This window comes from Hemitrygon akajei, chromosome 8, assembly GCF_048418815.1.
Source record: "Hemitrygon akajei chromosome 8, sHemAka1.3, whole genome shotgun sequence".
Classification (NCBI taxonomy): Eukaryota; Metazoa; Chordata; class Chondrichthyes; order Myliobatiformes; family Dasyatidae; genus Hemitrygon; species Hemitrygon akajei.
This window is the reverse complement of record NC_133131.1, coordinates 74,506,455-74,578,543: the sequence shown is the minus strand read 5'-3', so window position 1 is coordinate 74,578,543 and position 72,089 is coordinate 74,506,455. Positions and strand designations below refer to the sequence as shown.

General features: G+C 45.3%; 1 protein-coding gene across 3 annotated transcripts; it reads right to left on the bottom strand.

Annotated features, from left to right (window-relative positions):
- Positions 1–37,630: 37,630 nt before the first annotated feature.
- On the bottom strand, positions 37,631–60,064 carry ap4b1 (adaptor related protein complex 4 subunit beta 1). 3 transcript variants are annotated; one of them, XM_073054057.1, is made up of 9 exons: positions 59,658–60,064; positions 57,011–57,141; positions 50,180–50,327; positions 49,171–49,667; positions 42,351–42,434; positions 42,174–42,277; positions 40,409–40,616; positions 39,625–39,900; positions 37,631–38,176 (listed from the first exon to the last, which is right to left on the bottom strand). In XM_073054057.1, exons 1-9 carry the CDS (start codon positions 59,993–59,995, stop codon positions 37,716–37,718), a joined length of 2,247 nt encoding a protein of 748 aa, XP_072910158.1. In that variant the 5' UTR covers positions 59,996–60,064; the 3' UTR covers positions 37,631–37,715. The 3 variants fall into 3 exon arrangements, with proteins under 3 accessions (XP_072910158.1, XP_072910159.1, XP_072910160.1); XM_073054058.1 differs by having other exon boundaries at positions 59,779–59,903; XM_073054059.1 differs by lacking the exon at positions 57,011–57,141 and having other exon boundaries at positions 59,658–59,794.
- Between the last annotated feature and the right edge of the window lie 12,025 nt (positions 60,065–72,089).

The following is a 72,089-nucleotide window of genomic DNA, read 5'->3' as shown; positions in this document are numbered from 1 at the left end:
ATACCTCTAATGCTACTGTCAGCTCTAAATAAATAAACCTGTAACCTACCACTTAACTGTAAGACTCAACGGTCGCAGAAAGCCTCTTCCCGTTTCCGCCTAAGCCCGTTGAGCCAAAGCCCTATCACTCTGTACCCATTCACTCCGCTGCCCGCTGGATATGGCAGTGTTCTTTTTAAATCTTCCACGCTCTGAGGTCACACGCCTGCGCAGTTGTGTCTCTTTCATCCCAAGTAGTTTGGAAAAAAGAACTGAACTTTTTCCCAAAAACTGGCAACTTACTCCGCTGCCTGCTTGCTGGGATTCAGAGAAGTGGAGGTAGAGAGTTGGGAGGGCAGGGGAGAGAGGGGAGAGAGAGGGGAGTGGTAGAAAGGGGGAGAGATGGGTGAGAGGGGTAAAGGAAGGGGGACAGAGGGGGAACAGGAAGGGGAGAGAGAGAGGTGATGAGGGGAGCCGCGGAAATAGGGAGAGAGGATGGGGGGAGTTACAGAGAGGAGAGGGGGAGAGAGGAAAAATGGCAGAGGGACAGAGTGGGAAAGAGGGGGTGGAGAGAGAGTGAAAAGGGAAGATAGGGTAGGGAACAGAAGGGGGAGAGAGTGAAATGGAGAGATAGGTGGGAGGTAGGGAAAGGATCAGAATGGAGGGAGAGGAGGAGAGAGAGGGGAGGGGGAAGGGGAAAGAGGAGGAAGGGAGAGAGGGAGAGAGGAATGACAGAGGGGGAGAGGGGGTATAGAGATGGGGGAAAGAGGGGGTGGAGGGAGCATGGAAGGATGGGGAGAGAGGGTGAGAGGGAGGGAAGGGGAGGGAAGAGTTGGGGACAGAGCAGGGAAGAGAGAAGGGTGGAGGAGAGAGTGATAGGGGAGAGGGAGAGGGAGAGAGAAGGGGAGGGGTGTACAAAAATTGGTGAGAGAGGGGGTGGAGTAACGGGAGAGAGCAAGAGACGGGTATTAAAACAGAGAGGGAGATAGGGAGAGGGTTTAGAGAGGGAGCAAGAGAGTTGGGGAGAGGGGTACAGAGGGGAGAGGGGAAGGAGAGAGGGGGTAGAGAGAAGGGGAGAGGGGTACATATGGGAGAGGGGAAGGAGAGAGGAGGTAGGGAGAAAGGGAGAGGGAGAGTGGGAGAGAGGTGGTGAGGGGAGCTGGGAAAAGTGGGGAGAGGGGGAGAGATAGAAGCAAGGGAGAGAGCAAAAGAGGAAAGGGGAGAGGGGGGAGAGAGTGGGGAAGAGAGGGTGAAAGGGGAAGAGAGTGGAGATGGAGGGGAGAAAAGGTGAGGTGGAGAGATAAGATGGAGGTAGGGAATGGATTAGGGTAGAGAGAGGGGAGAGAGGAAAAAGAGGGGAGATGCGGAGAGATGGGTGTGAGGGTAGAGAGGAGGGATGAGGAGAGGAGAGAGGGGGTGGAGGAGAGTGAAGGGGAAGAGGGAGGGAGGAGAAGGGGTGAGAGATGGGGTAGAGGGGGAGAGAGAGGAACAGGGGGCAGAGAGGGGGAGAGAGGGCAAGGATGGGTAGGGAGAAGGTGGGAGGGTGAGAGAGGAGGGAGAAAGAGGGGGAGAGAGAATGGGAGAGAGGTAGAGAGGGGGTAGAGAAGAATGACAATAGGGATAGGGGGCGTAAAGATGGGGGAAGAAGGTTGTGGACAGAGCATGGGAGGATGGAGAGAGAGTGAGAGGGAGGGGAGGTGGGGGAGAGATAGAGGGGAGTGACTGAAGAGTAGGGAATAGAGGAGAGAGAGAAGGGTGGAGGAAAGAGTGATAGGAGAGGAGAGAGGGTCCGGGAGGATGAGAGGGGGAGAGAGAAGGGAAGGGTGTCAGAAAAATTGGGGGGGGAGAAAGAGGGGGAGAGGGGTTAGAGTAACTGAGAGAGGGAGCAGAGAGAGGGGTATTAAGCAGCAGAGAGGAAGGGAGGGAGTCAGAGGGAAAGAGATAGAGGGGAGAAGGTTTACAGAGGAGGGAGAGAGGAGCAGAGAGATAGGGGAGAGAAGAAGGAGAGAGGGTGAGAGAGGGAGGTGGGAGAGGGGAGAATGAGTGGGGTGAGAGTGAGGGAGGGGGAGGGAGGTAGAGAGTTAGGGGACAGGTAGAGAGACAGGGAAAGAGGAAAAAGAGGGAAGCAGAGAGTGGGGGTGAGAGGAAAAAGAGAGGGGAGAGAGGGGGAGAGTGGAGGAAAGAGAGGAGGGAACAGGGGGGAGAGAGGGGTGGAGGGGAAAGTGAAGACAGAGAGGAAGAGTGCAGAGAGAGAGAGAGGTTAGAGAGGGGGTAGAGAGGAGTGAATGGAACAGGGAGTGGAGAGAGGACAGAGAGGGGAGAGGAGGACAGAGGGGTGGAGGAGAGAGGGTGGGGAGAAAGATTGAAAGGGAGAGGGGGGAGGGGTTGGAGAAAGTGGGCAAAGAGAGAAAGAGGAAAGTGGGAGGAGAAGGGGAGAAAGGGAGGGAGAAAGAGAGTCAGGGGGAAATGGAGGATAGAAAGTGGGAGAGAGGGAACAGAGAGGGAACAGAGGGGAGAGGGGAGAGGCAGAGACAGGGTGGAGAGTTGGGGACTGGAAGAGTGGGGAGAGAGTAATGAGAGGGTTGAGAGAGGGGGAGGGGAGAGAGTGGTGTGAGAGGGGCAAGAGAGAGAACGGGGCATAGAGTGGAGGGAGAGAGTGGAGAGGAGAAGGAGAAAGGGAGGGGAGAGATTGGAGGGAGAGAGAGGGGAGAAGGGGAAAGGGAGGGGGAGGGTGCAGGGAGAGAGAGAGAGAGTTTTGGTGGAGAGATAGGGGAGAGAAGAAGGGTAGATGGGGTATAGAGGGAGGGGGAGAGAGGGTGAAGAGAGCGTGGAAAGGGGCAGCAATTTGCAGAGAGAGACGCAGCAAGAAATGGGGATTAGAAATGGAGGAGAGAGGGAGAAAGAGGAATAGAAAGGGGAGAAAGGGGAGGGAGAGAGGGGTGGAGAGTTGGAGGGACAGGGGAAGAGGAGGGAGAGATGGGGAGAGGAAGGAGAGAGGGGAGAGAGGGGACGGGAGAGGGTGGAGTGAAAGAGAGAGGAAGAGGAGGGCGAGAGGAAGTGAGAGGGGGGAGAGTGAAGGAGAGGGGAGAGATCGGGAGGGGGAGAGAGGGGTGGAGGGGAAGGGGAGAGAGTGGGACAGAGAGGGGGGAGAGCACAGTTTGGGAGAAAGGGGAGAGAGGGGGAGAGCTAGTAAAGAGGTGTGGGAGAGGCATTTCTGTCACAGTTATTGGAGGGGAGAGAGAGGGAGGGACAGAGAGGGGTAGTTAGGGGAAAGGAAGAGGGGGAGTTACAGGGAAAGGGAGAGGGAGAGGGGAGCTGGAGAAAGTGGGGAGAGAAAGAGAGGAAAGAGGGGGGTAGGAGAGGAAGAAAGGGGAATAGAGAGGGGTCAGACAGGGGGAGAGTCTGGGTATGCAGAGAGAGGGGGAGGGGGAGAAGAGGATGGTGAGGGAGAGAAAGGGGCAGGGAGAGGGAAAGGGAGGGGGGAAAGCGAGAGGGAGTGGAGGGAGAGAGGGGTTAGAGGGGAGAGAGAGGGAGGAACAGGAGGGGGGAGAGAGAGGTTGTGAAGGGAGCCAGAGAAAGTGGGGAGAGAGAGGGGTAGAGATAGAAGGGGAGAGGGGGAGAGAGTGGGACAGAGCGGAAAAGAGAGGTGGAGAGTGAAAGGGGAAGAGAGAGGGTGGGGAGAAAGGGGGAGGGGGAGAGAGAGGGAAAGGCGAGAGAAAGTGAGGTGGAGAGATATGTGGGAGGTAGGAAAGGGGTTAGTGTAGAGAGAGGGGGGTGGAAAGAGAGGGGAGAGAGATGGGAGAGAGAGGAAAAAGAGAGGGGAAAGGGGGGTGAGAGGGGGGAAGAGGAGGAGAGAAAGGAGCAGAGGGCATCACAGAAAGGGGAGAAGGAGCAAGAAGAGTTGAGAGGGTGTTCAGAGAGGGGGACAGAAAGTTAGAGGGACTCGGGGGAGAGAGTGAGAGAGGACACAATAGAGGGGGAAGAAAGGAAGGAGAAAAGTGTTGAGAGGGAGGTGGGGAGAGAGGGGGTAGAGTAGAGAGTGGCGGGGAAAGAGAGAGTGAAGGAGGGGAACAGGGAGGTGCTGAGAGAAAGGGGTAGAAAAGGAGGGTAGCGAGGGAGGGGAGAGAGGGTGCAGAGGGAGAGGGAGGAATAGAGAAGGAGGGGAGAGTTGGGGTGAGGAGTAGAGAGAGGGGGAGTGGGGTTAGAGAGGGAGTGGGGGAACAGAGAGTGGGTAGGACGGGCAGAGGGAGGGGGTGAAGGGAGAGAGCGGGAGAGAGATGGGGAGAGATGGGGTAGAGAGGGTGGTAGAGGGGGTGAGAGGGGAGAGAGAGAGGCATTTTTTGTAACATTTATTGAAGGTTGGAAGGAGCCATCACTGAGCAGAGGGGGAGAGGGAGAGAGGGGGAAGATAGAGAGGAAGAGAGAGTGGTGAAGAGGGAGAGACAGATGGGGAGGTGACTGCTGGTGTAAACCGTACTCTTGCAAATCACCATCTGTGAAAGAGAGTGATACACTTCCTATGCAGGAAAACTGTGAGAATATTACCCTCTCAATATTTTGCTTGCATATTTCCAATTTTCCAATAAAAGTGGACACTGCACTTTTTGCCTGAATTAAATTGAAATTCTCACTCTATAGTTTAATATTTAGAATGTTCATTTTGTTTTTCAGATCGGCTAGGGATGCCACAGTTCCATGTAGAAGTTCAGTCCTGTTTCCCAAGCTCTTGTTGTTTTTGAGCAAAAATTCAAACATGGTGTCAAAATATCCAAAAAAAAATTTCCTTTAGTAAGAGGTTCCATTGGTAGAATTTTTAATTTATTTTTACTACAAAAAGATAACCTCTCACTAAGATTAAACAAAAAGTGATCCAAGATGGAAATCTCCAGGAAGACTTTTTTTGTTGCTGCTGCTGCTGTGAGGTCCGGGTCTCTGCTGGGAAGAACAGGCCCCCAGTCCTTGGGGTCATGTTGCTGATGGCTGTTGGCGGGGGGCGTCTTAATATGCTCGGCAGAGGATGGTGCTCGGAGAAGCTGTGCTGAAGGGGATGGTCGGAGGTTCGATGAACTCGGAATCCGCTGCGGTCAGGTCACTTTCACTGTGTGCTGCGTCTGTGTGGCTGGGTTCGACAGAAGTTTCATTATGTGCTGCGTCTGCGAGGCTGAGTCGGGTGGCGCTGTGGAAGTCCATAGTGGGGGTATTCCCTTCTGCCGCTGGTGTGGGATGATGAGTCAATCGGGGACCCTGATGATTTGTGGAAACTGTGTGGTGGTTTCTTTCGAACTTATAGTCTTTTAACATCTTTGGACTATTTTTACTGTGCCCATGGTCTGTTTTTTATTTATCAATTATGCTATTGTTTGCACTGTTGTAACTATGTGGTTTTGTGCAGGTGTTGTAGTTTTAGTTTTTAGTCTTGTTTTGTCTGGTGGATTTGGAGCTCCTTTCCGGGGAACGCGCTAAGATGATAGCATGATATTAATATGCAGCAGCCTCTCCAGACTCTGGATTGGGGATTGTCAAACGTTATGTGGATTTTCTGGTGTAGTCTGTTTTGTCATATGCTTTTGTGATATCATTCTGGAGGAATGTTGTCTCATTTATGGTTTCTAAATGACAATAAAATGAATCTGAATCTGATTGGGAGAGACAACTTAATAAGACCTTTGTTAATGAACATTGGTTGCAAGTTCTGAAAATGGTCAATTCTTCTTTGATATGTGCCAATCACTGTTTAATTCAATTTAAAATTGTTCACTGTTATTATTTAACAAAGGAGAGACTATCCAAAATATTTCCTAACATAGACAATTACTGCAATAGGTATAAAACTGAAGTAGCCAATTTGTCACATATGTTCTGGTCATGTTCTTCATTAAAATCTTTTTGGAAATCTTTATTTTCTGCAATATCTAAAACTCTGAAAAATAATTTACAACCTAATACATTAACTGTTCTATTTGGAATTGTTCCGCATCATATTCATGGTATTTCGTCTTCAGAACAACATGTAATTGCATTTGTTACATTGTTGGCAAGAAGGGCTATTTTATTAAAATGGAAAGGTACCTCTGTCCCTACATTAATTCAATGGTTTTCTCAAGTAATGTTATGTCTTAGTTTGGAAAAAAATTAGAAGTAGAACTTTTGATCCTCGATTTGATTTTGAGAGAAGATGGGGCTCTTTTGCCAAATATTATCATTTAATTTGAATTATTTTATACGGTTTCCTTCCAATTTTATTTTATATAAACATGAATTGGCAGTTAATGATTCTTCTTCTTTATATATATATATAGATGATGGTAAGACATATTGCTCCAGGAGTTGATTCCTAATAGGTTTTCTTTCTTTTTTCATTTTTCTTCTCTTGTAGTTACTAGGGTTTCTTTATTTTAGTAAGTTGGGGTTCTCTTTTTTTCCTTCTTTTCTTTAAAAAATATTTTTATTTGTTTTATGTTATCTTTTTTGATAAGTTCTTTTTCTTCAGTTTTATTAATTGTATACATATCAACTTGTTGAAGTTTTGTATTACTTTTTAGCTGTAGAAGATTATGTATCAATAAAAAGATTCTAAAAATGCAAATGAAATCAAAATATTTCAAGCAGCAGCCTGTTGGGAGCCAACACACTTCAGTGTGAAGAAGCAAGTATTCAAACTTCATCGTTATCTTGGCATTATTGGCAAAATATTCTGCTGTTTAATGGAACAGCTTTAATGTTGTTGATAGCAGATTACAGGAATCATGCTTGAAAAATCTTGTTGGCTGAGGTTTTTGTCTCCAAGATCTTGACCACAAATTACACAATGGATTGCAAACAGACTTGAAATTTCTTTTTTCATAAATGCCGCTAAACCAGCATAGTGACCAGTCATATATGGTGCTCCATCTGCGCACAAGAAATCATGTTTCTAATTAGCATACAGTACCTTTATCCTTAACATCCATTTTGATCTCATCATAGATTGACTCTGTTGATATTTGTTTATAACCTCTTCATAAATATTTCCATTGTTGATAAATCATATATATGCCATCAGCAATGCCTCATTGTCTTGCACAGTTGACTCATCCTGTTGTATCCCAAATTCTGATTTTTGTAGCCTTGTGCATAGTTGATACTCAATGTCTTCACTCTTTTCATCAATATGATGAACTGCAAAGTTATTACTCAGAAGAACTAATTTTAAAATACTAGTATCCATTTTGAGAACAGTGGTGAGCACTTCTGATACAGCAGTCATTGTGAATCTTTCAACTATTGTAAGAGATCTTCCACATTGCTATCATTTTAGAAATAGTATAAGAAGCAATGAAACCACTATCAAGGTCATTTTTAGCTATCTTAGCAAATGACTAAAGTATGTTTATGCTTTACAAATGCTTGTTTAATCTTCTGGAACTGAGTAATACCATAAGTAGCCTTTTCAGGGTGTCTTTTATTGAAGTGTTCCTGCAATCTTGATGGTTTCATTACTTCATTTGATGGGATTTTCCTAAGGGCCAGACAGGTTGTGTATGGTGTATTGATAATTAAAGGCAGTGGTGTTTCCAGGGGCAAATGTCTAATACCAGATGGCATGCACTGAAGGTGAGAGGGGGGTAGGATGTGAAGAGTAAGTATTTTACTCAGAGAGTGGTGGATGCCTGGAATGCGCTGCCTGGTATGTTAGTAGAAGCAAATCTATTAGAGACTTTTAAGAGGTGTTTAGATAGACACATGCATAAGAGGAAGATGATGGGATATGGGAGTTGTGTAGTAAGAGGGATTAGTTTTTGGGGGATTTTTGATTTACTTTTTAGCTGGTTCATTATGGGCTGAAGTGCCTTTTCCCATGGTGTATTTCTCTATATTGCATTTTGTTTGCAAAAGACAGAAGTAATTTCTCTGGTGTGAAATCCCCACGATTTTCATTCATTTTGCAGAGCTGTAAAAATCATCAGTAAAAATGGCTTCCAAGAAAAAGTATGTTTACTTTACCCAGTGCATGGGCAATGGAATATTCACTTGCAGACAGCAGTAATCCTGCATTCTTTTCATACCAATCCATCCGGTGCGGTTATGAGGATAGAAAAACTGCAGCAGATATGTAGATCCTGGAGATACGTGTTAGGCAATCTCATTCCATCTGTGCTACTCGTGACCATTGAACTGACCATCTATATAACAAAATGAACTTGTGCTCCAGATTTATTGCCAAGTAAATCTAGTCATGGGATGAAACAAAGTAATATAGAGGAAGGCAAAAAGGCACTTAGAATCTCCATGTATAAAGGCAAAACTTGGTGTAGTGCAGGCATAAATAGTCGTGATGGAACATGATGTTGTAGATGATGCCAGCACAGGCTCTGAGTGAAGAGAACTGTGTTCGACACAGTCAGGGATGAAAATTTAACATTCCTGGACACATGGTGTTTAGAAAAGATTGGGAAGGGGAAAAATTGCAAATTGGCAAGTAACACATTGACAACAGAATTTCAAAGAGGTAGCTCAATTGTGTGGCAACACGAGTGAATCTGCAGATGCTGGAAATAAATAAAAACACAAAATGCTGGCAGAACTCAGCAGGCCAGACAGCATCTATGGGAGGAGGTAGTGACGACGTTTCGGGCCAAAATCCTTCATCAGGAGTGAAGTAACATGGGATAGTCAAGGGTGGATAAGAAGTGGGGGGAGGGATAAAGTAGAGAGCTAGGAAGTGATAGGCTGGAGGGAAATGGGCTAGGGGAAAGATGGAGAATTATGGGAAATAAAAGAGAAAGAAAGGTAGGGCTGGGGGGAGATTATAGTGAGGGGGGATCAAAGAGAGAGAAAGAGAACCAGACTAAAATAATAGATAGGGATGGGGGTAAGTGGGGGGCAGGGGTATCAACGGAGGTCTGTGAGTTGGATGTTCATGCCGGCAGGTAGGAGGCTACCTAGGCAGGAGATAAGGTATTGCTCCATCGACCTGCATGTGGCCTCATCTTGACAGTAGAGGAGGCCATGGACAGACATGTCGGAGTAGGAGTGACTCATCCCCTCCAGCCTATCAATTCCTAGCTCTCTACTTTATCCCTCCCCCCCACTTCTTATCCCCCCTTGACCATCCCATGTTACTTCACTCCTGATGAAGGGTTTCAGCCCGAAACGTTGTCACTACCTCCTCACATAGATGATGTCTGGCCTGCTGAGTTCTGCCAGCATTTTGTGTTTTTATTTAGCTCAATTGTGTAAATGGGTGTGAAGAAAAAATATAACAAGGGAGAGAGAGAGAAGGGAGTGGGATCAAGTAAGAGGAAGAGGCAGGGGAGAGAGAGGGAAAGATGGGGAGAGGGACAGAGGGAGGGAGCAAGAGAGAGGAGTAGATGAGGGGAAAGGGTGAGAGGATAAGGTAGCGGGAGAAGGATGAGAGGGAAAGGGGAGAGGGGGTAGTGGAGGACAGGCAGAGAGAGAGGGGAAAAGGGAGACGGGAATAGGAACTGGGGAAGATGGAGAACTGGAGGGAAAAAGGGAGGGTGAGAAGTGGAGGGGAGAGGGGGGAGGGGACCGTGGGGGCGAGTGGGAGAGATAGAGAGGGAGAGGGAAAGGGAGGGGGATAGAGAGAGGGGAGTGAGAGTGGTGAAGAGAGACAGGGATTGAGGGAGAAGAGAGGCACAGAGGGAGTAGGGGAGGGGGATGGAGAAAAGGAGAGAGAAGGGGGATAGAGAAAGGAAGATGGGGAGAGGAGGAGGGAGGCTGAAGGGGAGGGGTAGGGGAGTTAGGCCAATATCTGAAAGGGTGTTTCATGTGTCTAAGCAAATTTGGGAGTACGGGATAAAGTAGAAGAGGCTACACCTAGTGATATTCCAAGCTGTGGTTGAAGCCGCCGGGAAATGGATGAGGATGTGATTCTTCCTAATTGAGATTGGGGATCAACTGTTCCTTCAGTTTCTTGGGATTATTCTGCACTGAAATGAGCCTTCGGCATCCGTCTTCATCCTGACCAGCGACACTTGTTCTGTCAGCTCTCTCTGGATTGTGAACTTCAGGAAAGGGAAGTCAGAACGTACACCACTCCTCAGTAAGAGACCAGCAGTGGAAAGATCAAAAAGCTTCAAGCTCCTGGGTGTCAGCATCTCAGAGCATCTATCCTGGGTCCAACAAATCCCACTCCTGTGTTTCTCTTTGTGTCATTGTGAGGGTTAATATGTTACTGTGGCATGACAAGCCAGAGAGAAAAAACTGCTTCAGTCTTGTGATTTCAGCAGCCACTTTCCTAAAAGCGAAGTGATTCTGCCAGCAGTAGACAAGACAAAAGTAGACAAGGGAAGTTGTGCTTCCCCTTCCAGTTGGAAGCTTAGAGCCACAGCAACAGTGGCCTGACTGGGCAGCCTGTCTCAGCAATGAGCAAAACGAGACTTCAAAGCATTGTATAAACTATCCTGTGCTGTGGCAATTGGTTATCAAGTGCCTGCTTCACCTGAAAGGGTCGTGTGTGGAATGAGGAAATGCCATGAGAAGGGGGTAGTTGGTGCACAGCAAGAAACATAGACCAAGATTTGCAGGGGGGTGGTCATTTTGGAATGCATTTGGAAGGGAAGATGAAAGAAAGATCTACCTAATGGTGAATTGTAGTGATAAAAAGCAAGTACCAGCTTCAAAATGCTTCCATTAAATATCTACATTGTATTGCACGACCACATAAAGATTTTTATTGATATTTAAAAGCAAACTTTGTGGGAAGCTATTGCAGGGCCCTGGAAGAGGTATTTTAAATCTCCTTACCCCAGGTGAGGTGTCGGGTGACTGTAAAATGCTTAATGTTATTTAGGAAAGGTTCTAAAGGTAAGCTTGGAAAATTTAGGCAGTGAGGTTGGAGTCAGTTGTGGATAAATTATTGGAAGATATTCCATTCGAGGAGGTTACCTGGAAAGATGATGAAGGACATACAGTGCATATTTTGTCTACATGGGAGGCTGATCAAGAGGGCTCAGTTTCTTGGCATGAAGTAGAAAATTCAATGTTGGCTTTGTGGAAGAAAGCAGAGTGTGGTAGTAGATGGTTGCTTCTCTGAGTGGAGGCCTGTGACTGGTGGAGTGCCACAGGGATCGGTGCTGGATCCTTTGTTGTTTATCACCTATATCAATGATTTGGATAATTGGTCAACTGGATCAGCAAATTTGCAGATGACGCCAAGATATAGTGGACAGCAAGGAAGCTTGCAGCAGGATCTGGACCAGCTGGAAAAATGGCTGAAAAATGGCAAAAGGAGTTTAATGCAGGCAAGTGTGAGATGTTACACTTTGGAAGAATAACCCGGGTAGGTGTTACACAGTGAGCCATAGGTCACAGAAGTGAGCGGTAGCACAAAGGAATCTGGAAATACAGATCCATAATTCCTTGAAAGTGGCATCACAGGTAAATAGGGTTGTAAAGAGAGCTTTGGCACATTAGCCTTCTTAAATTGGAGGCTAGGAGTTGAAATGTTATGTCAAAGTTGTATAGGATGTTGTTGAGGCTAGATTTGGAGTATTGTGTGTAGTTGTGGTCTCCCACCTACAGGAAAGATACTGATAACTCTTGTGCCATTTCCCCATAATCCTCCATTGGCAAACTCTTGCTCAGTTTTACCAATGTATCTAAAAGATACCTGCCTGGAAATTTTATTATTCGACCTGATCTCCCTTGCACAAATACTTGGATTAGGATCGATTAAATTAAGATCTGATACATCTGCAGCTCCAGTTTCCATGTGGCTGTTCAACCACACTTTCTCCCAACTCTTTGTCATTTAAAAGCAACTCACCTTTCCGGTTTTAATCAAGGGTGTTTGACCTAAAACAAATTGTTTCTCGTTCCACAGATGCTGCCTGACCTGCTATTTCCAGGATTTTCTGTTTTTATTTCAGATATCCAGCATCTGCAGTATTTTTCTGATTTTCAACATTTTTGGGTAACGATTTGAAAACTCAATTTGCTTGAAAGTGGTAGCAAGAGTAAAGAAACCCAGTTTAAATTATAAAACACTGGTTAAGATTCTACTGCATAGTAAGCCCTACTGTTACAACTTGTGAGTTTTCTGTCAGCCAATCAAGATGGTGGGATCTGGAGAAAGTTCTGGAGAGAGATTTGTGTCAGACAGTGGTCTGGTTTGGGGTCTTTTTGGCAGGAGTTGCAGAGAGCGATAGAAAGGAATTTGCTGCAAAATGCTGTGTGAAGGAGAGACCCCGTTCTGAGAGGAGCTTTGTGCAGTTGACTGGCTCCAAGAGGAGCAATACAAGAGTGAGAGTGAAAGTGTGAGAAGTGAGAAAGAGTGAGTGAGTGAGTGAGAGAGTGCAAGTGTGAGTGCAAGAGAGAGAGATTGATTGTTCTCATGGACTTCAGACTGTGGCAGGTGCCTTCACACAGTCCCTGGGTTTGGTACCAGAACGATTATACCCAGCTTTGGAAGAGATGAGCTCCAACGGTCATGTGCACATTTAGACTGATTTAATTGTAATGGGCCCTTTTATTTTCATTTTCTTTTAATTACTTTGATAAAGCTGAAATTGGTAAATATACTTTCTTTATAATTTTATGTGGTGTACGATCTGTCATTTCTGGGCTACTGACAATTGTGTATGGGCAGTATTCACACAGCGTTTGCACAAATCCAGGTTTCTTTAATCAGAACATCACGATGTTCCTGTTTGGTTGACTGAAGACATGCCGACCCTAGACCTATATTGTTTATGAAAGGTGGCCTTCTCCCCACTGACTCACGTGGCTGTAAGCAGAGCTGGTTAACAAGCCGAGTTTCTATACGAGCCCAGTGAGAGGGTTACAGGAGCTAAAGCAACATTCAGCATTTTCTAAAAACGTCAAACATGAGAAATTCTGCAGACGCTGGAAATCCAAAGCAACACACACAAAATGCTAGAGGAACTCAGCAGGCCAGGCAGCACCTATGGAAATGAGTAAACAGTCAACGTTTTGGGCTGAGAACATTCCGCAGGACTGAAAAGGAGGGGGAAGACATGAGAATAACAAGGTGGGGGAAGGTAAGGAGAATAGCTGGAAGAAGATAGGTGAAGCCATGTGGGTGGGAAAGGTCAAGGGTTGGGGAGGAATGAAACTGATTGGAGAGAAAAGTGGTCTATAGGAGAAAGGAGAGGAAGAGGGGACCCAGTGGGAAGTGATAAGCAGGTGAAAAAGAGGTAAAAGGCCAGAGTGGGGGAATGAAAGTGGAGGAGAGGGAGGAGGGGGAACATTTGCTGGAAGGAGAAATCGATATTCATGCCATCAGGTTTGAGGCTAACCAGATGGAAGAAAAGATGTTGCTTCTCCACCCCGAGCCACAAGAGGAGCCATGGACCGACATATCGGAATGGGAAGGGGAATCAGAATTAAACTCTTTGGCTGTCGGAAAGTTCTGCTTTTGACGGATGGAGCGGGGGTGCTTGACAGTGGTGCCTCAATTTAGGATGGGTCTCACCAATGCATAGGAGGCCACAACGGGAGCACCGAACACAATAGACAACTTCAGGAGTTTTGCAGGTGAAGTGTTGCCTCACCTGGAGGGACTGTCTGGGGCTCTGAATGGAGATGAGGGAGGAGGTGAATGGCCAGGTGTAATTCTTGGGCTGCTTGCAGGGATAAGTGCCGGGATGGAGATCAGTGGGTGAGGGACAAACAGACAAGGGACCGATCGCTGCAGAAAGCAAGTGGGAGGGGGTTGGTAAAGATATCTTCGGTGGTTGGATCCCTTTGGAAATGTCTGGTCACGGAGAATGATGTGTTGGATGCAGCGGCTCATAGGGTGATAGGTAAGGACAAGAGGAACTCTATCACTGTTAAGGCGAGTGGGAAGACGTGGTGAGCACAGATGTTTGGGAAGTATTGAATTGGCTTTACTTCTAACATCCTTCACATACAGAATATACTGATCCACCATTAATGGGGCTAAATTAAAATAACAAATTAACACAAACTGGGAATGCCGATTGGTGTTGACAATGGCAGCTATTCGACACAAATGGAATGATGGTAGCCGCACGCAAAGGAATGGCGAGGTGAGGATGAAGATGATCACAACCGTGAAAATTACGTTGACAAGGGTTTAGATTGGAATCTGAATGTTAGTCGGGATAGAGCTGGTGTTCGACAAGCTACCTTTATACTATTCCAGTTAGGGTGATTGACCAATCACGTAAGGTCTCATAATCCCCAGAGATGGTTCTTGACCACACGACTGAAGCCGAGGTCACCTTGAACATCTCAAGAGTATTCCTCAAGTCAGCAGGTAATCTGATTGACTCATTGTGTAATCTATAGATTTTCTATAGTTTTCTAAAGATCTGTAGAGAAAGTTGAGAAGGTGTGCTTGATGTACCAACTAATAAATTCCATGAACTATGCTGTGAGTCAAGGGGAAGTGTTGGGCACACTGGTTGATAATTTATGCATCCCCATTAATGTCTGTTTGGTTGGTATGGTCAGTAGAGATTGCCGAGTTTCAGACACGTTGTGACAATGAGTGCTCACCGCTGCAGATCTATGGTTCTTCCTGTGTTCCAGTGCCTCATGCATTTACTCTGCTAATGATCAGTCAGGTCTTGAGCCTCAAGTTAGGCTGCAACTTACTGTCCCCTAGTAATCTTGAACTTCTATTTCCCCTAATGCCCCCTTAGGATATGTAACTGCCCCCACTGGGAATCACTAGGTTAGAGTTTTAGAAATGCATCACCAGTAGCGGTCCTATTTTTGAAAGCTGGCAAATGTTTGCATCTCTCCAGTCATTTTTTATGTATACTTGGTTAACCAAACTCATTGTGTTACATCACTGTCATTATTTCCAAGTTTCTTATTAAATTTGTTATTAAAGTATATATCTGTCTCCATATACAAATCTGAGATTCATTTTCTTGTGGTTGTATTCAATAAATCCATAATAGAATAACGACCATAATAGAATCAATGAAAGACCGCTCCAACCTGGGCATTCAAGCAGTTGGTTAAATGAAAGAAACAATAAATAAATAAATAAACAAACAAACAAACAAACAAACAAACAAACAAACAAACAAACAAACAAATAAATAAATGAATAAATAAACAAATAAATAAATAAATAAATAAATAAATAGACAAACAAATAAATAAATAAGCAAGCAAGCAATAAATATTGAGTACATGAGATGAAGAATCCATGAAAGTGAGTCCATAGATTGTGGGAACAGTTCAATGATGTAGTGAAGTTGAATGAAGTTATCCCTTCTGGTTTCAAAGCTCTTCACTTCTTTCTTAACAAAAGAACCAACAAACTCCACCCCCCCCCCCCCCCTCCATCTGGCATAATTGCTCCTCATCCTCAACAATTATTCCTTCAGCTTTTCCCACTTTCTCAGAATTCAAGACGTAGCCATGGACACTTGATGGGCCCCACTATGCCTGCCTTCATGTTGGCTATGTAGATCAATCCATGTTCAAAGCCTTCCCTGTTAATATTCCCGAATTCTTCTGCTACATTGTTGACCTCATTAGTGCTGCTTCATGCACCCATGCTGAGCTCATCAATTTGATCAATTTTGCCTCTAACTTCCAACCTGCTCTTAAATTCACTTGGTCCTCTTCTGCCAACTCTCTCCCCTTGCTCAGTCTCTGTGTCTTCATCTCTGGAGACAAACTGTCAATCAATATCTTTTATAAACCTACAATTCCCACAGTTACCTTGACTACACCCATTGCCACCCCATCTCCTGTAAAAATGCAATTCTCTTTTTTCAGTTCCTTTGATACCACCTCACCTGCTCCCAAGAAGCAGCATTCATTTCCAGAACATCAGAGTTTTCCTTCTTCAAAGAACGTGGTTTCCATTCCTGTACTATTGATGCTGCCCCTCACCCACATCTCTTCTACTTCCCCAATGTCTACACTCACTGGTCTTCCCACCTCCTTAACAGCGACAGGATTCCGTTTGTCCTTACCTCCCACCCCAGGAGCTGACTCATCCAAAGCGTCATCCTCTGCAACTTCTGTCATCTCCAAAGGGATCCAACCAAGAAACACATCTTTACCTCTCTCCCACCCTCTCTGCTTCCTGCAATGATCACTCCCCACTCCCTCTGCAATTCCCTTGTCCATTGTCACCTACCCTTCCCCTTCTCTTCTATTTTCACTGGCATTTTACCTCTTTTCACCTCCCTATCACTTCCCCTGGCTCCACTCTCCTCTCCTATCAGATTTCTTCTTCTCCAGCCCTTCACCTTTCCTACCCACCAGGCTTCACCAATCACCTTCCAGCCTGCCTTCCTTCCCTGCTCTCTCCCACCTTTTTATTTTCCTGTCTTCCCCTTTTTATTTCAGTCCTGAAGAAGGATCACAGCCCGAAACATGGACTGTTGACCCATTTCCATAGATGCTGCCTGACCTGCTGAGTTCCTCCAGCATTTTGTGTGTGTTACTTCGGATTTCCAGCATCTGCAGAATTTCGTGTTTTGAAAGTGCTGAATGTTGCTTTTGATCCTTTTTCCATCTTATCCAACTATGTGCCTGCAAGCACAAATGCTACACCTGTCCCCACACCTCCCCCCTTACCACCATTCCGGACCCCAGACAGTCCTTCCAGGTGAGGCAATACTTCACCAGCGAGTCTGCTGGAGTCGCCTATTGCATCCGGTGCTCCCGGTGCAGTCTCCTCTACATCGGCGAGACCCGATGCAGATTGGGGGACCGCTTCATCAAGCACCTATGCTCCGTCTGTCACAATAGACAGGACCTCCCGGTTGCCACCCACTTTAACTCTGCCTCTCATTCCTATCCAGATATGTCCGTACATGGCCTCCTCTACTGCCATGATGAGGCCAAACTCAGATTGGAGGAGCAACACCTCATCTACCGTCTGGGTAGCCTCCAGCCTGGTGGTATGAACATTGAATTCTCCAATTTCCGGTAATTCCCTCCCCCTCCCCCTTCCCCTATCCCAGGTCCCTCTCTGCCTCTCTCCCCTTTCAACTTTCTGTTTCTTTATCTCTACAGTTCTTTCATGCTTATCCTCTCCCCCTCCCCCCTTTATCTTTCCTCTGATTGTTTTCCACCTGGTGCCTCTAGGCCCTACCCCCTCCCCCTCTCTCTATTACTGGGCTTCGGTCCTCTCTTCCCCCCCCCCCATTCCTGATGAAGGGTCTTGGCCCGAAACGTTGGCTACTCGTTTCTCACGGATGCTGCCTGACCTGCTGAGTTCTTCCAGTGTTGTGTACGTATTCTTTGAAGACAATTTGCATCATCGGGAATTAAATCTTCATTTAATTCAGTTCAATTTTTGATGCTTTGTGTTTTTATGTACAGTATGATATGGTGCAGAGAAATCTGTAACAAAATGTTCCTCAAAGAAATCATGTTAAAGCTGACACAGAATGGGAGTTGGAAATGGTAATTAATACAGATTAAAGCAAACAAGTGGTGAAAACATCTTAAAGTCGAGAGTGCAGGTAAACAAATCACTGTTCCAGTGGGTTTGGTGATTGGTATTCAGTGGCTTGTGAGTGCATTCCGTTTTATACACTTGACTTTTTTATGGTAGGAGTTGTGCTTGCCAAATTTCCCAAGATGTGCGTCAGCTTTTTTTCTGCTGGTTTAAGTTTTCATCTAGTCACTTGTTTAATGAGTGGGCTGTTAATTTATAGGGCAGGGGGATAAAGGGTTACTTTTTGTTTTGCAGATTAGACTTGAGATGGTAGTAATCAATTTCAACCAATGAGGGTCTCAAGGAAATCTGGTTTTAGTGGGCGTAGGCAGGAAGGACTCATCGTATGCAATGAAAGTAGTAGACTTAGATAAGGATGAAAGCTGTTTAAGATCCATTATTAATATAAACAATAAGTTATTAATATAAATACATTAGCTATTTGTAATATTATTTTAATATTTTCCACCATAAACACTATTAGCATTATCCTTTGTGTCAGCTTTATCAATGGCTTTAGCTGCACTTCAAATGCTGTGATACATTCATTCTTTTCTGTATCATTAACTGTTTTGGTTAACATGACTTGATAAACATTGGAATCACCTGGGAAATTCTGATCTCAACCCATCAGAGACAGATTGCCTTTGTTCTGTCAATTCTTCCACAATTTAAACCAGTTTTCTTTGCTCTTGCTGCCACTATCAAGCAAGCTGATTTTTCAAATGGTTGCCCAAAAATTTTGAAAATCAGAAAAAAAACTGCAGGTGCTGGACATCTGAAATAAAAACAGAAAATGCTGGAAATACCCAGGAGATCAGGCAGCATCGTGGAAAGAGAAACAATTTGTTTTAGGTCCAGAAAACCAGAAAAGCGAAAGTATGAGTTGCTTTTATATTAAAATGAGTTGGGAGAAAGTGTGGTCGAACAGCCACATGGAAACTGGAGCCGCAAATGTAACAGATCTTTATTTAGTCAATCTTAATCCAAGTATTTGTGCAAGAGAGATCAGGTGGAATAATAAAATTTCCAGGGAGATATCTTTTAGATAAAATGGTAAAATTGAACAAGTGTTTGAGAGCCCATAATTTGTGGTGGGTCTGAGTGACCAGATAGCGATGTGAAATATCCCATCCTCCTCTTTCCTTATCTTTGTGTTTCAGTGATGCACAAATGTCTTAATTCTGAAATGTATAGTGACTTTAGTATCTTGAGCACTGGAAAAAAAAGTTGAATTTCCCCATGGGGATGAATAAAGTATCTATCTATCTATCTATCTATCTATCTATCTATCTATCTATCTATCTATCTATCTCGTTTGCCTGTTTCCTCTCAGAATTTACATCTCAGACCTATTTACAGTAGATTTATTCTCCCCTACTCCTGCAACCATCCACTTCAAACCATTCATGGTCTCACCAGTATGCCATGGCAGTGCTTGCAGTTGTAAGGAATCTTGAGTGGGAGAGAACATTGAACAGTACAGCACAGCACAGGCCCTTCAGCCCACAATATTGTGCTAACCTTTTAACCTATTCCATGATCAATCTCTGTCCCCCATAAAGAATTATCTTTCCATATACTTGGTAAACCACCCCACAACATCTTATGGTCATGTCACATTTGCCATGTCCCCATACTGAACAAGTATATTGTAGGGGCATTTGTTCCATGATGACAGATGAGAGAAGCTTGTTTAGCACAACTGTCGGTTTTAATGTGATAAATGCAAAAACAGAACAGGCGGCAAGACAGAGAGAGGGGGACAGAGACAGGAATTCGAAGAGGAAAAGTAGAAGTAGGGGGAGCGGGTGATAGAGAAGGAGAGGAAGAGAAGGGGAAAGAGTGGGGGAGGAGGAGCCGGGGGAGTGGGAGCCATGGGAGGAGGAGAGGATGTAGAGGGAGAGGGAGAGGGAGAGGTGAAGGATGCAGGGAGATGCAGAGAGAGGGTGGGTGATAGAAAAAGGTAGAGGAGGAGAGGTAGAGAAAAAGGAGAGGGGTATAAGGATGGGGGAGAGAGAGAGTGGGGAGAGAGGGATGGGGAGATGGAGTGGGGGAGAGGGAGTGGGGAGAGAGGTCAATGGGGGGGAAGAGGGAGTGGTGAGAGAGGATGAAGGAGGAGAAGGGGAGGGAAAGTGAGAGAGGGGGAGGGGAGAGAAGAGGTGGGGAGGGGTTGGGGGTAGGGATGGGGAGAGGGAGTGGTGAGAGAGAGCAAAGTGGGGGAAGATGGGGTGGTGAGAGAGTGAAGGAGGGGAGTGGAAGTGAGAGAGAGAGAGGGAGAGAGGGGAAAAGAGGGGGAGAGTGGGGTGAAAGTGGGGGGAGAGAGTAGGGGGAGCGACAGGGAGAGGGGTGGTGAGAGGGGACGAAGAAAGAGGGGAAGGGGAGGGAAGTGAGTGAGGGAGAGGGTGAGAGAGGGAGGGGGAGTGTGAGGGAGGGAATGAGAGGAGAGGGTCAGGGAGAGAGAGAGCAGTAGGGAGAGGGATGGGGAGGGGTGAGAGGGAGGAGAGAGGGAGGGGTGGGGAGAGGGAGTGGTGAATGAGTGCAAAGTGGGGTGAAAAATGGGTGGTGAAAGAGGGTGAAGGGGAGGGGAAGTGGGAGGGGAAAGAGGGGGAGAGAGTGGGGAGAGAGGGAAGGGGGAGGAAGAGAGACAGACAGACAGTCATACTTTATTGATCCCAAGGGAAATTGGGTTTTGTTACAGTCACACCGACCAAGAATAGTGTAGAAATATAGCAATATAAAACCATAAATAATTAAATAATAATAAGTAAATTATTCCAAGTGGAAATAAGTCCAGGACCAGCCTCTTGGCTCTGGGTGTCTGACACTCCGAGGGAGGAGTTGTAAAGTTTGATGGCCACAGGCAGGAATGACTTCCTATGACGCTCAGTGTTGCATCTCGGTGGAATGAGTCTCTGGCTGAATGTACTCCTGTGCCGAACCAGTACATTATGGAGTGGATGGGAGACATTGTCCAAGATGGCATGCAACGAGAGAAAGCAGGGGGAGAGGGAGGATAGGGGGAGGATGGATAGAGGAAGAGGGGAAGAGGGTGGGGAGATGGGGGGAGACAAAACGAGAGTTTGATTGACAGGGGAAGGGTGGAGGGAGATGCCGAGAGGAGGGCAATAGATAAGGTAGAGGGGGAAGGGTAGAGAGAGAGGGAGGGTTATAGGGAAAGGGAGAGGGGGAGAGGGAGAAGTGCGTAGGGAATGGAAAGAGAGAGTGGGAGAGGAGGAGTGAGGATGGGGAGAGCGGAAAGGAGATGGGGAGCAGGAGATAGATCAAATCTGAAAGGGCGTTTCATGTGACTAAGCATAGATAGGAATAGGGGGTAAAGTAGAATAGGCTACATCTAGTGATATACAAGGCTGTGGTTGAAGCTGCTGGGAAATGGGCGAGTATGTGAGTCTTCCTGATTGAAACTGAGGATTCCTTAAGATTCGTGGGGTTACGCTGCACCAACCATTCCACGCTGACCAGCAAGTACATCATTCCATTTACCAACACTTGTCCCTCCGCTGTCTCTTGCTTACAAAAAGCATTTCTATAAAGCAGGAAACAGTATCAAGGATTATATATATATATATATATATATATTCCTCTTCCCACCCTGTCTCTTGCAAAAACGCTATCCCCTTCTCACAATTCCTCTGTCTCCGCCGCATCTGCTCTCAGAATAAGGCTTTTCATTCCAGGACGAAGGAGATGTCTTCCTTTTTTAAACAAAGGGGCTTCCCTTCGTCCACCATCAACTCTGCTCTCAAATGCATCTCTCCCATTTCCCGCACATCTGCCCTCACCCCATCTGCCCACTACCCCAATCGGGATAGGGTTCCTCTTGTCCTCACCTACCACCCCACCAGCCTCCGGATCCAACGTATAATTCTCCATAACTTCCGCCACCTCCAACAGGATCCCACTACCAAGCACATCTTTCCCTCTCTTCCTGCTTTCCGCAGGGATCGCTCCCTACACGACTCCCTTGTCCATTCATCCCCCCCATCCCTTCCCACCAATCTCCCTCCTGGCACTTAGCCTTGCAAGTGGAACAAGTGCTACACCTGCCCTTACACTTCCTCCCTCACCACCATTCAGGGCCCCAGACAGTCCTTCCAGGTGAGGCGACACTTCACCTGTGAGTCAGCTGGTGTGGTATACTGCATCTGGTGCTCCCGGTGTGGCCTTTTATATATTGGTGAGACCCGATGCAGACTGGGAGACCATTTTGCTGAACACCTACACTCTGTCCGCCAGAGAAAGCAGGATCTCCCAGTGGCCACACAATTTAATTCCACATCCCATTCCCATTCTGATATGTCTATCCATGGCCTCCTCTACTGTCAAGATGAAGCCACACTCAGGTTGAGGGAACAACACCTTATATACCGGCTGGGTAGCCTCCAACCTGATGGTATGAACATTGACTTCTCTAACTTCCGTTAATGCCCCTCCCCTTCTTACCCCATCCCTGATATTTTTTTTTCTCTCTCTGCCCATCACTCTGCCTGTTCTCCATCTCGATCTGGTACTCCCCTCCCCCTTTCTTTCTCCCTAGGCCTCCCGTCCCATGATCCTTTCCCTTCTCTAGCTCTGTATCCCTTTTGCCAATCACCTGTCTGGCTCTCAGCTCCACCCCACCCCCTCCGGTCTTCTCCTATCATTTCGCATTTTCCCCTCCCCCTCCTACTTTCAAATCTCTTACTATCTTTCCTTTCAGTTAGTCCTGATGAAGGGTCTCGGCCCGAAACATCGACAGCGCTTCTCCCTATAGATGTTGCCTAGCCTGCTGCATTCCACCAACATTTTTTGCGTGTTGCTAACAGTATCAAGTGCAGTTCTCTTCACTAAGAGCCTGTGATGAGAGCACCATTGTTACAAAATTGGAACGTTACATTTTCGATCTTAGTGATAACTTTCATCAAAATTGCTGAGGTCAGTTTTCTTTAAACTGCAGTCTATGCTTCAATGTCAGCAACCTCCAAACATATGGAGTTCCAACAGTTACAGTTTCACACCCTTTAATGCTCTTTCACTGCACTTCAGACCAATCATCAATACCAGGAGTTCCACAGGCATGGACAGATTCCAGGGGTCCGTGACGTGGATGGGAAAATGTTTACATCTTCGTTTTTACTAACCTCTTAGTGACATTTAGCATTTCCTTCTATTATGAATGTGGGCAACAAACCACAGTTATACTAGCAGTACCTGTGACTTTGTCACCAATAGAAATCACAGATATTTTCATATCACATTACCGTTGTTACAACTATCTCAGAATACCATTTCCGGCATGCTCATCACTACTTCACAATTATGGTAGTTATTAGACCTGCTGCTAGACAGACATGATCAGACTTCCTGTCTGCAGACTATCGGACAGCCCTACACCTAGTCGTCATTCCACTACCGGATGGTGAAGTCACATGTTCACACAGTTGTGACTCAGACATCGACTTTGCTCTCCATTGTTCCCTAATAAAGATGTCTCTTTGCTGACCCTTTCCCAGGCATGGCTTCAAATGCTCTTAAAGGGGACCCTTCATAATCCACACAAGAGATTGTGCAGATGCTCAAAATCCAGAGCAATATTATGAACACTCTTCATTCTATTGCAGAAGATGAACCAATTTTAAACACAAGATGTGATAGTGCATTCTCGTTAACTGGGCAACAGTCTCCCATTCAATGTTGAGTGTCATGTGCCTTTCGCTGTTTGGTGAACATCATTTGTCTCTCTCTACCCACCTACCAAAGGTCATCATCAGTTTTGAGTAGAATTCAGTTTTTCACCCTTCTACCTTTGACCTCATTGCTTAGTTCAATGCTGACAACTTTGCAAATGAGCATATATGGTAATTGCCATTAAGTGTCATATGCCAGAAAAGTAGACCCATCAACCAACCCCCACCCACCCCACCAACCACCCCATGTAGGACAGCTTCAAGCTCCTGGGTGTCAGCATCTCAGAAGATCTATCTTGGGTCCAAAAAAATCTCACTTCTGCAGTTGTCAATGTTGATGCAAGGGTTAATGCATTATTGTGGCATGACAAGAGAGAGGAAGAACTGCATCCTCTCGCAGCCACTTTCCTATGAATCTAGCAAGAGAGAAGTGAATAAGTGAAGTGATTCTGCCAGCAGTAGATGTGGCAAAAGTAGATAAGGGATGTTAAGCTTCCTTGTCCAATTGGAAGCCTAGAGCCACAGCAACAGCAATGTGACTGGGCAGCCTGTCTCAGTAATGACCAGAACTAGACTTCAAAGCATTGTATAAGCCATCGCATAGTGTGGCAATTGGTTATCAAGTGCATTGTATTGTAATCGGAGACTAAACAGCTCAATAGGACTCTGCTTGGTTGTTATCCTTGTGCACAAGTAAGTAAAGTATAATTGAGAAATGATTGCTCGCTGTCAGAGTCTGATTAATCAGCAACAACAGATGAAATTTCAAAGGTGAGATGCCTGCAACTCTGCTTCATTCAGAGATGGGGAGATTTAGTTTGTCACCAAAGAATTACAGTGGAGAACACTAACTGGTTGCATCACTGATTGGAGCAGCGTTTCCCAAACTTTTTTGGCCAACAGCCACCTAAAGCACCTTCATACTTTGCAACCACTCTCTTAGGCACAATATACTTTCCAGCACACCCATAGTGTAAAAGCGTCTACCATAAGTGAACAAGAAAACTGATTCTGCATTAAATTTTTATTTTTCTTTAAATCTAGCTTACACAGTACCTGTGCACTGTACAGCAGCTTTGATATCAACGTGATCCCTGAGCTTGATGGTTTTTAGCAAGGGTTGAAATATCTGGTTCAAGTTGTGACAGCAAAAGACTTAAGTCCCCATGTGTAACAATGTCCAAGCGGCTTCTGTTCTTTGTGAGTATGTAATTCACTGTACTGAAGCATCTTCCAACAAGATAGGAGGATGGAAATGCAATGAAGATCAGTTTGACTTTTCTCTGAAGACCAAGAAACTTCATATGATGGTGTAGCCACACACCACAAAAGCCAACATTCTTGGAAAGCATTTTTGTTTCTTCACCATTCTGAATTTCAATAATTTGATAGAACCATAGAACATTACAGCACAGAAACAGGCCTTTTGGCCCTTCTTGGCTGTGCCAAACCATTTTTCTGCCTAGTCCCACTGACCTGCAGCTGGACCATGTCCCTCCATACACCTCTCATCCATGTAGCTTCCAAGTTTTTCTTAAATGTTAAAAGTGAGTCAAGTCAAGTCACTTTTATTGTCATTTTGACCATAACTGCTGGTACAGTACACAGTAAAAATGAGACAACGTTTTCAGGACCATGTGTTACATGACACAGTACAAAAAACTAGACTGAACTATGTAAAAAGACAACACAGGGAAAACTACACTAGACTACAGACCTACACAGGACTGCATAAAGTGCACAAAAACACTGCAGGCATTACAAAAAGTAATAAACAGGACAATAGGGCAAGGTGTCAGTCCAGGCTTCGGGTATTGAGGAGTCTGATAGCTTGGGGGAAGAAACTGTTACATAGTCTGGTCATGAGAGCCCGAATGCTTCGGAGCCTTTTCCCAGACGGCAGGAGGGAGAAGAGATTGTATGAGGGGCGCATGGGGTCCTTCATAATGCTATTTCCTTTGCGGATGCAGTGAGTAGCGTAAATGTCCATGATGGCGGGAAGAGAGACCCCGATGATCTTCTCAGCTGACCTCACTATCCGCTGCAGGGTCTTGCGATCCGAGACGGTGCAATTTCCAAACCAGGCAGTGATGCAGCTGCTCAGGATACTCTCGATACAACCCCTGTAGAATGTGATGAGGATGGGGGGGGGGGGGGGGGGGGGAAATGGACTTTCCTCAGCCTTCGCAAAAAGTAGAGATGCTGCTGGGCTTTCTTCGCTATGGAGCTGTTATTGAGGGACCAGGTGAGATTCTCCGCCAGGCGAACACCAAGAAATTTGGTGCTCTTTACAATCTCTACCGAGGAGCCGTCGACATTCAGTGGGGAGTGGTCGCTCCATGCCTGCATTTACTACTTCAACTGGCAGCTCATTCCACACTCCCAATGTTCCCTTTAAACTTTTCCCCCTTCACCCTCAACCCATGTCCTCTGGTTTTTTTCTCCCCTAGCCTCAGTGGAAAAAGCCTGTTTGTATTCATTCTATCTATACCCGTCAGAATTTTATATACCTCTATCAAATCTCCCCTCATTCTTCTATGCTCCAGGGAATAAAGTCCTAACCTATTCAACCTTTCTCTGTAACTCAGTTTCTCATCTTTCAAGCTCTCTTCCTGTTCTTCAACCTTGCAAAGAAATTAGTCAATTACCTAGTCTGGAAATTCCCAATCAACCAAATCATTGAAATGATCCGGAAGATCCTTTTTCAGTGACTGCAGGTGTAAGCTGTACTCTTGCAAATCACCATCTGTGAAAGAGAGTGCCATATTTCCAATGCAGGGAAATTAAGAATATCCTCCTTTCAATATTTTGCTTGTACATTTCCAATTTTAATGATAAAAAAGAAGACTGCATGGCATTTCTGCCTGAATTAAATTGAAATTTTCACTACGCAGTTTCATATTTGGAATGTTCATTTTGTCATACGGATCAGCTATATATGCCACATCTTAATGTAGAAGTTCAATTTTGTTTCCCAATCCCATGTTGACTTTGAATAAGAATTCAACCACAGTGTCAAAATATCCAAGAAACATTTTAAACAGCAGCCTTTTGGCAGCCAGCACACTTCAGTGTGAAGAAGGAAGAATTCAAACTCCTCATTATCTTGGCTTAATGGGCAGAACAAAATTGCTATTTAAGGGATCAGCTTTAATTTTGTTGATAGCAGACATTACAAGAATCATGCTTGAAAAAAAGTTGCTGGCTAGGGTTTAGTCTGCAAGATGTTGATGACAAATTAGACAATAGATCGCAAGCAGATGGAATTTCTTTTTCTCATAAATGCCACTAAACCAGAATGGTGACCTGTCATATTTGGTGCTCCATCTGTTGCACAAGAAATCATGTCCTTAATTGGAATACTTTTATCCTCAATATGCATTTTGAGCTCATCGCACATTGATTCTCTGTTGATACTTGTTTTTAACTTTTTACTAAAAAGAAACCCTTCAGAAACTTTTCCATTTTTGATAAACCATACTTATGCCATTAGCAATGCCTCATTGTCTCACATAGTTGACTCATCCAATTGTATCCCAAATTCTATATTTAGTAGCTCTGTGCCTAGTTGATACTCAATGTCTTCATTCATTTTATCAACACGATGAGCTGCAGAGTTATTACTTGGAGGAATTGATGTTAAAATACCGGCATCCATTTTGAAAACACTTCTGATACAGTGTGCATTATTAATCTTTCAACAGTTGTATGAGATTTTCCACACTTTGCTGTCATTTTGGGCATGTTATAAGAAGCAATGAAACCACTATCAAGGTCATTTTTAGCTTTCTTGGCTAATGACTAAAGTATCTAACACTTTTCAAATGCTTGTTTAATCTTCTGGAACTGCCTTTCCAGGGTGTCTTTTACAAAAGTGTTCCTGCATTCTTGATGGTTTCATGGCTTCATTAGACAGTAGAGTATACAAATAATTTTATTTCGGGCATCTCTGATCTGACGGGATCAAAATAAAACCATCCTCCACATATGTAATTTTGTTTTGATGCTCTTTCTGTAGTTTGCATGATGCAACCAGTGATGCATCACTGGTTACATCAACTTCTGTGTGGACTGCAATGTTCCGGCAAGAACTGTCCTTTGTTATTCAAATAACAAGCCATGGGTAGCAAAGGACATTAAAGATATCCTGAACTCTAAAAAGAGGTCAACACCAGTGAATCTGCAGATGCTGGAAATAAATAAAAACACAAAATGCTGTCAGAATTCAGCAGGCCAGACAGCATACCTCCTCCTATAGATGCTGTCTGGCCTGCTGAATTCTGCCAGCATTTTGTGTTTTTATCTAAAAAGAGGGTGTTCAGAGATGGAAATAGGGAGGAGCTGAGGACAATACAGAGGGACCTGAAAACCAAGATCAGGGAGGCTAAAGACAGGTATAGGAGGAAGCTTGAGTGGAAACTCCAGCAGAACAACATGAGAGAGGTCTGGAGTGGGATGAGGACCATCACTGGCTTCCGGCAAACTAGCAACAGAGGAGTTGAAGGCAGTGTGGACAGGGCCAATGACCTTAACCTGTTCTTCAACAGGTTTGACACTGTGGCCCCTGCCCATCCCCCACATGATTCTTCTGTTGTCAGCCCCCAACCAACACATACTCTACTCTCCCCTCCTACCCCTCCTCACAGCCCCCCACCCTGCTCTCATGACTACACCCCTCCCCCACCTAAAACCACCACAGTGGGCTTCACAGCTGAACAGCTGAAATGAGAAGACAGCTGAAATGTCTCCACCCAAGCAAGGCTGCAGGCCTGGATGGTGTCAGCCCCAGGGTGCTCAAAGCCTGTGCCCCCCAGCTATGGGGAGTACTTCACCTTGTCTTCAACCTGAGCCTGAGTCTCCGGAGGGTTCCTGTGCTGTGGAAAATGTCCTGCCTCGCCCCTGTACCGAAGACGCCGTGCCCCAGTGGCTCCAATGACTACAGACTAGTGGCGTTGACCTCCCACATCATGAAGACCCTGGAGAAACTTGTTCTAGAGCAGCTCCGGCCTATGGTTAGGCCACACTTAGACCCCCTCCAGTTCGCCTATCAGCCCCGACTAGGAGTTGAGGATGCCATCGTCTACCTGCTGAACCGTGTCTACGCCCACCTGGACAAGCCGGGAAGCACTGTGAAGGTCATGTTTTTTGACTTCTCTAGTGCGTTCAACACCATCTGCTATGCTCTGCTGGGTGAGAAGCTGACAGTGATGCAGGTGGATGCTTCCCTGGTGTCATGGATTATTGATTACCTGACTGGCAGACCACAGTACGTGCACTTGCAACACTGTGTGTCAGACAGAGTGGTCAGCAGCACTGGGGCTCCACAGGGGACTGTCCTGTATCCCTTTCTCTTCACCGTCTACACCTCAAACTTCAACTACCTCACAGAGTCTTGCCATCTTAAGAAGTTTTCTGATGACTCTGCCATAGTTGGATGCATCAGCAAGGGAAATTAGGCAGAGTACAGGGCGACGGTGGGAAACTTTGTCACATGGTGTGAGCAGAATCATCTGCTGCTTAATGTGAAAAAGACTAAGGAGCTGGTGGTGGACCTGAGGAGGGCTAAGGCACCGGTGACCCCTGTTTCCATCCAAGGGGTCAGTGTGGACATGGTGGAGGATTACAAATACCCGGGGATACGAATTGACAATAATCTGGACTGGTCAAAGAACACAGAGGCTGTCTACAAGAAGGGTCAGAGCCGTATCTACTTCCTGAGGAGACTCAGGTCCTTTAACATCTGCCGGACGATGCTGAGGATGTTCTACGAGTCTGTGGTGGCCAGTGCTATCATGTTTGCTGTTGTGTGCTGGGCAGCAGGCTGAAGGTAGCAGACACCAACAGAATCAACAAACTCATTTGTAAGGCCAATAATGTTGTGGGGGTGGAACTGAACTCTTTGACAGTGATGTCTGAAAAGAGGATGCTATCCAAGTTGCATGCCATCTTGGACAATGACTCCCATCCACTCCATAATGTACTGGTTAGGCACAGGAGTACATTCAGCCAGAGACTCATTCCACCAAGATACAACACTGACCGTCATAGGAAGTCATTCCTGCCTGTGGCCATCAAACTTTACAACTCCTGCCTCGGAGTGTCAGACACCCAGAGCCAATAGGCTGGTCCTGGACTTAATTCCACTTGGCATAATTTACTTATTATTATTTAATTATTTATGGTTTTATATTGCAATATTTCTACACTATTCTTGGTTGGTGCGACTGTAATGAAACCCAATTTCCCTCGGGATCAATAAAGTATGTCTGTCTGTCTGTCTGTTTTGTTTCTTAGCGGGATTAGAATTCAAGGCCTCACCACCTTCAGACTCATAGATATGGTCCCGTATGCATTTATCCACCATTAATGGGCTAAATTAAAATTAAAAAGTAACACAAACTGGGAATGCCTATTGGATGCTGATGACGGCAGCTATTTAACATCGATGGAATGATGGTAGCCGTACACAAAGGAACGGCGAGGTGAGGATGACGATGATCACAACCGTGAAAATTACGTTGACAAGGAATCAGATTGGAATCTGAATGTTAGTCGGGATAGAGCTGGTGTTCGGCAAGCTACCTTTATACTATTCCAGTTAGGGTGATTGACCAATCACATAAGGTCTCATAATCCCCAGAGATGGTTCTTGACCACACGACTGAAGTCGAGGTCACCTTGAACATCTCAAGAGTATTCCTCAAGTCAGCAGGTAATCTGATTGGCTCTGTTTCATCTTTTAGCATCGGTCAGCACTGTATTGTTGTGCAACTGTTTTGCGTAGATCTGTAGAGAATGTTGAGAGGGTGTACTTGATGTACCAACTATTAAATTGCATGAACCTGTTCCACACTGCGAGTCAAGGGGAACTGCTGAACACAATGGGTGCTAGTTTATGCATCCCCAATAGCATCTGTTTGGTTGGTAAGGTCGGATGAGATTGCCGAGTTTCAGACATGTTGTGACAAAGAGTTTTCATCACTTGCAGAGCTTCTTCCTGTGTTCCAGAGCCTTACCTTTTTTTTTGGAAATACCAGCTCTAATTGTGTTTGGTCAAGTCTTGTTCCTCAAGTTGGGGTTCCATTTACTGTGCCCCCAAGGATCTTCAATGCCCCCAATGACTTCCATTTCCAATAATACCCCATTAGAATATGTAATTACCCCCACTGGGAATCACTGGGTTAACCTTTAGAAATGTATCACCAGCAGCAGTCCAGTTTTTGAAAATTGGCAAAGTGTCAAGAAAGTTCACATCTTTCCACTCATTTTTCATGTGTTTTTGGTTAACCTAACTCATTCTCAATGTTATCAGTGTTCTGGTAAATGTGACCACATTAGAGTATAAATCTGCCTTCTATTTTCCCATTTCATTTTATCCATGCCTATAATTTCTCAGGATAAAGATGTGATTAAAGGTATAAATATGGGTAATGAAGCCTATTGTGTTACATCACTGTCATTATTTCAAAGTTCAAAGTAAATTTCTTATTAAAGTATCTATATATGTCACCATGTACGAATCTGAGATTCATTTTCTTGTGGGTATACTCAATAAATCCATAATAGAATAATGACCATAATAGAATCAATGAATGACCGCACCAACTTGGGCGTTAAACCAGTGTGCAAAAGACACAAACTGTTAAAATGCAAAATGAAAGAAATAATAACAAATAATCAATAAATATTGAGAACATGAGATGAAGAATCCTTGAATGTGACTCGATAGATTGTGGGAACAGTTCAATTTTGAAGTGAAGTTGAGTGAAGTAACCCCCCTCTGGTTTCAAAGCTCTCCACTTCCCTCTTAACAAAAGAAACAACAAAGTCCCTCTGCCATCCTCTGTCTGTCATAACTAGTCCTCACCCTCAACAATTATTACTTCATTTTTCCCCCACTTTTTCCAGTCTCAAGGGGTAGCCATGGACGCCTGCATGGGACCCACTATGCCTGCCTTCTTTTGGCTACATAGAACAGACCATGTTCAAAGTCTGCCCCAGTTATACTCCCCAACTCTTCTTCTGCTACATTAATGACTTCATTGGCACTACTTCATGCACCCATGCTAAGCTCATCAATTTGATCAACTTTGCCTCTAGTATCCATCCTGCCCTTAAATTCACTTGGTCCTTTTCTGACAACTCTCTCCCCTTACTCAGTCTCTGCGTCTCCATCTCTGGAGACAAACTGTCAATCAATATATTTTATGAACCTACAATTCCCACAGTTATCTTGACTATGCCACTTCCCACCCTATCTCCTGTAAAAATGTTATTCCCTTTTCTCCTCCATGTTGGTGGCACAAGCCCAGGCATGTGGTCTGCGGGTCGACGCTGGAATGCCTTGTGTTGTGGGGGGGGTAAAATTTCTTCTGCCCTCCCCACCTCTGCCAGCAATGATGGCGATATCAGGCAAACGGGATGCCGAAAGTACCTTTAGAAAGGCACGTAAGGAAAGCTCTTCCTGGGTGCAGGAGGGAACTGGGGGTAGCCATGCCAAGCACAGTGACTGAGATCTGCTGCAAACACCCCCACACTTTCTCTGCTGGCCAGTTCTTCCCTCATTGCTTCCTCCAATGGCCACTGTTGGAAATTCTGCTCCAGTGTCCCTGTAGTCACGCTGCTCAGGTCGTGTTAAGTCAGGAGCTCTGTTGTCTTGGTGGGGCTCCAACCGTTGTGCCACATGGCAAGTCTGATAGACCAGGTAAGGCTCCAGGCTGCCGGTACCGTTGTTTCTGGGGAACTTCAGGGTAGACCTTGTGGCCTAATTACTGAGGCCCATTGGTCCTCCTCTTCCTCTGGCAGCATCTGCAGTGCCTGTCATGTTGCCCATCCTCCCATGGCTGTGGGATCTTGGGCTCCCTGGAGCGGGCCACCAGGGAGGTCGGTGATGCACTCCGCCATGTCCCCTGGTTTGGGGAGCCTGAGTATGCCTGGACTGTCAGGGTTCCCAGGCTCTCTGTCCTGGTTGGCGTCTCATCCTCTGGCATACTACATGGTTCCTCGACTTATTCCCCGGGTCTTAGTGCTCCATCTGATGTTGCTCTTTCATTTCACTGTCAATTTCTAATCCCACTCCTGACACCAATGTGGCGAGCATTTAGTCCATGATGACAGATGAGAGAATCTTGTTTAGCTCAACTGTTGGATTTACTGCGATAAGTACAAAAACAGGGTGGTCGCTCAGACCCGGGGAGAGAACCTACTCAGTCAGATACAGACAGTGGAGGTGATTATTACACACCCTGGTTATAGTCAGGGTGACCACAAGCGGGTAACTGTACAACCCAAGCTAAATTGTAACAATAAATAAACTTGAACATTCCTCCATAATCACACAAAAGCATTTTAAAACAAGAAAAATAGTGCTGCCCACTAGGATGCTGGGGAGGGAGCAGGCTGTTGACCACACAGCCCCCCCCCTCCCCCCCCCCCACCAGAGCACTACACTGCCCACATCTGAGGAGCCATTCCCACAATCCCAGAGTTCACAACAAAGTGTATTATGAAGGGTCTCCTTTTGAAGCATTTGAAGCCGTGTGTCTGGGTAAACGTCAGCAAAGTGTCAACATTATTAGGGAATAATGGCAACCGACATTGATGTCTGGTCATAAATGTGCCAACATGTGAGTTCACTGTTTTGTGGCTGAGTGACTACTAGGCACAGGGCTACCCGATGATCGGCCAGCTACATTGCACAGGTGCCTGTAGATTGGAAGATCATGTTTGATCTAGCGGCCGATCTAATAACTACCATAATTTTGAAGTAACAATGAGGTGCTAGAAATGATACTTTGAGATAGTTGTAACAATGGTAATGTGATATGAAAATATCTGTGATTTCTATTGATGACAAAGTCACAGGTACTGCTAGTATAACTGTGGTTTGTTGCCCACATTCACAATAGAAGGAAATGCTCAATTTCACTCAGAGATTAGTAAAAACAAAGATGTAAACTTTTCCCATCCATGTCTCAGACCCCTGGAATCTACCCATGGCTGTGGACTTCCTGTTTTGAAACGCTGGTATAGATAATGGGTCAAAAGTGCAGTGGAAGAGCATTAAAGGATGTGAAACTGTAACTGTTGGAAATTCATATGTTTGGAGTTTGCTGACATAGAAACATAGACTGCAGTTTAAAGAAAACTGACCTTAGCAATTTTGATGGAAGTTATCACTAGGATCGAAAATGTAATGCTCCGATTTTGTAACAATGGTGCTCTCATCACAGGTTCTCTGCTTCCTGCTTTATAGAAATGTTTTTCGTAGACAAGAGACAGCGAAGGGACAAGTGTTGGTAAATGGAATTATGTATTTGCTGGTCAGCGTGGAATGGTTGGTGCAACATAACCCCATGATTCTTAAGGAATACTTGATCCTCAGTCTCAATCAGGAAGAATAACATCCTCGCCCATTTCCTAGCAGCTTCAACCATGCACCCCCCCCCCTTTTCATCTCCCCTCACACACTCCCCATTTCTTCCTTCAACTTTTGTCTCTCCCTTCACTTTCCCTCTCCCTCAATCCCTTTCCTTCCCAATTCCCTTTTCCCCTCACCCTTTCTTCTCCCCTCTCACCCACCCTCTCCATCCCCCTCCTTTCCCGCGACGCCTCCCTCTCAATACATCTCTCTCGCTCCCTCCATCGACCTCTCATTTCCTATTAGCTTGCTCTTTCCCCTCAGTCCCTATAGCTGTCCTCTCTCCCTCAACCACATCCGTCTTCCCCCTCTTCCTGGCTCGCCACCCTTCTCTGTACTCATTGGCCTCCCTGTCTCTCCCCACTCCCTCCAACCCCACTCACATGCTGTCTCTCCTCCCATTCCAACGCTCCCTATCCTGTTCTCCCCCCTCTTTCTCTACCCCTACCCCTGTGTCCGCCATCTCTCCATCTAACCCTGCCTCACTGTATCTGCACCCTCTCCACCTCTGCCCACTCCCCCACTCCTCTCCGTCTCTGCCCCAACTCCCTCACCGTTCCCTCTCGGACCCTTCTCCCTCTCCACATCTCTCTCCCATCCCTCTCCATTTCCATTCTCCAGCCTCTTCTCTGCCTCCTTACCCCCAATGACTCTGCTCCCTCCCTCATGTGTCTTCACACCCTCTCCCCTCCCACTGTGTCTCTGCCCCCTCACCCTCTCCCCCTCTCACTGTCTCTGCCCCTCTCCCACTGCCCCACCCTCTCCGGTTACTCACCCCCCCTCGCCCTCATCTCTCCCCTCTCCACTTCCCCCCATTACACCCCTCAGTCTCTCCTCAACTCCATCTCTAGCTCTCCCCATTCTCCCGATCTCTACTGCTGTCTCTCCCCCTCGTCCCATCTCCCTCCCAGTCTCTCATCATGTTTCCCTCCATCTCACCCTGATCTCCTCCCCATTTCCCTCCATCTCCAATCCTGTCCCGATCTCCCACATCTCCTTCACCTCATCTCCCCACTTCAGTCTCTCCCCACTCTATCGCTCCACCTCTCAAACTTCCCCCATTCTCTCCCCCTCCCCATCTGAGCCCGTTTCCACTCTCCCATCTCTCAGTTATCAAAGAGCTTTTATTGGAAAAAAGTCATGAAGTAGAAAGCATGGACTTCGTCTGGATAGTTAGTAGGTTAATTTCTCACTGCAAATTGTCCCATGATTACGTTAGGATTAAATCAGTGGATTGCAGGCCATGCTATATCACAATAAATAAATAAACCCCACAGCTGTCACTACTAGAAAGCTACAATAGGGACTTCTGTTTCCATACAGGGTACAGATAACAGTACTTCTGTGACATCTGAAATCTCAAACTAAAAGGCTAAGAGGAATGGGTTTGAGATTTTACACTGGAAGGCTGATTCATGACAAGCTCTGTGAATGTCTATACTAAACAAAATAGACATTATCTGCATAGGAGGGCCAGGGATGAGGACAGAGGCAGTGAGGAGTAAAACTTCTTTAGTATATTGCTGTAAAGTACAGACAACCTAAACTGATTGCCCAGCTTTTTCTGATCAATTATAAAAGATGAAATTACTACACATTTGGATAGCAGTAGAAGGATCAGTCCGAGTCAGCATGGATTTATGAAGGGAAAATCATGCTTGACTAATCTTCTGGAGTTTTTTAAAATGTAACTATGAAAATGGACAGGGGAGAGCCAGTGGATGTAGTGTAACTGGATTTCCAGAAAGCTTTTGATAAAGTCCCACATAGGAGATTAGTGAGCAAAATTAGGGCACATGGTATTGGGGGCAGAGTACTGACATGGATTGAAAATTGGCTGGCTGACAGGAAACAAAGAGTAGCGATTAATGGGTCCCTTTCGGAATGGCAGGCTGTGACCAGTGGGGTACCGCAAGGTTCAGTGCTGGGACTGCAGCTGTTTACAATATATATTAATGATTTAGATGAAGGGATTAAAAGTAACATTAGCAAATTTGCTGATGACACAAAGCTGGGTGGCTGTGTGAAATGTCAGGAAGATTTTATGAGAATGCAGGGTGACTTGGACAGGTTGGGTGAGTGGGCAAATGTATGGCAGATGCAGTTTAATGTGGATAATTGTGAGGTTATCCTCTTTGGTGGCAAGAACAGGAAGACAGATTACTATTTAAATGGAGTCAAGTTAGGAAAAGGGGAAGTACAATGAGATCTAGGTGTTCTACATCAGTCAATGAAAGCAAGCATGCAGGTACAACAGGCAGTGAAGAAAGCTAATGGTATGCTGGCCTTTATAACAAGAGGAATTGAGTATAGGAGTAAAGAGGTCCTTCTGCAGCTGTACAGGGCCCTGGTGAGACCCCACCTGGAGTATTGTGTGAAGTTTTGGTCTCCAAATTTGATGAAGGACATTCTTGCTATTGAGGGAGTGCAGCATAGGTACACAAGGTTAATTCCCGGAATGGTGGGACTGTCATATGTTGAAAGATTGGAGCGACTGGGCTTGTATACACTGGAATTTAGAAGGATGAGAGGGGATCTGATTGAAACATGTAAGATTATTAAGGGATTGGACACGCTGGAGACAGGAAGCATGTTCCCGCTGATGGGTGAGTCCAGAACTAGAGGCCACAGTTTAAGAATAAGGGATAGGCCATTTAGAACTGAGATGCGGAAAAACCTTTTCACCCAGAGACTGGTGAAAATGTGGAATGCTCTGCCCCAGAAGGCAGTGGAGGCCAAGTCTCTGGATGCATTCAACAGAGAGTCAGATAGAGCTCTTATAGATAGCGGGGTCAATGGATATGGGGAGAGGGCAGGAACGGGGTACTGATTGTGTATGATCAGCCATGATCACAGTGAATGGCGGTGCTGGCTAGAAGGGCCGAATGGCCTACTCCTGCACCTATTGTCTATGGTCTATGATCACTATAATGCATTTTAATCACATTTCTACTGAGAAAGAACTACTATCCAAGCACCATTCTCCATGCATTGCCTTGAGCTGCTGACACTGGGAAGACTAAGACAGGCATTATAGACAAGCCCAATCCTCACAGAGGATTAAAAATAGCAAATGGACAGGTACTGTGATAAGATCCTGGTGCAGGGTCTCAGCACAAAATGTTGACTGTTTACTCCTCTCCGTAGATGCTGCTTGACCTGAATTCCTCCAGTATTTTGCATTTACTGCTCTGGATTTCAAGCACCTTAGGAATCACTTGTATTACACAGAACATAGAATAGTACAGCACATTACAGGCCCTTCGGCCCACAATGTTGTGCCGACCCTTAAACCCTGCCCCCCATATAACCCCCACCTTAAATTCCTCCATATACCTGTCTAGTAGTCTCTTAAATTTCACTAGTGTATCTGCCTCCACCACTGACTCAGGCAGTGCATTCCACGCACCAATCACTCTCCGAGTGAAAAACCTTCCTCTAATATCCCCCTTGAACTTCCCACCCCTTACCTTAAAGCCATGTCCTCTTGTACTGAGCAGTGGTGTCCTGGGGAAGAGGCGCTGGCTGTCCACTCTAGCTATTCCTCTTAATATCTTGTATATCTGTATCATGTCTCCTCTCATCCTCCTTCACTCCAAAGAGTAAAACCCTAGCTCCCTTAATCTCTGATCATAATGCATACTCTCTAAACCAGGCAGCATCCTGGTAAATCTCCTCTGTACCCTTTCCAATGCTTCCACATCCTTCCTACAGTGATGCAACCAGAACTGGACACAGTACTCCAAGTGTGGCCTAACCAGGGTTTTATAGAGCTGCACCATTATGAAATGTTTATGAGATACTGTGAAAAACTAACCATCAGCCTGTGAGGAATGAGTTTAATAGTATTTAGGGACATCACAAGGTGAAACCTGGATAGCACTCATTCCCTGAGTTCATCCATTCAGCTACAAAACTATCCAAGGAACCAAATCATATCTATATCTGAATGTGCCACGTAAACCCTAATGTTAGTTCATCTTGCAGGCAGCTGCCTTGGCTCTGAGTAAAAATGCTGAGTGGTTCAAGTTCCCTGAAAATCACAGAACTCCCGTGTAGAACTGAGAAAATGTAAAACTGTTGGAAATTCCACATTTTTCATTAAAACATTAAACAGAGTGGTCTATCTGAACAGGATCCAGTTATATCTGCTGATAGAAACAATTTATTTTTATCCACCAATGTAGTTTGTGACAGCAATGGGATAACAAAAAGACTTTGATCAGCGAGGAGAGTGTTGCTCTTGTGTTGCTAGTGAAACATCTTCAACATTTTCAGATTTGCCCAGGGTCTGCAACACCGATCTAATAACAGCAATGAAGCTGCTGAGTAGCCCTTCACTACTATTCTTCTGTTTAACAGTAATTTGTAAACTCGTTCTGCTCATGTCAATTAACAGTTCTGTTAAAAACACAGATCCAGTCTCATTTCGGGCAAACAGGTAGGCTTTCCAGGGCTGTGCTCCTGCTCGGCTGATTGCCATAGGGTGAATATGAACAATCTGAAAGGCAGCCTGGATGGTATCAGGGCATGGCTCCTTCTGCCAGTCCACAGTCACAACTTTAGCATCTTCCAGGCATGTCCAGTACTCCTCAAACTGCTCTGGTGAAAGCTGGGCACTGCTTTCCAAGCAGACAGATTCAGCATCCATGACCAACTCTTCACTGTGTTCTGCGTTTGAGTCTTTACAGGAAGATAAACAAAATTAGTAAGTTAACATTGAGCATATCACTGGATAGGAATGCACTTCTTTCCTGAAGGGAGCCCTTGACAAAATGTCAAAAGATGAGACCTCAGTACCTTAAAATAAAGACTCATTATGCATGAACCTCCACAGCATTTGTCAGAACAGAGTACAACAGGAGGAGCGTTGCAGCCAGGTGCCACCGTATCTATATACACTTTTTTTCAACAATTGGCATTGTATAATTAATAAGCAAATTCATTCTCTTCCTCAAGGTGCAATCCCAATTGAAATCACTGCACAGGGAACAGGCTGTCAAATCTGGAACAATAACATTTACACAACCTACCTCGATATATACGTAAACACAATGCATAGAGCAGTCTGTACGTGATGCTTGTAACGTATTTCTACAACCTGTCCTGCCATGCAGCATCCGCCCTGCCCAGGCATGCCTGGACAAGATAGAAAACTTCTCAGCTTACATTGTGGGCAACATTTTAATTGACTTGAATTATGAATTGAAATAACAAATTTAGGTGATTTCAAACAAAATGGTGCTGATAGGAAAGTTTCAAGATCTGCAGCCCAAAATCCATAAGATACACCCAAAAGTATTCAGGAAGCAAATTCTTTGTTGTCCAAAACAATTAGATATTTGACCATACAAAATCCACATACTGGTTTATTTATTACAACAGTGAAATCAGTGCTAAGCTCTTTAAACTTCACGAGTTGCAAGAAAGTGAATAAAACTAAAATTGCTTCATTTTGGTGATAGTAATAGATGAAAAAAGATATTTACTTTTATCACCGAAAGGAAACTGTTTTGGTTGCCTTCCTGTCTTAAATCTCTCAGGTAATGCAGTCTACTTATCCAGTGTAATCTGTTCTAAACTCTCCAGTGTTTGTAATAGATATTTTAAAAAGATATTTGTTGTTGTTGCTGAGTCATCATCGACTCATGGTCATCCTATGGATAGTATAGTTCTCCAGTGGGTTTTGAGGCAAGATACAGAAGTAGATTGCCAGGGTTTTTGTTCCACGCAGATACGGCTGCTGCCCAGGTTAGGACCCGACCAGATTCAAAATCAAAAGCATCTGCCTCGGAGTCCAGTGCTGATGCCAGTACACCTCAGGCCGGTGGATAATCCCTCCTGAAAAATATCTTACAGGACTGGAGTGCTTGAAACAGATTACACTGGATGTCTAAAAGCATTGCCCAAGAGATGAAGACTGGAAAACCAAAACCTTTGTAAATGGTTTTGAGCTTCAAAATGTGGGATCACAATGGGCAGTAGTGCTGCCACCAGTGATGGTATCAGCATTAGATCAATATCTGAAAGAGACAGTAGAACAAATACTCACACACATGATCCATGTCATAGTAGGGCATGGTAAGATCATCAAGCAGTAGTATTACTGGGATTGAAGCAACAATGTTTACCTTTTTCATAGGTTATTTCTGGCATCTGTAGATTTCCAAAGGAGTTTGCCTTCTGTGCCATTATACAATTCCAGTGTTCCCAACCATAGATTGGTATCAATGTGTTAAAGTCTTTTGCCCAGGCATTGATTGGCTCATTGGCTTGGCCACTGATTACACCCAAGGATGGATCTGATCTTGGCCCACAAACTATTTTCTCGACCTCTTCAACACCTTGCTGAAGTAACCGATAGTACAATAACCCACGATCACGCACAACCATATCGAGTTCTTCTTCTGCCAATAATTCAAAAAGAATATTGGTTAGTGATCTGGTTAATCATAAACCTATTAGCCTTCACATGTGACCAGTGGCTTGTCCAAAAGCAGCTGACCCAAGGTATACAGACAGAACACAAATTTAAAAATCTGTGTGTGGGTGGACTATGATGGCATGGATTTCCCACCATCTGTGGATGCCATCGTCTGTCAGCTAAACCTACTCTTACACTAAGCAAGCCTCCCATTGTGAACTAAACATACAAAGCACAAGGCCTTATGAAAAAATATCCAATTAAGTGATGAGGCCTTAATGATTGCCACTCATAAGAATCCTGTGTACTCACAAGTAATTCTCTCAATCATCTTACAAAACTGACAATACTTACCCCTCAGACGACACAAAAAATGTGAAGAACAGTCACTGACATCAAGCATTCACAAAATCCTGTGCAGGAGTCAGCAAAGTTTCACCCCACTTGCTCCACAAACTCTAGAGCAACCCTTCCATCAGTGTGATCCATACCAATAACATGATGCAGCAGTCTGCCCAAGATGTCTTGACATTCAGCTGGCCGGGACACAAACAGGCGCACCATGGCTGTCAGCAACTCCAGCTTCACGGCTGCAGAGGTCTCCATTTTCACATTGTCCACAAACTCCTCCAATACGTATGGAGCATTGGGCACGTGCTCACCGTGCACACCAAGCAGCCAGATTAGAGCCTGCTTCCCCTAGTTATTTTGGCAGGGTAAGTGGGATAAGAGTGAAAGGTGAGTTCATTAGTTTAATGTCAATTTTTCATCGCTCTCATCTTCACCAGCCAAGTAACTGTAGATCATTGGCTGTCAGCTACCGAAATAAAAGGCCTCTTCGTCATCAAAGCAAAGAAGAGCTGGAAAAATCATTGCTGATTCCACCCACCCTAGCAGTCTCCTATTCAAAGTAAATTTGTTATCAAAGTACATACATGTCACCATGCATAACCCCGAGATTCATTTTCTTACGGCATACTCAATGAATCCATAGTAGAATAATAACCATAAATGATGAAACCATAACAATGAAAGACAACAAAAATTTGGATGTTTAACCAATGTGCAAAAGAAAACAAACTATGCAAATACAAAAAGAAATAATAAATATCGAGAACATGAGATGAAGAGTCCCCAAAACGAATGTGCTGTGTCAATGGTTTTTGCGACTGCCTGGTTAAAAAAGCCATTGAAATAAAACTAGGGGAAAGGAATTTTAATGAAGACCAAAGTATTATTCCAAGTAAGAACTAAAATTCGATTGTAAACATGGTGGGCCAGTGGAAACCTGATTGGACGAGGACTAACCAATCAAGAAGGTCGACTATGGGGGTATAAATACCACTGGACTTGAAGAAAGCTAATGGAATGCTGGCCTTTATAACAAGAGGAATTGAGTATAGGAGTAAAGAGGTCCTTCTGCAGCTGTACAGGGCCCTGGTGGGACCCCACCTGGAGTATTGTGTGAAGTTTTGGTCTCCAAATTTGATGAAGGACATTCTTGCTTTTGAGGGAGTGCAGCGTAGGTTCACAAGGTTAATTCCCGGAATGGCGGGACTGTCATATGTTGAAAGATTGGAGCGACTGGGCTTGTATACACTGGAATTTAGAAGGATGAGAGGGGATCTGATTGAAACATATAAGATTATTAAGGGATTGGACACGCTGGAGACAGGAAGCATGTTCCCGCTGATGGGTGAGTCCAGAACTAGAAGCCACAGTTTAAGAATAAGGGGTAGGCCATTTAGAACTGAGAAGCAGAAAAACTTTTTCACCCAGAGACTGGTGGATATGTGGAATGCTCTGCCCCAGAAGGCAATGGAGGTCAAGTCTCTGGATGCGTTCAAGAGAGAGTTAGATAGAGCTCTTATAGATAGTGGGGTCAAGGGATATGGGGAGAGGGCAGGAACGGGGTACTCATTGTGTATGATCAGCCATGATCACAGTGAATGACGGTGCTGGCTAGAAGGGCCGAATGGCCTACTCCTGCACCTACTGTCTATTGTCTATTGACATGTCCAGGCATCATCCCTGAACAAGATGGCAGAGTTTGTCATTGAGATGTCAGTTATAATCGATGCCCGTAACTAGCTGGAAGCACAAGAAGGGTTATTTGTGAACAAAATACAATGACTTACCTGGAATCAGCCAAGAGGTTGAAACTGGTCATCTCAGGTCTGCATGGCTCAGTACCATGAATTAAGGTGAACACAGGCCATCTTATTGAATATGGCTACTTCATCCCCACCAACCTACCTCAACATCTTTGATGTATTCCTCACATCCTGGTAGTGCTTCACACACAGTCACTGTACAAAGGGGACACAGCCATACCAGGTCACGAAATGTCTGAATGACAGCTAAAAACAGAAGGGAAGTTAGTGAGATGCTTGCAACCCTGAGCAAATGCTGAAAGCTGGCAGCATGACGTACCTGAGGTAATGTGTTCCTGCTTCAAGCCCAGCAGCTCCTTCAAAATAACCACACACTTTTCATTGTAGGTCCGTGCAATTCGTCCTGGGGAAATACAGCACAATTAAAGAACAAGTAAGGCACAGTTCATATCTTAAGCTGCACTTTCAAGAGTAGATACTCTGACATATTACTCCAATGGCATGGTATCATAGTGGTGAGCACGTGTTACAGTACCAACGACCCAGGTTCAATTCCCACTGCTGTTGGTAAGGAGTTTGTACATTCACCCTGTGACTGCATGGATTTCCTCCCACAGTGTAAAGACATACCGGCTGGTAGGTTAATTGGTCATTGTAAATTGTCCTGTGATTAGGCCAGGGTTATGTCAGAGGTTGCTGAGCCGTGTGGCTCGAAGGGGCAGAAGGACCCGCTCCACACTGTATCTCAATAAATAAAATAGAACACAAATTATAACACAAAATACCATATTTTCTTCAGTCAGCAGAATAAAACCTAAAATATACCTACACTTTGTCAATGCTTCAGCTAGTTCCAACAGTAAACAGCTCAACTGTACAGGCATGGAACGTTTAAACTTCCAACTCAAGACTGTCTCTGGGGATCTCTAGAAAAATCATCAATGAGTATCCATCAGCCAGTGTGGGGTAGGTTGCTTGTTTTTTTTTTTAAAAGGAAGAGTTTGACAAGGTAAGCTTGTATCCACTGGTATTCAGAGAAGGTAGCAACTAGATTGCTGACAAAATTCCATGGAATCCTGATGGGGTGAATGCAATGAAGATGCTTTCTGTCATGGGATAATCTGAAGTCAGGGACCCTGTTCCCACCATTTAAAAAATTAAATAGGTGACACCCTTTTGAGACTAAGATTTTACTCTTAAAATTCTCAGTCTTTGGAACTTTCTCAAAGATTGCAGAATAACTCAAGCATCTACTATAGTTGCCTAAGCTGGGAGAAGCAGTGTCTGAATATTTTGTCAGAAATGCAGATTTGAGGCTCCAATCAGATCAGCCATAACCTTACTGACAGGCAAGGCAAGCTCAGAGGACTTGTTGACCGACTCACTTTTCGGTATGTAAACTTGATCAGAGCTCCCAACTCAAGTGTCCACCATTGTATTCAGTACCGTAAGCTGAGTTAACAAAGGTAGGATGAATGATCAGGGTCAGGAGGAATGCTTCTGTTGGTTTTTACTTCCTATTGGGATTCATACAAGTTGTACATCCTATCTGGACCAATCACAGTCACCATCTTTACATGGTGAGAACAGTAAACACAGGGAGAAACTAAAGAAATTGGACATGGCCAACAACTTCCAGCAGTGAAGAGATGTAACAGAGAGCTTCGCAGAATGGTGAGCAGTTTAATGACAGGGACACAAGACTGAACAAGGGTGATTTATTGAAAAGTGCAGGGATTCACAATCTTGGGTTCATTGACAACTTGCTTAGTGGAATTGGTCCATGGCATGAGAAAGGTTGGGAAGCCCTGGGATATGCCATGTCCAAGTGTGACTGGGCAAGAGAGCAAGACAACCAAACAGCAGTAGTGTTGGAGTTGCCAGGAAAGAATGGAGAGGACTGGGTCTGACAACCTGAACATGGGACTTAGTCTCAAACTAATCAAAATTTATAAATAGCAGCCAAGAAAAACCAATTTCATTATATTGGAATAGGACAGGATTCATACTGACGAGGTAATTAGTGAACCATTGTTAAGAAATATTTTATAATGCTTAGGAAATATAATAAATCCCAGATACAGAAATAGCACCTGGAATAATTTAATAAATAATTGGGTGCAGCAATAAGCAGAAGAGTAAATTCTTTCTCAGCTGGTAACTGGGGTGCCATGGCAGTGTAGTGGTTAGTACAATCACTTTACAGTCCGGTGATCGTTGAGGAGTTTGAATGTTCTCCCAGTGACCTCTCGGGTTGCCTCTGGGTTCTCTGGCTTCCTTCCACATTCCAAAAACGTACAGTTCAGGTCAGGAAGTTGAAAACTATGGGTGCGCACTGTTGGCATCCCCACTCATGGACTATCTCCAGCACAATCCTCACTGATTTGATTTAATGCAAACGATTTCTTTCACTGTACGTTTTGATCTACGTGTTACAAGCCAATCCTTATCTCTATCTTTCTCAGCTGTAATTTCCTTTATGATGCTGCAGCTTCCCCCAGAACAAAAGCAAATCAAGTTCAAGTTGAAATTTGATTGTCATTCAACAATACACAAATACTATGAATATAGCCAAACAAAACAGCATTACTCCTGGGTCCAGAGGCAACACACAGTACCAACACTCATACACACCACAAGGCACATATAGAACACAGAACACAGAATAGTACAGCACATTACAGGCCCTTCGGCCCACAATGTTGTGCCGACCCTTAAACCCTGCCTCCCATATAACCCCCTCCTTCAATTCCTCCATATACAGGTCTAGTAGTCTCTTAAATTTCACTAGTGTATCTGCCTCCACCACTGACTCAGGCAGTGCAGTCCACGCACCAACCACTCTCTGAGTAAAAAACCTTCCTCTAATATTCCCCTTGAACTTCCCACCCCTTACCTTAATGCCATGTCCTCTTGTATTGAACAGTGGTACTCTGGGGAAGAGGCACCGGCTGTCCACTCTATGTATTCCTCTTGATATCTTCTATACCTCTATCATGTCTCCTCTCATCCTCCTTCTCTCCAAAGAGTAAAGCCCCTAGCTCCATTAATCTCTGATCAAAATGCATACTCTCTAAACCAGGCAGCATCCTGGTAAATCCCCCCTGTACCCTTTCCAATGCTTCCACATCCTTCCATTAGTGAGGCGACGAGAACTGGGCACAGTACTCCAAGTGTGGTCTAACCAGAGTTTTATAGAGCTGCATCATTATCTCGCGACTCTCAAACTCTATCCCTCAACTTCTGAATGCCAACACCCCATAAGCTTTCTTAACTACCCTATCTACCTGTAAGGCAACTTTCAGGGATCAGTGGACATGTTCCCCCAGATCCCTCTGCTCCTCCACACTACCAATTATCCTGCCATTTACTTAGTACTCTGCCTTGGAGTTTGTCCTTCCAAAGTGTACCACCTCACACTTCTCCGGGTTGAACTCCATCTGCCACTTCTCAGCCCCACCTCTGCATCCTATCAATGTCTCTCTGCAATCTTCGACAATCCTCTACACTATCCACAACACCACCAACCTTTGTGTCATCTGCAAACTTGCCAATCCACCTTTCAACCCCCACATCCAGATCGTTAAAAAAAAAATCACGAAAAGTAGAGGTCCCAGAACCAATCCCTGTGGGACACCACTGGTCATAACCCTCCAATCCAAATGTACACCCTCCACCATGACCCTCTGCTTTCTGCAGGCAAGTGGGTTCTGAATTCACCTGGCCAAACTTCCCTGGATCCTATGCCTTCTGACTTTCTGAATCAGCCTACCGTGTGGAACCTTGTCAAATGCCTTACTAAAATCCATGTACATCACATCCACTGCACTACCCTCATCTATATGCCTGGTCACCTCCTCAAAGAACTCTATCAGGCTTGGTAGACACAATCTGCCCTTCACAAAGCCATGCTGACTATCCCTGATCAGACCATGATTCTCTAAATGCCCATTGATCCTATCTCTAAGAATCTTTTCCAACAGCTTTCCCACCACAGACGTAAGGCTCACTGGTCTATAATTACCCAGACAATCTCTACCACCTTTTTTGAACAAGGGGACAACATTCACCTCCCTCCAATACTCCGGTACCATTCCTGTGGACGAGGACCTAAAGGCTTAGCAATCTCTCCACACCTCATGGAGCAGCCTGGGGAATATTCCGTCAAGCCCCGAGGACTTATCCGTTCTAATGTATTTTAACAACTCCAACACCTCCTCTCCCTTAATATCAACATGCTCCAGAACATCAACCTCACTGATATTGTCCTCACTGTCATCAAGTTCCCTCTCATTGGTGAATACCAAAGAGCAGGATTCATTGAGGACCTCGCTCACTTCCACAGCCTCCAGGCACATCTTCCCACCTTTATCTCTAATCAGTCCTACTCTCACTCCTGTCATCCTTTTGTCTTTCACATAATTGAAGAACGCCTTGAGGTTTTCCTTTACCCTACTCGCCAAGGCCTTCTCATGCCCCCTTCTTGCTCTCCTCAGCCCCTTAAGCTCCTTTATGCTCCTTTAAGCTCCACCCTATATTCCTCAATAGACCCATCTGATCCTTGCTTCCTAAACCTCACATATGCTGCCTTCTTCCACATGACTAGATTTTCCACCTCACTTGTCACCCATGGTTCCTTCACCCTACCATTCTTTATCTTCCTCACCGGGACAAATTCATCCCTAACATCCTGCAAGAGATCCCTAAACATCAACCATACGTCCATAGTACATTTCCCTGCAAAAACATCATCCCAATTCACAACTGCAAGTTTTAGCCTTATGGCCTCATAATTTGCCCTTCTTCAATTAAAAATAATACTGTCTTCTCTGATTCTAACCTTGATAATGCTACAGGCCAGGAAGCGGTGGTCACTGTCCGCCCAGATGCTCACCCACTGAGAGATCTGTGACCTGACCTGGTTTGTTACCTAATACCAGATCTAGTATGGCATTCCTCCTAGTCGGCGTGTCAACATACTGTGACAAGAATCTATCCTGGACACACTTAACAAACTCTGCCCCCTCTAAACCATTGGAACTAATCAGGTGCCAATCAATAGTAGGGAACTTAAAGTCACCCATGATAACAACCCTGTTATTTTTGCACTTTTCCAAAATCTGCCTCCCAATCTGCTCCTCAGTATCTCTGCTGCTACTAGGGGGCCTACAAAATACTCCCAATAGAGTAACTACTAGGGGGCCTACAAAATAATCCCAATAGAGTAACTACTAGGGGCCCTACAGAATACTCCCAATAGAGTAACTGCTCCCTTCCTGTTCCTGACTTCCACCCATACTGACTCAAAAGAGGATACTGCTACATTACCCACCCTTTCTGTAGCTGTAATAGTATCCCTGACTAGTAATGCCACCCCTCCTCCCCCTTTCCCCACTCTCTATCCCTTTTAAAGCACTGAAATCCAGGAATATTCAGAATCCATTCCTGCCCTGGTGCCAGCCAAGTCTCTGTAATGGCCACTACATCATAATTCCTTGTATGTATCCAAGCTCTCAGTTCATAATTTTTGTTCCTGATGTTTCTTGCATTGAAGTACACATAATTTAGCCCTTCTACCTTACTACCATTACACCCTTTATTCTGCTTCTCTTTCCTCAAAGCCTCTCTATATGTTAGATCTGGCTTTACTCCATGTACTTCTTCCACTGCTCTATCGCTCCAGGTCCCATCCCCCTTGCAAATTAGTTTAAACCCTCCTGAACAACGTTAGCAAACCTATCAGTAAATTCAGCAGTCTGCAGTTGAGCACAATACAGCCTGTATTCTACTGCATTAACACCAGAGGGCAGCACCAATGCTGCCAGCACAGACACTGAACCATACAGTCTCCAGCAAACTCATGGTGCACACCGACTTCGACGCCTCTCTCCTGGATTGCTACAAACAGGCGACACTGTGGCTTGACCTGTAGTCCTTGCTATGACCAAGGCCGCACAGCTCCCTCACCGTCCACCAATAAACCAGTGAACCGGACTTGCAGCATTCCATATTATCGATGTCCAACAGGGTCTTACGATCACAAGAAAAGTGACCAAGATGATCACTTGCTATTAGACTGCACACCTATTTCATGTACCAATACCAACAAGCAACTCAGTGATGGGGTAGACATGCAGTAGTTTTAGGTACATTTAAGAGATAATAACACCTTTAGTTGGCCTCTAGAAACCACTGCATTTACAAGAACTTTAATTACGTAAAGCAATAAATGAATAAAGCATCAGAAAGCAAATCAAAAGCAGATGCTGGACATTTAAAATAAAAGAAGAAAGTGCAAGAAGCAGGGGTCCCCGTCTGGGTCCACAGACCTTCAGTTAACAGCAGGAACTCTTGTGCTGGATGGAAAAATTCTGATAAAATATTTCCAACCTGAAGCATCAGCCACTTTGCTCTCCAGATGATGACTAATGCTGAAAATACTTGGTTTTCTCTAATAAAAAGCATTTTCTTGCATATGATATAATTTGGAGACCTTTTTAATCAAATAAACAAGAAAGTGAACTTCACAATTTACTAAATTGACTGATGTACAAGGACTGGAAGGACAACATCCTGTGGGTAACCTGATGAGAAGAGTACAAACAGCTCAACAGCGCCACCGGCTGGACTCTTGCAGTATACACTGAAATTAGTAACTAGGCGACCACAGAAAATGGAAGTTTGTGAACGCAAGACTTCTCTGGCAATTGACAAAACCTCGAGCAAAACAAGAGCACAAATATCATATGAATTCACTGGGTGCAATGAAACACTGCTTGTGATCCAGTCCCACAAATAATGGGTGTACTCTCAGCAGAGTTATCTGTATTCCCTATCCATATGAAGTTTCTGAGAAGAATTTAGGGCCAGTGCATCTGCTAAAGGAGGGGGTGAACCAGCCTCTCCTGGAATTAGCGAGGAAACCCAACTTTCTCCACCATGTCTACTGTAGAGTAGTAGGAACATATCCCCCCCCAAAAGATGTAGCATTGCCAGAGATAAACACAATATTATTTTTGCCATCTCTGTATAAATTAGTCATAATTAGAATACTTAATAGGCAAATATCTAATTGGGTCTGAAGGATAGCAGAGCTAATTTGAAATATGGGAACATGCAAAATAGTTTAATTTTTTCACCTATATTTAAAATGGCCATCTGGGCCAGCTCTACAGAAACATCAGTGCAGTAGGTCTGAAACTCTTCAAGTATCTGCTGGACATTCTCATCATTTACCAGATCCCGCAAGATCTCCATCTTCTGATATTTGATGTAATTTGGTTCAGAGTATGTGCAGTAGAATTTCTTGTAGTGACCACTGAAGTGCCCGGATAAGCTGCGGAGGATCTCCCGTGCATGACACAGGCCGAGGAAACACAGCTCGTGGCACTCAGAGGTGCAAATAGTCAACAATGGCCCTTTGATCCTTTCTAGAACATCTGTCTGTACATTGGGAAAGTCTTCAGCAAGGAGGAGGAAAAGTTTGGTGGTTGCCATGACAACATTGGGCTGGCTGCTCTTGAGAAAACCATCAAGCACGTTCAGAATAGCAAACACTTCATCTTCAGTTCGGGGCTTATAGCGAACTAGGAATGTCAGCACTTCACTCTGACCCCAGTGATCCAGGTCTTTCATTCTAAAGAGAAAAGAAGAGTGGCTTAATAAATTGATTTATTCCTCTTTCTGTCCTTCCCACAATTCTGAATGTTCTCAATTTTGCCAAAAAGAGTAAATTTGCGCCAGAGTACTACCCCAGAAATATATGCCACTATCCACCTATAAGGTACTGAAATAGTTATTTGGCCATAGAAGCATCACGTGATGGTAATCTGCATCATAAACTTTTGCCTGGATTACACAGCCAGCCAGGATGTTTGCACCGGATGAACGTTTCAAAACATGAAAGCTGCGAAGCTTTGCTATACATCGACATCCTAATGTTTCAGTGTCATTGCCGAGGCATGAAGAATGAGGATTGACAATAACCTGCCCTTCAAGATAGTGAGGAGTTCAAGTCCTCGTTTGTAAAATGGCCATGAAGTAATTCTGAAAACTATTTCATTATCATCATTTTAACAAAGATGAAAACTATAGCAGAATTTTTAAAGGAAGAACATATTAAAAGCATATCAATTGCACTGAACTGACCTGTTTAAAAGATGATGTGCTATTGGTTTGTTGATGACCACACCTCCTTCACGTTTCAAGATTTCTTCCAATGCTCTCAAGCAGTTCACCATAACAATGGGGTCAGAGTCTCGCAACATTGCATACAGTTCATTTACCATTGCCCCATCTGCAGGAAGGGGATCAGAAAGGAATAAAGGTACGGTCATTACAAAACAAACCCAGACCCCACCTCTTCGAACAGTAATTAGTACTGTGAGGAGAAAAGTATGGATAACCTCCCACCTCCCACAACCTATTAAATGCTCACAATGGTGTGCTTTTCAAGTGTGATTTGGCCACAAAGCCTGGCAGAACCATTTCTACTGACAGAAGGGGCAGAGGTGGGTTACTGGCACCTTAAGACCAGTCACCGGGCAGACGGTGAAAAGTAGTTTCCACTTTACCAGGAAGGGGCACTCTTTCATTACTAACGAATAACAAGCCTGAATGTTAATTTAATGGGAGAGAACACAAATGAAATGACTACCATTTGACAGCAAAAATATTGTTTGATTGGGCATAATGTGTCAAATTAAGGAAAGGTCAATATTGACGATAAAGCAGAAATTAACCTCACAAAACTGAATTAATTTGTGAAAGGTGTTCACAGAAACCATTTGTTGGAGTACACGATCTAAACATACAATCACAGACTGATTTCTATACATGCAACGAAGCGACCCTAAAGAGAGCTTAAAATTAACCATCATCATTCTGTGCCATGTCGTATGACGTGGGTGATCATGGTCTTCACATAACCATGATTATTCTTAGCACATTCTTCTGCAGAAGTGGTTTGCCATTGCCATCTGGGCAGTGTCTTTACAAGACAGGAAACCCCAGCCATTATCAATCTGTATGAACGGTATGTAAGACAAGCTTTTCACTTTGTCTGGATACATGGCAGTCAGCGGTGTGTGGGGTGCCGCAGGGGTTGGTGCTGGGCCCGCAGCTGTTTACTATTTACATTGATGATTGGAAGAAGGGACCGATGTAGCCTAGCAACATTTGCTGATGACACTAAACTGAGTGGAAAAGCAAATTGTACAGAGGTTGTGGAGAGTCTGCAGAGGGATATAGATAGGTTAAGTAGGTGGACTAAGGTCTGACAGATGGCATACAACGTTGGTAAATGTGAGATCATCCACTTTGAAAGGAATAACAGAAAAGCAGATTATTATTTAAATGGTGAAAGGTTGCAGCATGCTGTTGTGAAGAGGGACTTGGGAGTGCTTGTTCATGAATTGCAAAAAGTTGGCTTGCAGGTACAACAGGTTATTAAGAAGGCAAACGGAATGTTGGCCTTCATTGCTAGAGGGATTGAATTCAAGAGCAGGGAGGTCATGCTGCATCTATACAGGGTACTGGTGAGGCCGCACCTGGAGTACTGTGTGCAGTTCTGGTCTCCTTACTTGAGGAAGGATGTACTGGCTTTGGAGGCAATGCAGAGGAGGTTCACCGGGTTGATTTCAGGAATGAAGGGGTTAACCTATGAGGAGAGATTGAGTCATCTGGGAATATACTCTCTGGAATTCAGAAGAATGAGAGGGGATCTTATAGAAACATACAAAATTTTAAGAGGGATAGATAAGATAGAAGTAGGAAAGTTGTTTCCATTGGTAGGTGAGACTAGAACTAGGGGACATTGCCTCAAGATTTAGGACGGAGATGGGGAGAAATTGTTTTTCCCAGAGAGTGCTGAATCTGTGGAATTATCTACCCAAGGAAGCAGTTGAGGCTTCTTCACTAAATGTATTTAGGATACAGTTAGATAGATTTTTACATAATAGGGGAATTCAGGGTTATGGAGAAAAGGAAGGTAGATGGAGCTGAGTTTACGGACAGATCAGCCATGATCTTATTGAATGGCGGGGCAGGCTCGATGGGCTGGATGGCCTACTCCTGTTCCTAGATCTTATGTTCTTATGTGACAATAATAGTTCAATACTTTCTTTACACAAGTTAATAAAACTACCTGACATTCTGCAGTGGAAACAACTGAGAAGAAAAAAAATATCTATAGATGTTATTTGTTGTAAGTTCCAGAAGACACAGGCTCCACATTACAAGTTTGAAAATAACAGCCCCTGGAAGTGATTACAATCTACCAAGGATTGGTCAGAAGAAATTTCAAAGTGGACTGATAATATCTTCAATACAGGAAGGAGGTACAGGAGCCTCAGGACTCACACCACAAGGTTCAGGAACAGTTATTACCCCTCAACCGGTTTGAACGGGGCACAACTGCAGAAGTGCAAGGAGGTTGGCCAGTGAGAACAGCAGGAACAGTTTAAAAGCGAGCAGAGTTGAAAAGGTGACAGTTATTTTATCAGCGGTTTGAACAGGGCACAACTGCACAAACGCGTGGAGGTCAGGCAGTGAGCGCAGTGAGAAGAGTTTAAAAAAGACAGCTTCACAGAGTAGTGGGAGACAGAGTAGGAAGGCTTTGGCTCAGAGGGGCTTCGATGATAAAGGGTCAAGGCACGGTAGATTATCTGTTTAGAATACAGACAGAAAGTATATGTGTGAGGCCAGTTTTCTGTGCTCAGTGTCAGATGTGGGAGGTCCTGCAGACTCCCAGCCTCCCAGACGGCCACACCTGCACCAGATGCAGGGCTGCAGCTCCTTAGGGGCCACATTAGGGAACTGGAAATGCAGCTCGATGACCTTCATCTGGTCAGGGAGAGTGAGGAGGTGACAGAGAGGAGCTATAGGCAGGCAGTCAGTCCGGGGCCTCGGGAGACAGATAAGTGGGTAATAGTCAGGAGAGGGAAGGGCAGGAAGCAGATGTGAGAGAGTACCCCAGTGGCTGTCCCCTTTAACAATAATTACTCCTGTTTGAGTACTGTTGGATGAGACGGACTACCTGGGGGAAGAAACAGTGGTCGTGCCTTTGGCACAAAGTCTGGCCCTGTGGCTCAGAAGGATAGGGAAAGGAAGAGGATGGCAGTAGTGATAGGGGACTCTATGGTTAGGGGGTCAGACAAGCGATTCTGTGAACACAGGAAAGAAACACAGATGGTAGTTTGCCTTCCAGGTGCCAGGGTCTGGGATGTTTCTGATCACTTCCATGATATCTTGAAGTGGGAAGGAGAACAGCCAGAGGTCGTGGTACATATTGGTACCAATGACATAACTAGGAAAAGGGAGGAGGTTCTGAAAACAGACTACGGGGAGTTAGGAAGGAAGTTGAGAAGCAGGACCTCAAAGGTAGTAATCTCGGGATTACTGCCTGTGCCATGTGACAGTGAATATAGGAATAGAGAGAGGTGTAGGATAAATGTGTGACTGAGGGATTGGAGAGGGGGCGGAGATTCAGATTTCTGGATCATTAGGAACTCTTTTGGGGCAGGTGTGACCTGTACAAAAAGGACAGGTTGCACTTAATCCCAAGTGGACCAATATCCTAGCGGGCAGGTTTGTTAAGGCTATTGGGGAGAGTTTAAACTAGAATTGTTGGGGGGGTGGGAACCAAACTGAAGTGACAGAGGACAGGGAGGTTGGCTCACAAATAGAGAAAGCTTGGAGACAGTGCAAAAGGGAGGATAGGCAGGTGCTACAGAAGGGACACACTCAAACCGATGGTTTGAGATGTGTCTATCTTAATGCGAGGAGAATTATGAATAAAGCAGATGAGCTTAGAGTGTGGATCAGTACTTGGAGCTATGATGTTGTGGCCATTACAGAGACTTGGATGGTGCAGGGGTAGTAATGGCTACTTCAAGTGTCAGGCTTTAGATGTTTCAGAAAGAACAGGGACGGAGGCAAAAGAGGTGGGGGTGTGGCACTGTTGATCAGAGATAGAGTCACAGCTGCAGAAAAGGAGGAAGTCATGAAAGGGTTGTCTACGAAATCTCTGTGGGTGGGGGTAAGAAATAGGAAGAGGTCAATAATTCTACTGGGTGTTTTTTATAGACCACTCAATAGTAACAGGGACATCGAGGAGCAGATACGGAGATAGATTCCGGAAAGGAGTAATAATAACAGGGTTGTTGTGGTGGGAGGTTTTAATTTCCCAAATATTGATTGGTATTGCCCTAGAGTGAGGGGTTTTGATAGGGTGGAGTTTGTTAAGTGTGTTCAGGAAGGTTTCTTGACACAATATGCAGATAGCCTACAAGGGGAGAGGCTGTACTTGATCTAGTATTGGGAAATGAACCTGGTCAGGTGTCAGGTCTCTCAGTGGGAGAGCATTTTGGAGATAATGATCACAATTCTATCTCCTTTACCACAGCATTGGAGAGGGATAGGAACAGACAAGTTAGGGAAACATTTAATTGGACCAAGGGGAAATATGAGGCTATCAAACAGGAACTTGGAAGCATGAATTGGAAACAGATGTTTTCAGGGCAACATACAGAAGAAATGTGGCAAATGTTCGGAGGATATTTCCGTCGGGTTCTGGGTAGATACGTTCAAATGAGACAGGGAAAGCATGGTGGGGTACCAGAACCGTGGTGTACAAAGGCTGTTGTAAATCTATTCAGAAGAAGAGCTTACAAAAGGGTCAAAAAACTAAGTAATGATAGAGATCTAGAAGATTATAAGGCTATCAGGAAGGAGCTTAAGAATGAAATTAGGAGAGCCAGAAGGGGACACGAGAAGGCCTTGGCGGACAGGATTAAGGAAAACCCCAAGGCATTCTACAAGTATGTGAAGAGCAAGAGGATAAGACGTGTGAGAATAGCAGCAATCAAGTGTGGCAGTGGAAAAGTGTGTATAGAACCAGAGGAGATGGCAGAGGTACTTAATGAATACTTTGTTTCAGTATTCGCTATGGAAAAGGATCTTGGTGATTGTAGGGAAAAGCTTGAGCATGTAGATATTAAGGAAGAGGATGTGCTGGAGCTTTTGGAAATCATCAAGTTTGATAAGTCACCGGGACTGGATGGGATGTACCCCAGGCTACTGTGGGAAACGAGGGAGGAGATTGCTGAGTCTCTGCTGATGATCTTTGCATCATCAATGAGGATGAGAGAGGTTCCGAAGGATTGGAGGGTGCAGATGTTGTTCCCTTATTCAACAAAGGGAGTAGGGATAGCCCAGGAAATTATAGACCAGTGAGTCTTACTTCAGTGGTTGATAAGTTGATGGAGAAGATCCTGAGAGGCAGGATTTATGAACATTTGGAGAGGCATAATATGATTAGGAATAGTCAGCATGGTTTTGACCAAGTCAGGTCGTGCCTTACAAGCCTGATTTAATTTTTTGAGGATGTGACTGAATACATTGATGAGGGTAGAGCCGTAGATGTAGTGTATATGGATTTCAGCAAGGCATTTGATAAGGTACCCCATGCAAGGCTTATAGAGAAAGTAAGGAGGCATGGGATCCAAGGGGACATTGCTTTGTGGATCCAGAACTGGCTTGACAACAGAAGGTAAAGAGTGGTTGTAGACGGGTCATATTCTGCATGGAGGCCGGTGACCAGTGGTGTGCCTCAGGGATCTGTTCTGGGACCCCTACTCTTTGTGATTTTTATAAATGACCTGGATGAGGAAGGGGAGGGATGGATTAGTAAATTTGCTGATGACACAAAGGTTGTGGGTGTTGTGAATAGTGTGGAAGGCTGTCAGAGGTTACAGCGGGACATTGATAGGATTCAAAACTGGGCTGACAAGTGGCAGATGGAGTTCAACCCAGATAAGTGTGAGGTGGTTCATTTTGGCAGGTCAACTATGATGGCAGAATATAGCTTTAATGGCAAGATTCTTGGCAGAGTGGAGGATCAGAGGGATCTTGGGGTCCGAATCCATAGGACACTCAAAGCTGCTCTGCAGGTTGACTGTGTTCAAGAAGGCATACGGAGCATTGGCCTTCATCAATCGTGGGATTGAGTTTACAAGCCGAGAGGTAATGTTGCAGCTATATAATACCCTGGTCAGTCCCCATTTGAATACTGTGCTCAATACTGGTTGCCTCACTGCAGGAAGGACGTGGAAACCATAGAAAGGATGCAGAGGAGATTTACGAGGATGTTGCCTGGATTGGGGAGCATGCCTTATGAGAATAGGTTGAGTGAACTCAGTCTTTTCTCCTTGGAGTGACAGAGGATGAGTGGTGACCTGAGAGGTGTACAAGATAATGAGAGGCATTGATCATGTGGATAGTCAGAGGCTTTTTACAATGGTTTACAAGGCTAGCAGAAGAGGGCATAGTTTTAAGGTGCTTGGAAGTAGGACAGAGGAGATGTAGGGGTAAGTTTTTCACGCAGAGAGTGGTGAGGGTGTTGAACAGGCTGCTGGTGGCGGTGGTAGAGGCGGAAACAATAGGGTCTTTTAAGAGACTCCTGGATGGGTACAGAACTTAGAAAAATAGAGGGCTATGGGTAAGCCTAGTAGTTGTAAGGTAAGGAATATGTTTGGCACAGCTTTGTGGGCTGAAGGGCCTCCACTGTGCTGAAGAGTTTCTATGTTTCTATGTTCTATGTTTCTAATAATCCTTTATCCTTTTTTTAAACTCTCCACCCCGATCATTAACTCAAGGATTCGTGGACCCCAGGTTGGGAACCCCTGTTCTATCCGAATGTTCAGAAATCCCAGTGGTTTGTTATGTGACTCCTCTGGGCCCCATTTCCCATCTTCTCTTTAAACTTAACACAGTTAACTGCAAAATTGATTGTAATACGGAGTAACATTCAAAAAACAAATTAAAACTACAATGGAGAATTAATCTGAATAACAAATCTGCCAGTTCAGCATCAGAGTTCCCATATACCAGGATAATGGAGTTTCACCAAAAAGTCAACAACACAGTAAACAGTAAGAAGACATGTTGTAAAAATCAATGAAATAACGTTTTTGTATTTACCAACTTCTGTGTCTCCCTGAAAATTCTGCATTTTAGCACAACCTAGGACCGCTGCCCGTCTGACATAGGATGCCTTGTCTCTCAATCCATTTAGCACAGGCTGCTGAATATATTCACTTATGCCAGGCATTCTAAACAAAACACAGTTTAATTTATCAGCACAGATCCAGTGAAGACATCACTTATCCAAATGTGAACGAATGACAAACAGAACAGGTTGTAGCACCTTTCAGATTGTTCAACAGAATCCACAAATTTAACAAGTCGGTAGTGTTGTCAACAGTTACCAGCTCGATACCTGGGTTTCCCATTTCACCACAGCTGAAATGAGCATGGTGCCACCATCAATTTCTACCTCAAACTCCACAAGGTCAGACACTGCTCTGCTAAATTTCTTCGCCTATCTCAAAGCCAGTTTTCCTGCTTCCTGTGTGACAAAATGTCAACACTCACCCTGCCAGCCCTCTTCAGGGCCATTGGAGCTCAAATTCTTCCCATCCAGCAATGGCAACATCATCAAACTGACTGAGCAACCAATCACAGCTGAAGAATTCAGAGAGCAAATATGAAGGAAAAAGTCAAAGAAAATTAGTTTTCTGGTGGCTAATTAAGCTTGAAAGGCTGAAATTATGGCAGGAAGACCCTTATTAATGACAACAGGGACTACCCTTAAACCACATAGGTATCCAGGTTGCTCTCACTTTCACAGTATAATAACAATACAACTTATGATTTTGAGCATCACTGCATCATGAACTATAAGATTGCTGCCAAACATTAAAACCAGCGTAATTATTTATATAGCATTTATCATTACCTTGACAGAGGGTTTGAAAAACTTTACACCTTAAAACTTTAAAATTAAAATATTGTTGTTCTTGGAAAGCTGCAGATTTTTTTTTATAGATACTGTAAGTGATTGGAAATAAATCTCACTGCTCAGTAAAAATTACTATGAGGAATAAACGGGGAAGGAGAAAAGACAAATTCCATTCTGAGATCTCTGTCATTCTGAGATTGAAACAACTATGAATGAACGTATGGTCACAAAAATTCTACACAGAATCTGACATCACTCAATATACAAAATGACTGTGGAGAGAAAAACCACGCCACCTTGATACAAGAGAGACTTCTCTACTGAGACTACAGTTAAAATTTAGGAAAATTGGGACTGATCACTAGAGCCGATAACTACATGAAATGGAAAACATCGTCATCCACCATTGTTATAAAAATAGAAATCGTCAACAATTCAAGACTGATTTGCTGCCAGTGTTGCATTAAAGAACTGAGAGAGCAAGACATAAACACAACAGATTCTGCTGGTGCTGGAAATCCAAAACTATGAGGAATAAACGGGGAAGGAGAAAAGACAAATTCCATTCTGAGAACGACACACACAAAATGCTGAAGGAACTCAGGAGGTCTGGCAGCATCTCTGCAAATGAATAGGTAGTCGAGGTTTCGAGCAGAGACCCCTCTTCAGGACTGAGAAGGAAGGGGGAAGATGCCAGAATAAAAATGTTGGGGGGGGGGGGGGGAAGGTCAGAGGGACACAGCACAGAATCAGGCCATCAAACCTGCACTGATCATCACGGACTACAGATCCACTAAAAATGCAACAGCAATTCATAGAACTTTAATTGAACTTGAATTAGAGGTAAAATATTTTTAAATAGCTGGGACACCTGAAAGGGGCAAGAATACTTCTTGCTTCCTGCAGGTTTGTTCCCTACGTGACTCCCTTGTCCAATTACCCCCCCCCACTGATCTCCCTCCTGGCACTTACCCTTGCAAGTGGAACAAGTGCTGCACCTGCCCCACACCTCCTCCCTCACTATCATTAAGAGCCCCAAACAGTCCTTCCAGGTGAGGTGATACTTAATTTGCAAGTCTGTTGTGGATCATATACGATATCTGATGCTCCCAGTGTGACCTCTTGTATATTGATTGGCGAGACTCAACGTAGATTGGGAGACCACTTTGCCAAACACCTATGTCCACCAGAAATAGCAGTAACTTCCAGTGGCCAACCATTTTAATTCCACTTCCCATTCCAACAAGTCAGTCCATGGCCTCCTCTACTGTCGCAATGAGGCCACACTCAGGTTGGAGGAGCAACACCTTACGTATCTGTCTCAGTAGCCTCCAGCCTGATGGTATGAACATTGATTTCTCAAACTTCTGGTAATGCCCCCCCCCCCCTTCACCATTTCCTAACTCACATCATCTCCTTACTTGCCCATCAGATCCCTCTGGTGCTCCTACCCCTTTTTCTTCTTCCATGGCCTTCTGCCCTCTATCAGATTCCCCCTTCTCCAGCCCTTTATCTCTTTCATAGATCAACATCCCAGCTCTTTACTTCACTCCTCCCAGTTTCACCTTTCACCTTGTGTTTCTTAAACACAAAATACTCCGCAGATGCTGGGGTCAAAGCAACACGCACAACATGCTGGGGGAACTCAGCAGGTCGGGAAGCATCCGTGGAAACGAGCTGTCAACGTTTCAGGCTGAAAAATAACCGGTGAAAGCGCTTATTTTAAAACAAGCATTGGATTTCAAGGTCCCGGTGCACAGGAGAATCCCCGGAACGAGAAGCTCGACGTCCACACTTGCACAAAAGCGGGACGGGTAAGGGACAAACCTGAGACTACACATGCTCCTCAGGGCAAGTCCCCTGACCATAGGGTTGGGATCAGTGCTGTCCTTCCGCAGTGTGTTGATGGCCAGCAGTGCCAGGTTGGGCTTCAGAGCAGCGTACGTACACATGTACAAATAGACCAGCTTCTTCTGGACGATATCCATGGTGGCGCTGGCCTTCACCATCTCCATGAAGAGAGCGGACACGTCCAGCCCCTGGGTCATGTAGCGGATCACCCGCAGCACCAGGTTCCGGTACCTCAGCTTGTCCGCCTGGATGGCGGGGTTGGACAGGGCCCGCCGGAGCTCCTTCACCGTCTCCTCCGAGCCGTAGTACGGCATGGCGGCGACCGGGAGCTGCCGTCCCCACCTCAGACCCGCAGCGGCGGACTCCAGCTGACAGACGACCGAGTCTCGGTGGGCCCACGCCCCGCGCAAATCCCCACACTCTCATTGGTCGCCGGGGCCAATGAAGCTGACTGTGATTGGTTCCGCTGATCAAACGACTAGAAACACCAACGGACAAGAGATTACTTCTCTTGTCGTTCCTGCACGTCTCTGCCCCTGGTGGCCACCGACGGGAAACGCTGGGGTAGGAATGCAGCGTCCCTCATCAGGGACCTCCACCGCTCTGATCACGCTCGCTTCTCACTGCTCATCAGGGAGGAGGTAGGAATCACACCACCAGGTTGAGGAACAGTTATTACCCCCAACCATCAAGCTCTTGAACTGGGGTTAACTACACCCACTTGCCCATCCGTTGAGATTATCTCACTTTAAGTACTCGATGTTCTCGTTATTTAGAATATCAGAGGGATGACTTTTTAGAACAGCTTGTTGTTGAGGCCACTTGGGAATCGGCTGTGCTGGATTGGGTGCTGTGCAATGATCCGGAGGTGATAAGAGAGTTTAAGGTTAAAGAACCCTTTGGGACGAGTGATCACAATACTATCGAGTTCACTTTGAAACTTGAGGAGAAACTAAATTCCAGTGTGTCGGAATTTCAGTGGAATGAAGGAAATGACAGTGGCATGAGAGGGAACTGACCAAGGCTGAATGAAAGGGACACTAGCAGGAAGGACAGCAGAGCAGCAGTGGCTGGAGTTTCTGCAAAAAATGAGGGAAGTCCAAGACAGATATATTCCAAATAAGAAGAAATTTTTGAATGGAAGAAGGTGTCAGTACCTCCAGTTAAACTGTCTTTTTGTATGTTTCTCCCTAGCTGTCAGTCTGTGGTTTTGTATTGCCATGTGCTCCTGTCCCCAATCCTGCTCTACTCAGGCCCCTGTATCACTGAGTACTCCGTCTCTCATTATTAAGGCTGATTTATACTTCTGCGAGGGCTCTACACCATAGCTTACGCCACTGTGAGCATTTATACTTGTGCGCTGGTGTGTCTGCTTCACTCTGCAAATCACCGCCAGAACGCTAGATGGCGGTGGGGTTTCTATGCCACTGTGTAGAGTTTCTTCGTGCACTTCAAACAATGGCGACTGAAACTGAGCGCATCATGTTGGAGTTGGAGCTAATAAATGTTGAATAAGAGTTACTTTTATTGAAATTACTGCAACGCAGAAAAGAGAGTAGACGTCAGAGGAGATGGTGTGTATGACCATTGCACGGATCGAGGCAGAAGGAGGGTTAATTTTCTGCGTTCAATTTGAAAATAGAGGAGAAGAAGCAACTGGAAATGCGTAGGAGGAAATGCAATGTTACCAAGTGGACCAATCACAATTGTTGCAGTCTGCGTCGCCGTGACACGTAGTTACATTTTTAAGGATGTGCATCAGGCTACGGCATAGGGTACGCGGCTATGCCGTACGTACTACATAGATTTGACGCAGAAGGATAAATTGGCCTTTACCTGTTTTATTGCCACCCGAGTCTCATTGTGCTCCACCTATCATCTACCTCTCTGTTTATTGCTCAGTGTATTTCAGTCCTGTGTTTTCACCTGTTTGTGGCCAGATTGTGCCAATGGATCTTCCTGAGTCTTTCCAGCATTTATATCTGTATTCTGTCCATCTGAATATCGACTCTGCATGTTTCCCGATTCTGGATTTTGGATTTCTCTGGATGTTTTGATCTCTGCCTGAACTTTGATGCCGACTTTGTTTGGGATTTGTTCCTCAATTATTATCACTGTCTGCACAGTACTGGGTCTCTGATTGGATCCCTGCTCCCTGACAGTACAATCTGGCCAGAATGGATCCAGCATACCCCAATCGTCTGAGAACTGCTCTGGAACAACAGGGAGTGATGCTGGGGAGTCATGAGAACCAGCTGGACTCCGTGTTCAGGGCAGTGGAGTCGCTTTCTGCCAATGTAGCTGAACTTGTGGCCCAGACTCAGTCACTCCAGCTGCCCCAGTGCACCCATCAACATTCTGCAACTGCATCTTCCACCCTGCCCTTCGTGTCCTCGAATGCTCCTCCTGCCCAAGAGCCCCATCTGCCTCCTCCAGAAAAGTACTCAGGTGAGCTCGGTACCTGTCATTCTTTTTTTTCTCAGTGCACCCTCATTTTTGAATTACAACCAACAACATTTCCGACTGATCAAGCCAGGGTGGCCTACGTCATCACCCAACTGTCCGGTATAGAGTGGGGAACAGTCATCTGTAAGGCAGGCTCCCCTTTCTGCATCAATTTTCAGTTATTTTCTGAGAAGACAAGAAAAGTCCAAACATGGGAGAGAGGCTGCCTGTGAAATGCAGCACATGCACCAGGGGTGCAGATCTGTGTCAGATTACTCCATAGAGTTCCTGACCCTAGCCACCTCCAGCGGCTGGTACTCGGAGGCACGGTACGACACCTTCCTGAACAGCCTCTCCGAAGACATCAAAGATGATCTGGTCACCCAGGACCTTCCTGCCACCTTTGAAGCCCTGGTGGATTTGGCCATCCATATTGATGTTTGCCTTCAGCAGCGCCGCAGAGGGAGGGGTTCCAGAGGGTCTCTGGGGGCACTGGGTGAGTTCCAAGCTCCTCGTCAGTCTACATTGCCCTGCCATTTGCCCCCATCTATAATTGCCACTCCAGAGCCCGAGGCTATGCATGTTGACTGTACCCGCCTGACACCGACTGAAAGACAATGGAGAATCAGCACCCGTTCCTGTCTGTACTGTGGCCAACCAGACCACTTCATCTCCACCCGCCCAGTAAGAGCCAAGCACTCACCAGTAGGACGAGGAGTACTAGTGAGTGCGACCCCTGTCCGGCCCTCCTCGACGCCACTCACTCTCATACCTGCTTCACTGGAGTGGGGCGTCCAATGCCGAGCAGCCTCCATCCTGGTCGATTCTGGTGCGGAGGGGTGTTTTATCGATTCTGGCTTGGCTGCACAGTGGGGGAGTTACCCACGTCTGCTCTCCAGTCACTATTGATGGCCAACACCTTGAACGGTCAGAGACTGGCTAACATCACCCACGTCACGGCCCCGGTGAGTCTCAGTCTATCCGGCAACCATCATGAACAGTTAACCCTTCATGTTATTGACTCTCCTCAAGCTCCCATTGTCCAGGGCCATCCCTGGTTAGTTAAACACAACCCCCACATTGACTGGTTCAGTTGCAATATTGTAGGCTGGAGCCCATTCTGTCACTCCCACTCCCTCCACCATGCTCATATCCCCTCGTCTCCAAGCCCAGATCCCCCCGAGGAATTTCCTGACCTTAGTGCCATCCCTCCTGAATACATGGACCTCAAGGCTGTGTTCAGCAAGTCCCGGGCCGCTTCCCAGCCACCTCATTGTCCATATGGTTGTGCCATTGACCTCTTGCCTGGCACATCTCCCCCAAGAGGCCGCCTGTATTCCGTCTGTACCTGAAACAGAAGCCATGAGCAAGAACATTCAATTGTCTCTGGCTGCAGGCATCATCTGGCCGTCTTCCTCCTGTGCTGGTGCTGGATTTTTCTTTGTTGAAAAGAAGGACACCGAGTCATATGGAGTAGTTGCAGAGAACAAGCGCTCTTCTTCCTCAGAAAGCTGAAACAGGCCAAACTCCCACAAAAGCTGTTGCTTAACTTCTACAGAAGCACAATTGAAAGCATCCTGACCAACAGCGCCACACTGTGGTATGCCAGCTGCAAAGACGCTGAGTGACAAGACCTGCATCGCATGGTGAAGGTGGCCCAGCGAATTGTCAGGATGGAGCTCCCAGGACTGGACACCATCTATTCCAGCAGACTCAGGAGGAAAGCAATCAGCATAACCAGAGACACCGCACACCCCGGCCACTCCCTGTTTGACCCACTGCCGTCCAGCAAAAGGCTCAGGACACTAAAAGCCAGAACAAATAGACTGAGGAACAGCTTCTACCCCAGAGCTGTGGCCTCCATCATACCACTCCCACAGAACAATGACTGAAACTGTGAACACACACATGCACACACAAGGACTCAAATACTTGCACTAACAACACTTTGTGCATTACTGTGATATTCTGGTGCTGCTGCAATTTATTTTCTGCTACTTAACTATTTAATACTTTTTTTATTAATACTGTCTTGTTTTTATCTACCGCTTTATTTAATTGCCTGAGAGGAAGCCAAACAGAGTTTCATTGTACCTATGTATAATGTGTTATGACGTTGGCCCCCTCCTTTGTGAGAATCGCAAGAACCCTAGTCAAGGGGGGGGTCAACTGACCCAAAAGATGAAGAGACGTGCTGAATAGACACAGAAAAATGGGAGAGAGAGAGAGAGACCACGTTCTCCCAAGAAGCAGAATAAAGGTGACATTGACTATTGTCTCATGGAGACCACATGAAAAGCCCTCGGGCAAAGTGGGCTGGTTGAGAGAGAGATCGCATTACCTGCAACTTGATTGACACCTGCGATCCCGTGAAGAAGTATAAAGGAGGGTCTGGGGGGGGGGGGGGGGGAACCCTCAGACGCACCCAGGAGACGAAGGAAGCACGATATCGATTCCCGTGGGAGTGGGACGCCATTCTGAAGGAAGCCACGTGCGTTAGATTCCAACTTTTGAATCTGTGGCTAGAACCAACGAAAGACTGTTTTTAACTAACAACGGGGGAAGTCTGCTCCCCTGATTCCAAGGATTTGCTCTGCAAAGACAACGGGCAAGTGTTCATCTTTTCTAAATCATCTCTTTCTCTCTACAACGTGAAAACCCCAGCGGTTCCCAAAAGGGAAAAGCCTGCAAACTTCTGAGTGACTCTTTATATTTCAATTGGACTCAGTATTACCCCTAGACAACTATAGAGCTTATTTCTGATTGATTATTATTACACCGGTGTTTTAGATTGAGTTTTGACGATGTATGTGATCTGAATGTTTTGTATTAACCATACGTTTGTGCCCTTTTTGAATAAAACGTTTGAAAATCGTAGCATCCGACTCAGCTGATCCATCTATCTTTGCTGGTAAGTTACCTGGTTACGGGGTTACGTAACAAGTGGGGTTCTCGTCCCGGATTTGAAACCAAACGGGAGGGTCAGTGAATCAGGCTGTAAGTCCAAACTTAAATCTGGTTACGCAGGTAGCCAGACGGGAAACCAGCAAAGATGGATGTGGGTGAATTTATGAGAAACCCGACGGTAGAGGCGCTAGAGAAGGCTACAAAATCAGACTTGGTAAATTTGGCGCAGGCGTTAGACCTCACAGCGGTGAAGCCAGCAATGAAAAAGCATGAAGTGCGAAGGGTCATACACCAGCATTACGTTGGGAAGAAGGTGTTTGCAGCTGAGGATTTGGAAAATATTCCCGAAAGGAGATTAGCGAGTGGGACAGATCAGGCAGAGTTGGAGAAAGCAAGGCTGGCCCATGAGCTTAAAGTAAAGCAGCTAGAAGTAGAAGCAGCTGAGAAGGCTGCGGAGAGAACTGCGAGGGAAAAGGATGCAGAGAGAGCTGAAAGGGAAAAGGCTGCGGAAAGAGAGCATGTGTTCAAACTAAAGGAATTAGAGATGAAACGGGGTCATGAGCTCCAGCTAAAGCAGCTAGAAGCAGAAGCAGAAGAGAAAGAGAAACAAAGGAGCCATGAATTGGAGCTGAACAGGCGAAGGCAGGAGCGAAGAGCTCAAGGGGAAGAGAGAGAGGAGGGGTTTGATGTTAGTCGGGCGTTGAGGTTGGTCCCCCCGTTCGAGGAGACGGATGTTGATAGTTATTTCTTGATTTTTGAGAAGGTGGCAAGGAATCAAAAGTGGCCCAGAGAGCAGTGGGTGGCGTTGTTACTAAGTGTGTTACGAGGGAAGGCACAGCGGGTATATGCCGCGCTGCCCCCAGAAAGGGACGGGAATTATGATCAAGTAAAGGAGGCCATTCTCCGAGGTTACGAGTTAGTACCTGAGGCGTATAGACAAAGGTTCCGAAATTTAAGGAAAGGGTGGTATCAAACGTATACCGAGCTAGCCCATGAGAAGGGTATGCTCTTGGACCGTTGGTGCACCGCTGAAAAGGTGGCCGAGAACTATGGGCGTCTCAGGGAGTTATTTTTGATTGAGGAATTTAAAGGTTGCGTTCCAGAAGAGATCTGAATGTATTTAAATGAGAGGACGAATCAGTCTATCTCAGAGATGGCTAGGTTCGCAGATGAATATGCCCTAACCCACAAGACAAAGTTTTCCTCACCAAAAAGTTACCCGAGAGACCGTCGGAATGGTAGGGAAAGCCCGCTGGCTGAGGCGGAGATCCCGCCGGGAGCTAACAGCAAAAGTGAGGATAACAGACAGGAAACCTGGAGACCCTCTGGTTTAACCTGCTTTAATTGTGGGAAGGTGGGTCATATCGCATCAAACTTCTTTGCTCCGAGAAAGGAGCCAGAGAGGGAGAGAGCAGCAATCCCTATCGGGCGTGCAGTGGTAATCAGGAAATGGACAAGAGGGCCCCAGGTAGATGGAGTACCGGAGGGGCGGGAGACATTTAGTTCCGAAGGAACCGTGTCTTTGAGGGAAGAGGACCCCCCCATCCCCGTACGAATTTGGAGAGACACGGGGGCGGAACTATCGTTAATTAGCCGTAATGTGTTAAAATTCGGACCTCGCACGGGGGAGGTAGCCCTGAGAGGCATAGGGAACCGGACCGAGGTCGTGCCTTTGCATAGGGTCCTTCTCGATTGCGAGTTGGTGTCGGGACCTGTGGAACTAGGAGTCCTGCCGGAGTTACCGGGGGAGGGCGTGGACCTCCTGTTGGGTAATGACCTCGCGGGTGGGAAGATGGGAACCGCCCTGATAGTTGAGGCCCCGCCCATGGAGTCCCCGAGCTATCGCGCATGCGCGGTCACTCGCAGCCTTTCGAGAAAAGCAGCTGAGAACCAGAGCAGTTTAAATCGGGCCAGTAGTGAATTGGCCAAGACGTTTTTACCGACCCTATACCACGAGGGTTCAGAGGGTGGTAAAACAGAAGGTAGTAAGTAAAAGGGGGTAAGGGCGAGGAGATAGCCCCCCCCCCTTAGTGAAGAGAAAGGTCCTAGAGGTAGGAAATAAAGATGAGAAACGGATAAAGCTGTTAAAACGTCCAGAGTTGGACGTGGTTGATGTGTCTGGTTTGGCAGAATTGTTTGGAGAAGTTGAGAGTTCTAAAGGTGTTCTTGATGGTCCCGAGAGTGAAATGAGGGCAGTCTTAGAGGAGAAGGGTATCCTTGCTGTGGAGAAGTCAGCTGAAATGGCCGAGGAGGTTGTGTCAGCCCGCAGGGTTGCGCCTTCCCCAAAGGGGGGCTGCCTAGAGAGCAGCTGGAAGGATCGGGGGACGTTAGAATTTGAAAAAGGTACAGGTGTTGAAAGCCTGGAAGAAGCCAATGTCCCGTTTGAGTGTGTCCAAGATGGGGATGCACGTGGTGCTGAACCTAGTCACGGAGCTCAAGGAAAAGGGGAATGTGTAGTTCCCAAATTGAATGAAGAAAATTTAAAGGCTGGACTGATATCAGAAGCAGCGACCAGGCTACAGAGACAATGGCTTGGTACCACAAAGCCTGTGAATCAATTACAGGTTGAGTTGGAAGGTAAAGGGGCCCCACACGCTATTGTTATTCCAGAGTGTGGTGTGAAAAGGCAGAATTTGAAATGCTGTTTGAACAAAGAGTTTAAACTGGAACACATTGTTGATAAAATAACTCCTATGAAAGGAGCGGGCGAAAGCCTATTTCGCCAGGGTGCCCAAGATCACCACGAGGGAATTAACCGGAAAAGAGGCGAGGGTTAATGGGGACGCGATTTTTAAATAGCAGAAGCCGGTTTTAAGGGATTTTGACAAAGTATGTGAATAATAAAGACAACACCCATGGAAGCTTGACTGTTAAGTTTGAAAGTAACATAAAAATTAGTATTTTGCATGAACCTTTGTAGATGTATGTAAGCTAAGATCACACCTCCTTAGTTATGTTGCTGAAGAAAGCAAATAAATAAGGTGGTTATTGAGCTGAAGTTTGATGCTACCAGGCGTTAGTATGGCACGTGAGGTTAAGGTATTAAAGAAAAGGGGCACTGTACTTGTTACCTGTTTAGATACTGACTTGAATGTATAACAGTAGTACTCTGTGAAGAGAAAAGCTTGTGTAGTATGTAGATTCAAAAAAAATCCTGTACCAACCTGTTTTTAACCGCTGGTTAAAAACCCGTTATGGGGGGAGGTGTTATGCCGTTGGCCCCCTCCTTTGTGAGAATCGCAAGAACCCTAGTCAAGGGGGGGGTCAACTGACCCAAAAGATGAAGAGACGTGCTGAATAGACACAGAAAAATGGGAGAGAGAGAGAGAGAGACCACGTTCTCCCAAGAAGCAGAATAAAGGTGACATTGACTATTGTCTCATGGAGACCACGTGAAAAGCCCTCGGGCAAAGTGGGCTGGTTGAGAGAGAGATGGCATTACCTGCAACTTGATTGACACCTGCGATCCCGTGAAGAAGTATAAAGGCGGGTCTGAGAGGGGGGGAACCCTCAGACGCACCCAGGAGACGAAGGAAGCATGATATCGATTCCCGTGGGAGCGGGACGCCATTCTGAAGGAAGCCACGTGCGTTAGATTCCAACTTTTGAATCTGTGGCTAGAACCAACGAAAGACTGCTTTTAACTAACAACGGGGAAGTCTGCTCCCCTGATTCCAAGGATTTGCTCTGCAAAGACGACGGGCAAGTGTTCATCTTTTCTAAATCATCTCTCTCTCTCTACAACGTGAAAACCCCAGCGGTTCCCAAAAGGGAAAAGCCTGCAAACTTCGGAGTGACTCTTTATATTTCAATTGGACTCAGTATTACCCCTAGACAACTGTAGAGCTTATTTCTGATTGATTATTATTACACCGGTGTTTTAGATTGAGTTTTGACGATGTATGTGATCTGAATGTTTTGTATTAACCATACGTTTGTGCCCTTTTTGAATAAAACGTTTGAAAATAGTAGCATCCGACTCAGCTGATCCATCTATCTTTGCTGGTAAGTTACCTGGTTACGGGGTTACGTAACAAATGACACTAAAGATCATTCAATTCAATTCAATTATTTTCTATCTCCACACTCCTTCTTTCCCCTTCTCTCAAACCAACCTGTTAGACTTTTTGCTCTTCCACCTGCCTGCGACTACGCTCACTTCACAATGACTTCTAGGAGTACGAAGCCAGGCAAAGAAAGATGACTGGGCTGGCCTGACTGCGGAGGCCATCTCCACACTACTAGACCGCCATCGTGTGGCGTTAGTGGCCAAATTCAAATCTTCTTTCAGCCTGCTGGAAGCGAAACTTGACCAAATACAATCCAAAGTGGAGGGCCATGAATAACGCTTACCTTCTCTCGAGTTCGCCACGAATGATCTGAGCCAGTGCGTCATTGAACTGGAAACTATCTGCTCCGGCTTACGTGAAAACAATATCAGGTTAACGGCTAAAATTACTGACCTGGAAGGCTGGAACAGGCAGCAGAACCTACACACCCTGGGCCTGCCAGAATCTATCGAAGGCGGGCATCCTACTGAATTGTTTTCCACTTTGCTTTGTGAGATACTCGGGAAGGAGACCCTCCTGTCCCTGTCAGAGATTGATAGAGCCCACTGTTCACTAGCAGGCAAACCAGCCCCAAGACAGAGACCACGCCCGGTTATTCTTTGCCTCCACCGCTACAAGATTAAAGATCTCCTGGTCAGAGAGGGCCAGCGGAGAGGGAAGCTAGAATACCACAGCCAACAGATTCGGATTGCGGAAGACTACTCTCGTGAAGTTTTCAGCCTGCGAGCTGAGTATAGAGAAGTAATGAAGGAGCTATACAACCGAGGACTCGGGCCTTCCCTACTATATCCTGCGCGGCTCCGCATCACACCTCCCAGCAGTGATAATAAGTGGCTATGCTCAGTTGACAAAGCATGGAACTACATTGATAGCCTCCCCACTGTGTGGAACTCTTCATAAAATACCTTTTATTCCATACCCTCTGCAGGCAACGTTAGTAGTGCCTGGATAGTGAGGTCTGGCTTGATTTGGCCGGGTTAGGTACTGACCACTATGAAGGGTGGAATAATATCCACTCCAACTGCTCTCTCTCTCTCTCTCTCTCTCTCTCTCGAGAGAGAGAGAGAGAGAGAGAGAGAGAGAGAGAGAGAGAGAGTATTTCCTTTTATCTCCAATTCAATGAACTCTACAACCGTTCGTGGGAAGAGCACTGGGTAAAGTCTGCCTATTTTTTAAAATTATTTTTTCACTTTTTTCAAATATAAGCTTATATTTCTGTTTTATGGTTCATTTTTCAGAGCCATGTTTAACAAACCTAGGGGAAATTGTTTACCTCTCAGTAAGCACAATGTCAGTTTAGGAGTGTTAAATGCTTACTGTTTCCTTTGAATAACAATAATGGGGTTGCAGAAGATGCTACGAGTGACAGGAAGTTGTACTGTCGGGTGACTATTATTCTTCGGAGCTTGCTGCTGTATTCTTTCGCAGCTGTCCTGTTGTGGGGTGGGGGGGGGGGGGGAGGGAGGGTACTCCAATGCCGGTTCGGGTTTAAGATCCCTAGAAGTTCTTGCTATACAGGATTTATTTCTGCCTTGTTTCTCTTTGTTTTACACTTTTGCCCCCGAGCTGATATCTGAAATCTTGATACCGCTTATGCCAATCAATCTGTATCTTTTTTAAAGGGGAATGGTTAGTGTCAGAAACGAGCCACGCTCCCGAATAATGGCTTCAAGACAAATTCAAGGAAACAAAGTTTATTAACAGTTCTGCAGAGCTGGGCCCCTTCAGAGAAGGGAACCCTGAACCTTACAGGGCAGCAGGTTTTATCCTTCTTCCTTACCACCCCCCTCCCTGACTCCATTCCATATTTGGAGTTGTTTTTTTACACGTTTCTGTAAAACAATAGTCCATATCTCAGGTCTTCAATGATTCCACAAACAGTTAATTTTGTCAAGGCTTCTGCATTCATAATTAGATCACACTTGTTTACAAGACTTTAACCCAGACATAATTAAATCACAGTTGTCCCTGGACATAATTAAATCACATTTGTCCTTTGACTTTAACCCGGACCTGTCAGAAACGCACATCTTAATTTTGAATCTTACAGTTAGTCCATTGAATTTTGTGAGCTGGAATGTCAAGGGGCTGAATCACCCTGTTAAAAGAAGGAAGGTTGTTTTCGCATCTCAAACAGTTTTATACAGCAATTGCATTTCTACAAGAAACACACATTCGCAGTTCTGATAATTCCTGTCTTATGTCACGATGGGCGGGACAGCACTTCCACTCCACTTTTCATGCTAAAGCCGGGGGGGGGGGGGGGGGGGGGAGGGTCTCAATTCTCATTAACCAAAATGTTCCCTTTCAGCTCCACAACACAATGTCAGACACAAACGGCTATCTTGTCATTGTCTCGCGGAAATTATATAATACATTGGTGGTGCTGGCTAACATATGCTCCTAACTCGGATGATGTGGGCTTCTTTGCACGTTTCTTTTCTGCACTGCCTGATCTGAGTTCATACTCTCTCATACTAGGTGGAGACTTCAACTGTTGGTTAGATCCGGTGCTGGATCGATCGTCTCTTATTCCCCGATTACTGAGCAAATCTGCCTCATTAATTCAGTCCTTCCTTTCCAACTATGGCATCTCCGATGTATGGCGCTTTCTCCACCGAAATAAGAGAAAATATTCTTTTTTCTCACACATTCATCACACCTTTACTAGAATTGACTATTTTTTCATCGATAATCAGCTGATTCCTTTAGTCCATTCATGTGTTTACCAGAGCTTAGTGATATCAGACCATGCCCCGGTTGACTTATCCATAACTCTTCCAGGCCTTCCTCAAATAAATAAGCATTGGCGTTTCAATTTGACCTTACTGTCAGATAATGATTTTGTAAAATTTATGGAGGACCAGATAATCTTTTTCCTTAACACCAATACGTCACAGAAACCTCAAGCCTGGTTGTTTGGGATGCTTTGAAAGCATACCTCAGGGGTCAAATAATTTCCTACACTGCGAATATGAAAAGAAAG

Bases quoted from the DNA above. Each gene is read 5' to 3' on its own strand.
- ap4b1 (XM_073054057.1), bottom strand. From the start codon at position 59,995: ATGCCGTACTACGGCTCGGAGGAGACGGTGAAGGAGCTCCGGCGGGCC. The intron at 57,142-59,657 runs GTTTGTCCCTTA...TGTTTTGTTTAG, and splicing joins AGGAGCATGTGTAGTCTCAG to AATGCCTGGCATAAGTGAAT. The intron at 42,435-49,170 runs GTGAAAAAATTA...GTATTTCCCCAG, and splicing joins GATGGCCATTTTAAATATAG to GACGAATTGCACGGACCTAC.